Below are 72,089 nucleotides of genomic sequence, written 5' to 3' on the forward strand. Positions count from 1 at the left end.
CAGAAGGCTCAATGTTCCTGCAGACATTGAGTGTTTAAGTCTAGCTTTGAGTCAGTGCATCAATTGATTATTGGTAGACATGGAGCACACCCATGCAATGCAACTGTCACAAACTGTGTAAACTGCAAGGTTAACATATAACACACAGCGAGCCAGTGAAAATATGCTCTATAGCCCCCAAGATGCATATGTGAGCGTGAAGAATCTGCCATATGCCACATACACTGGCAAATGCTGTAACAGCTAGCTGACTTATTTTTTCCATGATAAAGGCTGTTATCTATGCATGCAGCCAACAAATATATGAGCTAATATATACATATCCAATATGCGGAGGCGCACTGTAGACGCAATACACGCAAGAGTAATGTTGTCCACAGAATGAGTTATCATGCAAACCCATTTTGCACTGTCTGCATGTCTCGCAGGTTCTAGAGGCAATCGTCTAAACCAGTCTTATGTAGAGAGTTCAAGAGACTTCATGGCACATTGGGCACAGTCAACTCTTCACCACGTGCCCAGAATCTTTTCTTCCTAAAAGGGGCGATAGTCCAAGCAGTCAACACTAGACTTAAGTCTTCTTCGTTCGCCCGCTTAGTGAGGGCACACACAAATACTTGAGCTATTGTCTGGGGAGTCTGACAGACGCTACAGTGCTGAACATGAAGGCTGTGATGTGCAATTTTGTTGCCTTTGACCCTCCTCTTGCTCGTTGCCCAGAAAGAGTAATAGAGCACCAACAAGATGACATGGGATGGGATACAGTCAAGCACAAGTGCGTGTTACCCATTGTGTCCTTGTTTCGTTCTTGCCCTTTTACTCTACTGTCTGTGCTGTTCTGTTGCAACTGTTACATTCGTTCTACAAAATAAAAACGGACTGTACCAAAGCTGCACCAATCAGAGGTGTGGTCAATGCAAGTGTGGGAAGGATTTATTAATTTTTGTTTATTTATTTGTTTATTTATTGATTTATTACGAAAGGATACTGTTGCATCTCTTCTAACTGGTCACAACTGATTGTGGTATAGAATCGTCACTTACAGCGCATACATAGACGAGGGACCTCGTCTATGTATGCGCTGTACCCCTCATTTCATAAATATAAATTTGAGGACAAGAGTGCATCGCAGTAGACGCAGCAGCGATGTTAACCGAAGAGCAAGTGACACGTGGGAGTCCCGGACGGATGCCATGATCTTCCATGAACATGTGCGCACACACTAAGTACCCATCATTTTATACAATATAGATTTGGCGTCTAGAGTGCATCGCATTGGACGCAGCAACGATGAAACCCGAGGAGCAAGTGACACATGGGCGGCCGTGACATGTAATGAACAAGGACGCGCACACTAATTACCCCTCATTTTATACAATATAGACTTGACATCTAGAGTGCATCGCAGTAGACGCAGCGCCGATAAAACCCGAAGAACAAGTGACACATGGGAGGCCGTGACATTGCATGAACAAGGACGCGCACAATATGTACCCCTCATTTCATACAATATAGAGTTGGCGTTTAGAGTGCATCGCAGTAGACACCACACCAATGAAACCCGAAGAGGAAGTGACACATGGGAGGCGGTGACATGACATGAACAAAGGCGCGCGCATGATTTACACCTTATTTCATACAATATACATTTGACGTCTAGAGTGCATCGCAATAGACGCAGAAATGATGAAACCCCAAGAGCAAGCGACACATGGGGGGCCATGATGCAGGCAGTGAAATGACATGAACAAAAACGGGTACACAAAGTATCCCTCATTATATACAATACCGACTTGGCGTTTACAGTGCATCGCAGTAGACGCAACACCGATGAAACCGCAAGAGCAAGTGACACGTGGGAGGCCGTGATGGAGGCCGTAACATAACATGAACAAGGACGCGCACACGAAGTACCCTTCATTTCATAAATATAGATTTGACGTCTAGAGTGCATCGCAGTAGACGCAGCACCGATGAAACCCGAAGAGGAAGTGACACATTTGGGGCCATGACGCAAGCACTGACATTACATGAACAAAAACGGGTACCCTAAGTTTCCCTCATCTTACGCAAAACAGATTTGGCGTTTAGAGTGCATCGCAGTAGACTCCGCACCGATGAAAGCCGAAGAGGACGTGACACCTGGGAGGCCTTGACATGACATGAACAAAGACGCGCATACTAATGGTATCTTCGACTGGTCGCCTGTATGCCCCGAAGCAGAGTTGGGTAGATCGGTCGTTTCCCGAGCTCAAAGGTAAGGTACAAGCGCGCAAGCCGTACGTGCGACTCGCTCTCGGAGTAGGAAATTGCTGATGCGAAACCACGTGACTGCTGCCAACGTCCGATGTTTCGCCTATCCAAGGCTCCCGGCGCTGCCGGAAAAACCGGCGGACCTGCCGGCGGGACGAACGTTCGTCGACACGCCAGCATGCAGTAGCCTAGGTTGCCAAGGTTACGGTGGGCCGTCGGCAACAGCAGCGACGCGGCACTGCGATGACGCTTCAATCTTGATGACTGCTCCGACGACAGGGCTCGGAGCGCCTCAGAGCGCTCCAAGATACAGGGCAGCAATCGAGAAGAAGAACCAGCCGAACGCATGGCACGCACCCTCTTTCAACCAGCCGAAGACAACGCCGCTCGCAAGAGCGCTACAGAGTGCTCAGAAACGACCAGCCGAAGATAGCATATGTATACCCTGATTTCATAGAATATAGATTTGACGTCTAGAGTGCATCGCAGTAGACGCAGCACCGATGAAACCCGAAGAGCAAGTGGCACGTCGGAGGCCGTGGCGGAGGCCGTGACATTACAAGAACAAGGACGCGCACACTATGTACCCCACACTTCATAAAATATAGATTTGGCGTTTAAAGTGCATCGCAGTTGACGCAACAACGACGAAACCCGAAGAGGAAGTGAAACGTGGGAGGCCGTGATGGAGGCCGTTACATGATATGAACAAGGACATGCACACTAAGTAAGCCTAATTTTATACAATATAGATTTGGCGTCTAGACTGCGTCGCAGTAGACGCAGCACCGATGGAACCTGAAGAGCAAATAACACGTGGGAGGTCATGACGTGACATGAACATGGACGTGCTAACTAAATACCCCTCATTTCATAATTATGGATTTGACGTCTAGAGTGCATCGCAGTAGACATAGCACCGATGTAACTAGAACATCAAGTGACACGTGGGGGCCTATGATGTAGGCCGTGACATAACATGAACATAAACGCGCACCCTAAGTATGCCTCATTTTATATAATATAGATTTGGCGTTTAGATTGCATCGCAGTACACGCAGCATCGATGAAACCCGAAGATCAAGTGACACGTGGTAGGCCGTGACGGAGGCCGTTACATGACATGAACAAGGACGTGCACACAAAGTACTCCACTTTTCATACAATATAGATTTGAAGTCTAGAGTGCAACGCAGTAGACACAGCACCGATGAAACGCGAAGAGAAAGTGACACGTGGGAGCCCGTGACGGAGGCCGTGACATGGCATGAACAAGGACGCGGACACTAAGTACCGCTCATTTCCTAATATAAAGATTTGACATGTAGAGTTCATCGCAGTAGACGCAGCACCGATGAAACTTGAACAGCAAGTCACACGCGGGAGGCCGTGACATCACACGCACAAGGACGCGCACACTAAGTACCCCTCATTTCCTACAATATAGATTTGGCGTCTAGTGTGCCTCGCAGTAGACGCAGCACCGATGAAAGTCCGAAGAGGTGACACGTTGGAGGACATGACGGAGGCCTTGAGATGACATGACAAAAAAAAAAACGTGCACGGTAAATATCCCTTATTTTATCCAATATAGATTTGGCGTCTCGAGTGCATCGCAGTAGACACAGCGCCATTGAATGCCGAAGAGCAAGTGGCACGTGGGAGGCCTTGACATTACATGAATAAGGACGCGCACAATAAGTTCCCCTCATTTCATGCAATATAGATTTGGCGTTTAGTGTGCATCGCAGTAGACGCAACACCTATGAAACCGAAGAGGAAGGGACCCGTGGGAGGCCGTGACATGACATGAATAAATACGCGCACACTAAGTATAGGGACCCCAAGCTAAAGTTTGTCGCAGCGCCACTGCTCGCCTCGCGGACAGATTCGGTACTACTGAGCGGGCGCGTCGCCGGCGCAGCACAGTCACCAAGCAAACGTTTCGGCGGCCGCGCGTACTGCTCGCGCTTTTTTTTTTTTTGCGAGTGCTCGCGGCGGTGCCTCGCAGGCGTACAAGGAGGAGTTGTGGCTCATTTTGAAGTATGGCTGGAATGGTTTCGCGGCGGTCGAAAAGTGGGGAAGTGTGCTGTTGTGTTGTCGGCTGCCACAACAGTTCCATCAACACCCAAGGCAGAGAACCACCCGTGAAGTTCCACCGGTTCCCGGGAAAATGGTACGAGCAAAAGAGGCGGCAAGCCTGGATTACTGCCGTCCGCAGACTCAAGTGCCGTCCGCAGACTTGTGCAGGACTTCTCTTCGTGAGAGTTGATGAAAAAGCACACAGCAGCAGCGTGCTTGCAGTGCGCCTGGATACCAGCCTTGCAAGTACACTTGCCATGGCGAATCTTAAGCTGGCGCTTTAAGGGGCATGACCATGCAAGCTGTAAACAAATTACGGAGTACAGTTAAGACTACTTGCGTGCTGTGAATGCGAAAGCATTTGTGTCTCATTGTGGCCTACAAGTCACATATACTTGTTTACTAAGTGGTGCTTGCCTCAAAGGCCTCTAGAGTGAATGCATTTATGCTAAAGGCCCTGCTGTTGGAGATCTTTACAGTAAAAGCCCTCAGGTTGGGTTGTTGGGTCAATGTCATTTAACCTGACCGTCTTTACACATACATTTACCCTGACCGTCTATCTTGACACATACACTAAGCGCACAGAATGGTTCCGGTCACCCTACAAAGCTGAACGTTTGCTCAATTGACCATGCAAAAAGGTGAAACAGTAACCTCAAATTCCACGTCGTAAACGATGTTGTCGTTCACCTGTGACACGCACTTCGCCTTGACGAAGACGGTGTTCTCTTGAACAATCTGCTCAACACAGTGCACATGAGTCACCAACAGGTGTCCCTTTTTTATGTTCGCACTGCGAAAAAAAGCATCACTGTCGGCTATCTTCTTGAAACCACATCTAAGTGTGTACATCGCTGGACACCCACTTCACGCACTACGGCGTTCAAGCGTGGGCGAAAGAGCACGCGCAAGACAGGCTACTTTTTTAACTCTGATGTCCAAGCGCCGCAGAAGAAAGCAGGAGCGCGCGCACGCGAAAGAGATTTCGAGCCTAGCCTGCAAACGTCAGAGCGCGCGCGCGCGCGAATCAAATTTTTCTCGCGAAGTCACCAACGCGAGCGGAGCGAATGAGAAAGGACGAGCGCGCGCAAAACGGCTTTCTTTTTTCACGTACTGTAATGCAGACACACTCAACTCAGTAGAGGAGCTCGTCGGCCTGCCCGATCAACTAGGAGGAGCCGCTCGGTGAGGGCGCTGTTCACTGCCGTCCGCAGCGCCCCCTGGCCCAGGTTGTGTGCCCTATACCCTGATTCGATACAATATAGATTTGACGTCTTCAGTGCATCGCAGTAGACGCAGCACCGATGAAACCCAAAGAGCAAGTGACACGTGGGACGGCGTGACAGAGGCCATGACATGACATGAATAAAGATCGACGCGCACACTAAAGTATACCCTGATTTGATACAATATAGATTTGGCGTTTAGAGTGCATCGCAGTAGACGCAGCACCGATGAAACCCGAAGAGCAAGTGACACGTGGGGGCTTTGACGCAGGCAGTGACATAAGATGAACAAAAACTCGCACCATAAGTTTCCCTCATTTTATACAACATAGATTTGGCGTTTAGAGTGCATCGCAGTAGACGCAGCATCGATGAAACCCGAAGAGAAAATGACACGTGGGAGGCCGTGACATTAGACGCACAAAGACGCGCACACTAAGTACCCCTCATTTCATAAAATATAGATTTGACGTCTAGTGTGCATCGCAGTAGACGCAGCACCGATGAAACCCGAAGTGCAAGTGGTACGTGGGAGGCCATGAGATGACATGAACAAGGATGCGCCCACTAAGTACTCCTCATTTTGTACAATATTGTCACGTGGTAGTGACGGTGAAGAAAGAAGCAGTACGGTGGAATACAAAACTAGCTTTTATTGGGCGAACCTGTGCCCACAAAACAGGCTACACTTATAGCACAACGAAAGCGGCGAACACGCTCGGCGGTCGTCGAAAATCTGATCAGCGGGTCAAGCGCGTCGGCTTTTATAGATCAGTCGTCGAATGTTCCAGATTAACTGATGGGACCCGCGTGTCTTCCACAAAGTTCTACACCATTCGTGTCACGCGATGAAATCTGATAACACAAGGTTCGGCGACAACAGACACGCGGATAGAAGCGTCGATAACTTTCCAGAAACGTCGGATACATGCAGGCGCGCCCCTCGCTCTGCGTTTACAGTTGTTAAGCGGCGAAACGTGGTTGCGCGATAAAGATAAGTACACGTGACATTACCCCCCTCTTAAAAAGCATCGACCCGATGCTGCAAACAAACGAAAGTAGCAAAGAAAAGCACTCGTAGCAAAGAAAACAACAAACTAAGGAAGTTCATCAGCGTCCGTAAAATGGTTTAAGGCGCACCACGTGGACCACTTCAGATCGTGCGCGGCGCCGCTGTGAGTGCGAAATGCCGTCTGGCACGACCTCATAGTCTAGTGCGCCAATACGTCGGATGACCTTGTAGGGTCCGAAATAGCGTCGCAGCAGCTTCTCACTGAGTCCTCGCCGGCGTATCGGGGTCCATACCCAAACACGGTCGCCGGGCTGGTACTCGACGAAGCGTCTTCGGAGGTTGTAGTGTCGGCTGTCGGTACGCTGCTGGGTCTTGATCCGTAGGCGGGCGAGCTGTCGGGCTTCTTCGGCGCGCTGGAGATAGCTAGCGACGTCAACATTCTCTTCGTCAGTGATGTGGGGCAGCATGGCGTCGAGCGTCGTCGTCGGGTTCCTGCCGTAAACCAGCTTAAACGGCGTGATCTGTGTTGTTTCTTGCACCGCCGTGTTGTAAGCGAATGTTACGTACGGCAGGACGGCATCCCAGGTCTTGTGTTCGACGTCGACGTACATCGCTAACATGTCGGCGAGGGTCTTATTCAGCCGCTCCGTAAGGCCATTCGTCTGCGGGTGGTAGGCCGTGGTCCTCCTGTGCCTTGTATGACTGTATTTCAGAATGGCTTGGGTTAGCTCCGCTGTAAAGGCCGTTCCTCTGTCGGTGATGAGGACTTCTGGGGCGCCATGTCGAAGCAGGATGTTTTCGACAAAGAATTTCGCCACGTCGGCTGCGCTACCTTTCGGCAGTGCTTTAGTTTCAGCGAAGCGGGTGAGGTAGTCTGTCGCCACGACGATCCACTTATTTCCGGTTGTTGACGTCGGAAAGGGTCCCAGCAAGTCCATCCCGATCTGCTGGAATGGTCGGCAAGGAGGCTCGATTGGCTGTAGTAATCCGGCTGGCCTTGTCGGCGGTGTCTTGCGTCGCTGACAGTCTCGGCATGTTCTGACATAACGGGCGACGTCGGCGGTCAGGCGCGGCCAATAATACTTTTCATGAATCCTCGATAGTGTCCGGGAAAAACCGAGGTGTCCAGCGGTCGGATCGTCATGTAGGGCGTGCAATACTTCTGGACGAAGTCCTGACGGGACAACAAGAAGGTAGTTGGCGCGGACTGGTGAGAAGTTCTTCTTCACGAGTAGACTGTCTTGAAGCGTGAAGGAAGATAATCCGCGCTTAAATGCCCTGGGGACAACGTCGGTGTGCCCTTCCAAATAATCGACGAGGCCTTTAAGTTCCGGGTCCGCTCGTTGTTGTTCGGCGAAGTCTTCCGCGCTTATTATACCAAGGAAGGCGTCGTCATCCTCGTCATTTTGCGGCGGCGGGTCAATGGGGGCGCGTGATAGGCAATCGGCGTCTGAGTGTTTTCGTCCGGACTTGTATGTTACAGTGATGTCGTATTCTTGTAGTCTGAGGCTCCACCGTGCTAGCCGTCTGAGGGATCCTTTAAATTCGCTAGCCAGCACAAGGCGTGATGGTCGCTGACGACTTTGAATGGCCTGCCATATAGGTAAGGGCGAAATTTCACTGTAGCCCAAACGATGGCGAGGCATTCCTTTTCGGTTGTAGAATAATTGCCTTCCGCTTTTGACAACGACCGGCTAGCGTAAGCTATCACGTGTTCATGTCCATCTTTTTTCTGGACCAGGGGCGCTATGCAGGATGCGCCGAGTTTGGCGAAACTCGGGATCTTCACGAGCTCTGGCGACACCCCAAAATGAAAGCACGAATGGTACCGAGACACAGTTTATCTTTCGACAAGCCTCCAGTTTCATTGGTTTATCTAGATTCACTCTGGCTGGCTATCATTTCTTGGGCGTTGCCTTCTGGGCGGTCGACAAACTGGGGCTCACGTGATCATACCGTCGGTGCATGGTCGTGCCTTCTTTCACTTGTTTGTCGTTCCACCGAGTGCATTACATGCAGAAGCAAGTTGTAAAACAAATGCATTTAGTACAATATTATTAGTTACTTTAACGTGGTTTAGAAGCATTTTGAAGCTTACGAGATGTGCACTGAATGCGTCTTAGACTAATTTGTAATTTAGTACGCTTCGCATTATACCACGAGGGAGCGCTGTAGTGGCGTCATCACATCCATTCACCGGGCAAGCATGGCGGCTAAGCATCAGGGAGGCCCAGTGTAAACAAACCCGTACAACGAGCTTGCAGTGCGCGACGTAGTGATCAGGCTCGACGAAGGCCACTATTTCTTGGATAGTTCTGTTCCTCCGTGGGCAATCTTCCCGTGCACCCGGTAAGACTGCCAATAGCTTCGGCGATTTTACAGATCGCAACGCGCACCTACTGTTCACGGCGAAGTGCTGAAGAAACAACTTGTCCGGTGCTGCTTCTGCGAGTGCGCCGAGTTCCTCCACTCTGCGTGACTGCGAGCGTCACGAACATTACATAGTGTGGGCAAAAGGTAGACATCCTATATAGCTACGAAGCGACGAGGTGGTACCGACGATGGATCTCGCTACCAACACAGTGAAGGAGACTTCGACAAACTGCAGATAAGTATATTTCTACTGTTTCATATTTAGCATAATAAGAGTGCACGGATTAAGTCACTTTCGTAGTAACGAACTGAATGTCCAGCAGTTTAAAGAAGGCAGTGAGAACCAATGAGTGTTCGTGCTTTTACGTGCAAGTGGGCCCGCGAAAATATGGAATAGATGAAGGTAACCTCCACTAACTTGGTAAGGCAACAGAAATTCATGAGTGACATTAAGCTAGAAAATATATGGAAGAGTATATTTATCCAAGTGAAATATCAATAGCAAGTACTGATATAAAGCAGGAAACTTATACAAAAATTTCATGGGTTGAACAGCACATGGAAGGCATTACCGAATCGTGATCGCCACGTTACCGATATCCTTGAAAAAAGTCTAGAATCATTGCATTCCACCGGTTATGCAATATGGGACATAAACCTGGAGGTTAACAAAGAAACTTGAGATGTCAAGGACTGTGTAGAAAGCGAAGTAACAAAAATTGTTGCAGATAGCATTAAGGCAGGAAGACAGTGGCGTAGTAAACCGTGGCAACTGATATGCTAGTTGAGATTAAAAAAGAAAGGAATCGGCAGGCAGGCCATGCACGTATTCGATCACTTGTTGCCAATTCATATCAGGTGATTACATAAGCATTACAGAATGAATGTCAAGGAGAGAGAACTACAGCCAAGGATGGTAGAAAATTGCGTAATGGGACAAGAATATGATGTTTGTAGGCATAGGATGCAATCAGCTCGTATAAGACGGGATTGTAGGGTGAGGCATTTGTTTTGCAGCGAACAAAAATAGGTTTGTGGTGCTGACAGTAGAGACTCGTGAAGGTGCAGGGCCACCTCAGCTGCTGGCACACTAATCAACATGACAATTGGCTCTGAAAAAGAAAACCCCAGTTTTGAAAAATAAAGCAATGTTGTCCCAACGCATTGTTTTACTATGCATACTACACTAGAGGCTTCCACATTTAAGGGCACTTGGTACTAATAGTGCAACGAGCATTTTTCTTTGTAAATAATGGTTTGTACGTGGCTGATTCATTCCAATACACTTTTTTACAGCAAAACATTCTGCTGCTGGAGCCACTCAACCGCCTGGTGGCAGTAGGCGAGCGCCAGGCACGTGCTCTTGAGAGTATGGCAAAGGTCCAGAGGGCTGCTCCGCAACAGTAGTATCGGTGCCCTCACTGCTCTCCTGTCGAGCCCACAGAAGGCACCTTATAAAGGAGCTTTCAGTTTAATATTTTGTTTATTATTCAGGAACATGAATAAAATTATTGCAGTAAACATTGTGCTGTGCATATTAGGAGACTTATAACATGCACTTTGTGTCCCTTCAAAATAGGCAAAAACGTAAGACAACCTGTGCCACTCTTGGACCATGTAAATAAAAAATACACTAATGCAGCATACACGTCATCATGCTGTTTGTTCTTTCTATGTGCAAGAATACAGTGCGTGTTCATTAGCCACAAGATGAACGGTGTGTGTAATTCACAATGAAGAAAGGAAACAGCAGGAGCTTAATAATGCTATCACCTATAGACTGTGCATATGACTGCAACACTCCCCAATTCAAATGTGCCATGCATTTACAAATTACATGCATGTTCGATACCACATATTCTTTAACATTGTCTTATAATTGCATGTACCATATTTCACACATCTTAAGCCCTTGCATAGCACACTTCTGATGTATCCATTTCATAGGCCAAATAATTGTACACTTTGTCCTTTTGTGTTGTATGAAAAGCAGCATCCTTTACAGTCGGATAAAACTTCAGAAGACAGGAGAGGCCCCACCCAGATGACCAAAGCGCAGCAGCCGATTGCCTACACGTCTAAAGAAATAGTCCCTCTCCAACGAGCAATATTAGTCTGTCTGGCGGCACGATATCAGTCTCGAGTGCGTGCCCATTGGTGCAGGCTTGTGTTCACCTGCCTTAAAGTGCAGATTCCGCAGCCTCCTAAAGTTGTATCCGACTACAGAAACACGTAATGCCTTGCACCAGTTGCATAGGCTTCTGCAATTTGATAGCACACAATGATCAGGAGCAGAAATCTATAAAGGCATCCAAGCAAAGCTGGCTGGCCACACTTCCATTATGAGGGGCTGAAAAAGGTCTCGCCAAATATTCCCATGACGTCCTTGAAAAAGAGGTGGTGTTTGGCACTTCTTTAGAATCAAAAACAGATTACACTGAATGTTGTGTAGCACGTCAAAACAAACTGAGCTTGGTTATTTGCACAGCATGTAATGGGAGGTCGAGCTTCACATAGGAAACAAACTGCTCTGTCCAGTACAATTTTGAGGCCGGTATGGCACCTATTATGGCACCGGTATGGCACCTATTATGTCAACAGTATCTATATACAAATTACACTTTTCACAGGCCATTGATTTCACCATTATTTTTGTGTGATGGTTCTTTCAATCAGCGCTTGTATTACATGAGCAGGTGGATTTGAAAGCAAATCTTTGTTTGCAAACCTTCCGACTTCCATAAGTGTGTGGCAAGGCACTGGCATGTTGTCGAATAGCTCACACTTCCTCGGTCCTGCACCAAAGAAGCCCAATGCTCTATTTTAAGTTGGATCGAACAACAATTCAACGGCACACAAAGGAGTGTAACACACACAGCAAAGCATTCTGCTGTGTGTATTTCTCTTTGTGCCCCGTCGAATTGTTGTGCAATTAAACTTCAAGCTTCTATACCAATACACCGTCTTCAACCTCACCAATGCTCTAGTTATTAGGCCACAATGGTGCACATCTTTGAAATTTCCCAACAGAAATTAGTTCTCCAAAAAATCACAAATGTTAAATTTTGCAGCACAGCTGTATGTATGAACGTGCCATATTCTTTACCACTAAACTCACAGGAATCAAAGAGGCAAGCATTAACGAGCCTTGCTGCCGCCGTTACCATTATCATCATGACACCAATGGAAAGACAGTGCCACGTTTCAGTAAAGGGAGTGCTGGAGGGAAAGGTGTGACAGCGAGGGCTTACAATAAAAATAACAGTTACGAGACATGTTCAATGCCAACATATGCTGCATGTCGCTCAGCCTACTTTGGCAATGCGGCAAGTGTTTACTCGTTTGGGCATATCACGTTTTGTGTAGTTATTGCTCTAAAGCTGTACAAATGGTCTAGTTGCTCTGCAAGTTTTATTTTTATCATGGTAGGTTAAAGACCCACTTTTCATTGGCATCTGCACCACATTTCTCCCGATATGTAATAATGCCTTGGTGGTTCATGACATCTTCACGTACAGAGAGTTCTGCAGAGTATTGGATGTGCATTGTTCTAATGCTTAAGAATTAGAGCCCCATTATGAGACGAAAATATACAATTTATCCATCCAAAATAACGCCGCCCCCCCCCCCCAAAAAAAAAGAAGATGCACTGAACCTCTCGCACATGCATCGACAGTGAACAGAGCAAACAATCTGAAGTATTTTCTTCATGCAAGCCAACACACTAAGATTCTCAATGCATTTTCATTTCGCCACAAATGCATAGGCACAACCGGCTTGGCGCAACATCCACATCTCGCGCTGCAACAAATTGTGCAATGCCTCGCTGTTTCATAGTGCGGCCGATAGATTACGCATAACCAAAATTCAGCATTGTGCATACTTAGTAACTTCACCAATGAAGAACCCCAAGTTCTTTATGAGATTAGGATTCATAGGTTACTTCACACAATTAGTGATATCCATTTATCTATTTATACTTAACCCCTTTCCCAAGAAAGTGAGCCATTTGGAAGGCACCCTGACAGATAAATAGAACAATCGACAAAAAGTGATCAACCAGCGAAAAAGTCTGTTAATCACAGTAACGCTGACATTGAAGGCGCCTTAATTCCTACGTACGTTCCTTCGACACACCCGACTACGTTCGTAATGTTCCCACGAAGTGGGAAGCATTCTTTTATATATGCCCGCTCCGCCGCAGTATTCTGGAAAGCTAGCCACCGCTTACGCACTGCCGCATCGATAAGCGCGTCAGACACATCTCTGACACAGTGGCTAACAGTAGTTTGATGGCGTCCGATGTAACGCTCGGCGCCGACGCTTCCCTGAAAACTCCCAGTCCCGTAGAAACGGAGGGCACAGATGACTTGCTCTAAGACGGTGAGCGAATGAAGCCCGCCACGCTGTCACCGCAGACGAGAGTCTTCGCCTCGCTCGTCACACAGCCAGCACACTGATGTCTTTGACAGGCGAAAATGACGCTGAAACTCCCCGCCGGTCATGCAGGTGAACGGGTCCGGATGGTCATACTGACGCTTGCTGCCACTGGATGCAATGCCGCTGCCGCTGCTGCTGCCGCCGCCATGTTCCCGAGTTGAACTCGGAGGGGGTTTCGCGATGTACGAGTTTAGCACGAGTTCGCCTGTCAATCAAAACCAGAGGTCACGCCCCGCGCGAGGCATGTAACTATTGCGCGCGCACCCACTACAGTTGGGCCACGCCCAACTTATCTGCCGGCAACAGCGACGCGGTGTCGAGCTGAGAGGCATCAACAATCTTGACCGCCGACATAAAACACGCACAACGCACTGTCATCGGTGATGTACTGAGCACCACTATCGAAAACAAAGCGTTGACTGTCACTGGCACACACCTTCTCGGGCTGAGATGGCCGCACAACACGGTTTCATTGCCTGCATTGCGGCGCGTAGCGCACAGTAAATAATTATCGGCACGTCACTGTAGGTGCTTGCAAGGCGTCGAGGGGGACGACGATGCTGAGGAGGGCTTATTGCAGCAGTCGTTTCAGATAGCTGCTCTGTCATCGGTGATGAAACGGAGCCACAACGTCGTAAACACGATCAGCGTCCGAGAATCGCTCGCTCTTCTAGGCCCAGTGCAATGACATTTCTTCATCACAAGCACTGCGCACTCAACAGTTCCAACACATCTCTCCGTTCGAAATCTGATTTCATAACTGCACACAAGAGTCCTCACCTGCCAAAATGCGAGTGCTGCGGTGTCGTTACGATATCCATCTGCGATCGCTGCTGGCTCCAGCAGAGGTAATCCGCAAGCACCTTCGACTGCACAACACACTCATATACTGCGTACGTGCGCTCAGAGGCGCCTTCACTGGGCAAGCGATGACAAGCGATGAATTCTGTCGCTGGGGAAGCACGCACGTTTCGCAATGTATCGCAAAGGCTTCGCGCACAAAGATAAACTGGTACATTTTCACTGAACTGCGACACTACGCACTCTAAAATTACATACCGCCATTTTACAGCGACAGCTGTTGTGTCGTTTTTAGTTGGTAAAGCGGGGGCCTTAATAGCCTAGTGAAGCGCCTGCGATGAACAGCCGTACCACGGCGCTGCGTTTCTATTCCCCTAATAGAGAAAGAATGGCCATGACCCTCCATGGATCATGACCGACTCTATTGAGAATAGCACTGCAGCGCCCCTAGGCGACTTATCACCGTATGAACGCCCTCGTGCGTGCGACCCGTTTCAATGTACCGCTTCTAAGCTTTCGCCTCCCTGTCGCCACTCACGGCAAGATGTGCAAAATTTAATAATTTGCTCGATCTCCGTTTATCATCACAAATTTCTAGCATTGAAAACGAAAAACAGATACCTAAAGAAATAAAAATGTGCGTTATTTTATTTGTCGCATTTTAACGTATTCGTTTGAGTGAAAGTGTAGGTGCAAGAATGCGCCGCATGTACCCCGTTCGCATTCGATGGAGGATAGATAGATAGCGCCCGAAAGATGAGGCACGCCCTTGACGCGCCCGGGAAAGGCGTGGCAAACGGCTCACGGCAAGTGTGCTGACAGACAGCGGGGCAGTCACGGTATCGCTAAGTTGCGATAATCCGTTGATAACAATACGCGGCGCTGGCGCGTTTCGTTGTGCAGCCTTCTGCGCTTGAAACGTGGAAGCAGCGTGCCGCGCAGGGTGCGCTCATGTTGTCATACGCGACTTTCTGTCTACATATTTTTTGCCTGCACCTTCGGCCCGTTGCGCGCTATCTCCGTTCACTGACTGCCGTCGAGCAAACTCGGGCAAAACTCGGGTGAACGAGAAACTCGGGGCATCCTGCATAGCACCCCAGGACGGCGCCGAGGCCTAGGCTACTGGCGTCAGTGTGGATTTCGGTATCTGCGTTCTCGTCGAAGTGCGCAAGTACGGGCGGCGACTGCATGCGTCGTTTGAGTTCTTGAAATGCCTTGGCCTGCGGCGTTTCCCACTTGAACTCGACGTCACATTTAGTTAGCTGCGTCAGCGGCTCAGCGATGCGTGAAAAGTTCTTGACAAATCGCCTGTAGTAGGCGCACATGCCAAGAAATCTACGCACTGCCTTCTTGTCGATGGGCTGTGGGAACTTTGCTATGGCAGCTGTCTTCTGCGGGTCGGGGCGGACTCCAGATTTGCTGATGACGTGGCCTAAAAATAGAAGCTCCTCGTAAGCGAAGCGGCACTTTTCCGCCTTCAGAGTAAGTCCTGATGTCCTGATGGCCTCTAGTACTGTTGCCAGCCGCCTAAGGTGAACGTCGAAATTTTCGGCGAAGACGACGACGTCATCCAAGTATACGAGACAGGTCTGCCACTTCAATCCTGCTAAAACCGTGTCCATCACGCGCTGGAACGTTGCAGGCGCCGAGCACAGTCCGAATGGCGTAACCTTGAACTCGTAGAGGCCGTCTGGGGTGATGAAGGCGGTCTTTTCGCGATCTCTTTCGTCGACTTCTATTTGCCAATAGCCAGACTTGAGATCCATGGACGAGAAGTATTTAGCGTTGCAGAGCCGATCCAATGCGTCGTCTATCCGTGGGAGGGGGTATACGTCCTTCTTCGTGATCTTGTTCAGACGCCGATAATCGACGCAGAAACGTAGGGTTCCGTCCTTTTTCTTTACCAGAACAACAGGGGATGCCCACGGGCTTTTCGATGGCTGGATGATGTCGTCGCGCAGCATTTCGTCGACTTGTTCTCTTATAGCTTCACGTTCTCGCGCCGAAACTCGGTAAGGGCTCTGACGGAGTGGTCGAGCGCATTCCTCGGTGATTATGCGATGCTTGGCGACTGGTGTTTGTCGAATCCTCGATGACGTCGAAAAGCAGCCTTTGTATCGTCAGAGCAGACTTCTCAGCTGCTGTTGCTTAATCATAGGGAGATTTGGATTAATGTCGTAGTCTGGTTCGGGAACCATGGTCGTCGGGGTAGATGCGGCGGAATCCGATAGGACAAACGCATTACTTGTTTCCAGAATTTCCTCGATGTACGCGATCGTCGTGCCCTTGTTGATGTGCTTGAACTCCTGGCTGAAGTTTGTCAGCAACACTTCAGTTTTCCCTCCATGCAATCGAGCGATCCCTCTTGCGACGCAAATTTCACGGTCTAGCAGTAGACGTTGGTCGCCTTCGATGACGCCTTCTACGTCAGCGGGTGTTTCGGTGCTGACCGAAATAACAATGCTGCAGCGAGGCGGGATGCTCACTTGATCTTCAAGCACACTCAAGGCGTGGTGACTACGAGGGCTCTCCGGCGGCATTGCTTTATCTTCCGACAGCGTTACTGACTTCGACTTGAGGTTGATGATTGCGCCGTGTTGGTCCAGGAAGTCCATACCGAGAATGACATCTCGTGAACACTGTTGGAGGATAACGAAGGTGGCAGGGTAAGTCCGGCCATGAATGGTTATTCTTGCCGTGCAGATCCCAGTCGGCGTGATGAGGTGTCCTCCAGCGGTGCGAATCTGAGGGCCTTCCCATGCGGTCTTCACTTTCTTCAACTGGGCGGCGATGTGTCCACTCATTACGGAGTAATCGGCCCCTGTGTCGACTAAGGCAGTGACTGCGTGGCCGTCGAGAAGCACGTCGAGGTCGGTTGTTCTTTGTCTGGCATTGCAGTTAGGTCTTGGCGTCGGATCACGGCTGCGTCGTGTTGAACTGAAACTGGAACGTTGCGTCGTCAAGTCGTCTTTCGTCGGTGTAGTCTTGGCTTGCTGACTTCGTCGGGACGGCGGCGTGTCGTTCTTAGGTCGTCGAGATGGTTTCTTCATCGACTTCGTCGGCGGCGGAGGATCTTCGTCAGTTCGGCGAACAGCAACCGCACCTCCATCGGTTGCTGCTTTTAGTTTTCCGGGTATGGGCTCGCTGACCGGCCCCGGGCTGGGCCAGTGTATGGTCGGCGCTGCGGCGACAGGTAGCGGCCTGGTGATGGCGAGCGGGACGGCCGTCGAGGGCTCCACTGAGTAGCGGCGAGGTAATCGGCGATGTCACGTGGGCGCTCGCCAAGATGTGGACGCGGCGCGTTGACGGCGAAACCTCGCAGTCCCATCTCCCGGTACGGACATCGTCGGTAGACGTGACCCGCTTCTCCGCAGTGGTAGCAGAGCGGGCGGTGGTCAGGAGCACGCCAGATGTCCGTCTTCCTCGCGTAGGTACGCTGGGCGACGGGTGGTCGTGCTGGCGGCGGCGGCGGCGGCGGCGGCGGACGACGAAACTGTGGCGTGACAGGGCCCTGGCGCGGTCGCGGAGGGGGTCCTTGACGGCGTGCGACGGCGGCGTAGGTCATCGCTTGCGGCTCACGCTGCGGCGATTCAGGGGCTACTCCAAGTTGTTGTTGGAGCTCCTCACGCACGGCGTCGGCGATCGAAGCAACTTGAGGCTGTGATGATGGGAACAGCTTTTGTAGCTCCTCCCGCACGACAGCTCGGATAGTCTCGCGTAGGTCGTCGGCGGCGAGTGACTGAACTCCGGCGTAGTGGGTAGAGCTTGTACGGCGGTTGAATTGCCGGTTCCGCATTTCGAGTGTCTTCTCGATGCTGGTGGCCTCGCGAAGGAACTCTTCTACGGTCTTCGGTGGGCTTCGTATCATTGCGCCGAAAAGTTCTTCCTTTACACCACGCATGAGAAGGCGGACTTTCTTCTCCTCAGGCATATCCGGGTCGGCATGGCGGAACAGACGTTTCATTTCTTCCGTGAAGATGGCGACGTTCTCGTTAGGTAGCTGCACTCGGGCGTCCAGCATGGCTTCGGCCCTTTCCTTGCGCACGACGCTCGTAAAGGTGCGCAGGAAGCCGGTACGGAAGAGGTCCCATGTCGTCAAGGTCGACTCCCGGTTCTCAAACCACGTTCTGGCGGCATCTTCTAAGGCAAAGTATACATACCGCAGCTTGTCGTCGGAGTCCCAGTTGTTAAAAGTCGCGATTCGTTCGTAGGTCTCCAACCAGGATTCTGGGTCTTCAGTCGCTGCTCCATGGAAGGTCGGTGGGTCCCGAGGTTGTTGTAGGATAACGGGGGACGCTGGGGCAGCCATTGGGGTTGTTTTGCCCACGATCTTCTTTGTCGACTCAGGTAGAAGTCCGTGCTCTGGGGGCAGTCCTTGCAGTCTGCGGCTAGCACGCTGGTCTTCGGCGATGTTAGTTTTGTCCTCAGGCTTTGGGCTTGGATCGCGGCTTTGCGGGGGCGTTCGGTACATGAACGCACAAGCACCTCCACCAGATGTCACGTGGTAGTGACGGTGAAGAAAGAAGCAGTACGGTGGAATACAAAACTAGCTTTTATTGGGCGAACCTGTGCCCACAAAACAGGCTACACTTATAGCACAACAAAAGCGGCGAACACGCTCGGCGGTCGTCGAAAATCTGATCAGCGGGTCAAGCGCGTCGGCTTTTATAGATCAGTCGTCGAATGTTCCAGATTAACTGATGGGACCCGCGTGTCTTCCACAAAGTTCTACACCATTCGTGTCACGCGATGAAATCTGATAACACAAGGTTCGGCGACAACAGACACGCGGATAGAAGCGTCGATAACTTTCCAGAAACGTCGGATACATGCAGGCGCGCCCTTCGCTCTGCGATTACAGTTGTTAAGCGGCGAAACGTGGTTGCGCGATAAAGATAGGTACACGTGTCAATATACATTTGTCGTCCAGAGTGCATCGCAGTGGACGCAGCACTGTTGAAACCAGAAGAGCAAGTGACATATGGGGGGCCACGACGCAGGCAGCGACATGACATGAACAAAAACGGGTGTCCGGACAGGCCGCCAATGGAATATGAACCGGGCAATGTTTAACGCTAGAACGTTATCTAGTGAGGCGAGTCTAGCAGTGCCATTGGAGGGATTAGAGGGCACTAAATTGGATATAATAGGGCTCAGTGAAGTAAGGAGGCCAAAAGAAGCATATACAGTGCTAAAAAGTGTGCACGTCCTGTGCTACAGGGGCTTAGCGGAGAGAAGAGAACTAGGAGTGGGATTCCTGATTAATAAGAATATAGCTGGTAACACACAGGAATTCTATAGCATTAATGAGAGGGTGGCAGGTCTTGTTGTGAAACTTAATAAGAGGTACAAAATGAAGATTGTACAAGTCTACGCCCCTACATCCAGCCATGATGACCAGCAAGTCGAAAGCTTCTATGAAGACGTGGAATCGGCGAAGGGTAGAGTGAAAACTAAATACACTATACTAAAGGGCGACTTTAATGCCAAGGTAGGCATGAAGCAGGCTGGAGACAAGGCAGTGGGGGAATATGGCATAGGCGCTAGGAATGGCAGGGGAGAGTTATGAGTAGAGTTTGCAGAACAGTATAATATGAGGATAATGAATACCTTCTTTCGCAAGCGGGATAGCCGAAAGTGGACGTGGAGGAGCCCAAGCGGCGACACTACAAATGAAACAGACTTCATACTCTGCGCTAACCCTGGCATCATACAAGATGTGGACGTGCTCGGCAAGGTGCGCTGCAGTGACCGCAGGATGGTAAGAACTCGAATTAGCCTAGACCTGAGAAGGGAACGGAAGAAACTAGTACATAAGAAGCCGATTAATGAGTTGGCGGTAAGAGGGAAAATAGAATTCCAGATCAAGCTACAGAACAGGTATTCAGCTTTAACTCAGGAAGAGGACCTTAGTGTTGAAACAATGAACGCAATCTTGTGGGCATCATTAAGGAGTGTGCAATGGAAGTCGGTGGTAACTCCATTAGGCAGGATACCAGCAAGCTATCGCAGGAGACGAAAGATCTGATCAAGAAACGCCAATGTATGAAAGCCTCTAACCCTACAGCTAGAATAGAACTGGCAGAACTTTCGAAGTTAATCAATAAGCGTAAGACAGCTGAAATAAGGAAGCGTAATATGGATAGAATTGAACATGCTCTCAGGAACGGAGGAAGCCTAAAAACAGTGAAGAAGAAACTAGGAATCGGCAAGAATCAGATGTATGCGTTAGGAGACAATGCCGGCAATATCATTACTAATATGGATGAGATAGTTCAAGTGGCCGATTAGTTTTATAGAGATTTATACAGTACGAGTGGCACCCACGACGATAATGGAAGGGAAAATAGTCTAGAGGTATTCGAAATCCCAAAGGTAATGCCGGAAGAAATAAAGAAAGCCTTGGGAAAGATGCAAAGGGGGAAGGCAGCTGGGTAGGATCAGGTAACAGCAGATTTGTTGAAGGATGGTGGACAGATTGTTCTAGAGAAACTGGCCACCCTGTATACGCAATGCCTCATGACCTCGAGCGTACCGAAATCTTGGAAGAACGCTAACATAATCCTAATTCATAAGAAAGGAGACGCCAAAGACTTGAAAAATTATAGACCGATCAGCTTACTGTCCGTGGCCTACAAACCATTTACTAAGGAAATCGCAAATAGAATCAGGAACACCTTAGACTTCTGTCAAGCAAAGGACCAGGCAGGATTCCGTAAAGGCTACTCAACAATAGATCATATTCATACTATCAATCAGGTGATAGAGAAATCTGCGGAATATAACCAACCCTTATATATAGCTTACATTGATTACGAGAAAGCGTTTGATTCTGTCGAAACCTCAGCAGTCATGGAGGCATTAAGGAATCAGGGTGTAGACGAGCCGTACGTAAAAATACTGAAAGATATCTATAGCGGCTCCACAGCCACCGTAGTCAGTGGCGTAGCCAGAAATTTTGTTCGGGGGGGGCTACGCCACTGGCCGGATATATATACATATATATATATATATATATATATATATATATATATATATATATATATATATATATATATATATATATATATGTAGCTGCACGTTGCAGCTCAGCCGAATTTTTCATATAGGAGGTCAATTATTTAGTAAAAATTTAGTAAATTTAGTTTAAAATTTTCAGGAAACGAAACTATCAAGTTTAAAACTCCGTGACTCAACAATGAAAAATGATATCACAATTCTGTGAAGTGCAACTAATAGTACATCTACAGCAGACAAAATAGATATGTTACGCACGAATCTCAAAAAAATTTAGTATTGTGGAAATACGGCTTTTGCAGAACCCTTGTACACAACGTAACCAATTCACGTAAGATACAAATTGACACAGCAAACTTGTCCGCTTTGACTTGTATAATAAATGCCGTTTACAGAACCACAATATCTGTTCTTCATGCATAGCTATTAGTTTGTAAATGCCGTGCTTCTATTTTTTCAAACTTTCCAATTTTCCAAAATATTTTAAACAAAATTCAGGCCCTAAATCGAAGTTCTGTTTCCAACAGACACTAGGATTTAACTTTCTCTCTCAAATGCAACCAATTTCAATAAAAGCGATTAGCAGGATTATCTCAGAAAAGCGTTTCTGCGTTTTACAAGTATTTGAATAGGCCGCGTCGGATTGGGCCCGAGCTAAAGCTTCCTCTTAAACAATTTATCGAGGGATCAAATACATGAATAATAACTGCATTGTCATTGCCAAAGATGCTGCAAACGAATTCTTGAAAGCTACGCTCTGTAAATACAAGTAAAATATGTATTTTTTCATAAAATATTATACTCGTATGTGCCAAAAATTGTGTCCAACATAACTGATGTCAATACTTCCATGTTTTTCGTCTATTTATTAAGTAAAGAAAATATCACACGAACTTTAGAACTATATCAGTTCGAAACCAGGCAAGCAGTGCATGCCGCTGATATGAAAAATTAAATGGCAATGAACTGAACAAGTTGAGCACAAATATCTTAATGAAACTTTGTCATTCAAGAACCGTGCTTACATTCTTGTATATATGCAATGGCCAGTGAAAAATCTCAATGACGCTGTCCTTTGTTCCAGTGTATTACGCAGGAGTAGCTGTCCCTTGTCGTGTATCGTGAGTAATTGCACCGAAGTTATAGTCGCGACAGAGAGCACGTATAAAAAGCAGGAGTTCTGCAAGATATATGAGGGCAAGTGAAATGAATGAGCCAACAACGGGGTACTTTATTTAAAAGTAGTCTTCATGAGAATTTAGACATTTGTCCTATTGACTAACGAGTTGCGTGATTCCCGTCTTATAAAACTCCTTAGGTTGCTGCTTCAAAAAGTCTGTATCTGGTTCCCTTGAGCTGTTTTTTCGGTTGCCCCAAAATGTAGAAGTCGCAAGGTGACAGGTCTGAGCTGTATGGCGGATGTTGCAGCGTTTCCCACTTGAACTTTGCCAGTTGTGTATTAACCACATAAGCGACGTGGGGACAGGCATTGTCGTGAAGCAAGATGACCCCATTCGTCACTTTTCCACGTTGTTCGTTCTTGATTGGGACACGCTGCCGTTCTGGCGTTTCACAATATCGGAAACAATTGATAGCCTCTCAAGACTTAGCAAATTCTATCAGTAATGGACCTTGTCGATCGAAAAAAAAGTCAACAACACCTTTCCAGCGGAAATGATGGCCTTTACGTTCTTTGGGCGTGGTAAATTCGAATGTTTCCGCTGTAAGCTTTGCCGTCGTGTTGTAGGCTCGTAGTAGTGGCACCAAGGTTCGTCCCCGATCACAGTTGCAAACAAGAAGTCGCCATGCTCATTGTGATACCCGATCAGATGAGTCAAGGGAGCGCGAAACTTCTTCGTCTTCTCGCGATGGATAAAAATCTTGGGGATCCATTGCGCACCAAAGAGCCGATAGCCGAGAAGCTCATGAATTATGGCGTGAACCGAACCGTGACTGATGTTCAGACGGTCTGCCAGTTCATCGATGCTTATCCTCCGTTCTTGTTTCAGCAGCTCATGAACCTTTGAAATTGTGTGGGGGGTGATTGCACGATGGTTTTGGCCCGGTCTGGAATGTCTTTGCAACGTCCTTTGAACCGTTTGCTCCAACGATTCACAGTGGTCAATGAAATGCAGTGTTCAACGTACACGGCAGTCATATGGTGATTAATTTCTGTTTTGGAAACACCTTCAGCTGTCAAAAACTTCGCGACACCGAGTTGTTCAACTTTTGAAGTGTCCATTATGTGACGCAACCATATTCAACTCAGTGTATGAGAGCATTAAAGAACATTTATCTTCATACCTGCGTGTCACTTTTGTAAATGAAACATGCCGTTCTCCTACGCGCATGCCTCGCAGATAATGAACCGAACCATTATTGCGCGGTTAGGGTAGGCTCACTTTCATTTGACTCGCCCTCGTACATTAGAAATGCAAAGATACAATGGGATATGCAAATGCGAAAATACTGCTTGATAAAGGACAAAAAAGTGTCACTGGAAACAAAGTTCACTGCATGTATACACAAAACCTCGCAACAAGATATTTAAGTATACGTATAAGTCTCCAATGAGTCTATGTATGTAACTGTATAAGTTAACTGTATATAATGCGTCTAATAACTGTATAATGAGTATATAATACTGTGATATAGAAGTAACTGTATATAATGCGTCAAACAAGGCAAATAAACATGTTGCACAATCATAGATTCACAGAATCCTAGATTCCGCCCCCATTCCATCCACTCCCCCCGATGTATTGCGCGCGACGGAAGGCGGCGCGCTTGCTCCCCGCTTTTCTCCTTTGCGCACACAAGACTGAGCCACCATCGTCGGCTCACCCATTCCACCTCCCCTCCTACGCTTTCACTCGCACATACAGCATGCAGCGCATGGTCACGATGTTATCACCCTTGGACTTTATACGAAACATGAGGGCGATGGCAGGAATGCGCCTGGAGTGTCCATATAATTGCTTTCGCAAGAATATAATAAACGTATCCGGCAACTGAAGCGTCCCGTCGCCCATTACTTTCCGCAAAAGAAGTATCAAAATCGAACTTTCACCATGCGACAATTCGCTGCGCCGCAACAATGTATTTTTTTTCTGTGAGGCGGAGGCACCGAAAGGAAAAAGAAACGCATAGGAAAGTATCTTGGCCAGAATCTAATGCTTACTTCGGGCACCTAATGGGGCTACGGAAGGAATACCGAAGAAAACATGAGACGCTTGTTCCACTGAGAACCATACGCATACTGCTCAGTATCCTACAGCGGCGAAAGAAGACTTTCCGGAAAGGTTCCGCTCAAGGAATGCGGTGCAATCCTTCGAGTCCCCACAGTGATGGCGGCGAGCGACCACTGTTTTTTTTTTTTTCTCGTCTGCTAGCCAGAAAACGTACAAAACTCTATCCGGTGAAAAGCCACTCGGCCAGAGCAAACCGAACGCGCACCGAAGTGTACCGCACGGTGGTCGGGGCCATACGAGAAAAACGTATGCGCTCTGGTTGGCTCTGGCAGCCCGCGGTTAGGGTAGCGAGAACAAAAAATAAATCGAAGAGGCTCAATGTGTCCTCGCGAACAAAAGTCAAAGTAGAAAAAATAAATAAGAACGCATTTACTTTGGCTGGCTTGAGTGTCTTGACATGGATGTTCTGGCGTAGGTTTAAAAAAAGGTTTACATTTTTTTATGTGACATGACGGCACAAATGAACCACGCCAACGCTTCGTCTCATTGGACCTCGCTGCGTGTTTGTCAACTCGTCTGCTAGTGTGTTGATTTGGCTTGTCTCGTTGTATGTTCCGATGTAAGGCTTTAGAAAAGTCAATAGACATTTGGCGGCAAATGTTTATAACAACATTAAACCCACAAAGTTCCGCAATTGAAAATCTAAAGCACAACTTTGGAAATGTCAATGCACCTTTCACATCAAGAGCTTATGAGATTTATACCCATAAAGTTTCGCAATTGATATCCATGCGCTCCATAGATTCCGTGGCCTCAGTGAGGTGCCGCGGCGAGCCCGCTCACCATCAAAGCGCCCTTGAATTTTGTTGCGCGGATGGGACTGCTTAGCGTTATGTGACTCCCGGTGTATGGGGGTTGCCACGAAATCCAGCCCGAGTTTGCAATCTTCGCGGTTAAATGTCTTTTCGAGCGTCAAAAAGACATTCTAGACAAAATCCAGAGTGATTTCCGGCGCCAGAGGTCACTTTGGTCGGCGGTGCATGGACAGCACGAAAAAATTTCGGGGGGGGGCTGAAGCCCCATAAGCCCCCCCCCCCCCCCCCTGGCTACGCCCCTGACCGTAGTCCTTCATAAAGAAAGCAACAAAATCCCAATAAAGAAAGGCGTTAGGCAGGGAGATAGGATCTCTCCAATGCTGTTCACAGCATGTTTACATGAGGTATTCAGAGACCTGGATTGGGACGAATCGGGGATAAATGGTAATGGAGTGTACCTTAGTAACTTGCGATTCGCTGATGATATTGCCTTGCTTAGTAACTCAGGGGACCAATTGCAATGCATGCTCATTGACCTGGAGAGGCAAAGCAGAAGAGTGGGTCTAAAAATTAATCTGCAGAAAACTAAAGTAATGTTTAACAGTCTCGGGAGAGAACAGCAATTTACAATAGGCAGCGAGGTACTGGAAGTCGTGAGGGAATACACCTACCTGGGGCAGGTAGTGACGGCGGATCCGGATCATGAGACGGAAATAATCAGGAGGATAAAAATGGGCTGGGGTGCGTTTGGCAGGCATTCTCAGATCATGAACAGCAGGTTACCATTACCCCTCAAGAGAAAAGTATATAATAGCTGTGTCTTACCAGTACTCACCTACGGGGCAGAAACCTGGAGGCTAACGAAAAGAGTTCTACTCAAATTGAGGACGACGCAACGAGCTATGGAAAGAAGTGTAAGAAGTGTATGGAAAGAAGAAGTGTGGAAAGTGTAACGTACACAAAGTATCCCTCATTTTATACAATACAGATTTGGCGTTTATAGTGCATCGCAGTAGACGCAGCACCGATGAAACCCGAAGAGGAAGTGACATGTGGGAGGCCGTGACATGACATGAACATGGACGCGCACACTACGTACCCCTCATTTCATACAATATAGATTTGATGTCTTGAGTGCATCGCAGCAGACGCAGCACCGATGAAACCCGAAGAGAAACTGACGCGTGGGAGGCCATGAGATGACATGAATAAAAACTCGCTAATTAATTACCCCTCATTTCATGAACGTAGATTCGACGTCTAGAGTTTATCGCAGTAGACGCAGCACCGATGAAAACCTATGAGCAAGTGACACATGGGGGGCCACGACGTACGCAGTCACATGACATGAACAAAAACAGGAACACAAAGTATCCCTGATTTTATACATTACAGATTTGGCGTTTAGAGTACATCGCATTAGACGCTGCACCAATGAAACCCGAAGAGCAAGTGACACGTGGGAGGCCTTGTGATGACATCAAGAAGGACGCGCACACTGAGTACCCCTCATTTCGTAAATATAAATTTGTCGTCTAGAGTGCATCGCAGTAGAGGCAGCACCGATGAAACCCGAAGAGGAAGTGACACCTGGGAGGCCGTGACATCACATGAAAAAAGACGCGCACACTAAGTACCCCTAATTTTATAAATTATAGATTTGGCGAATAGAGTGCATCGCAGTAGACACAGCACCGATGAAACGCGAAGCAAAAATGAAGCGTAGGAGGCCGTAACATTACATCAACAAGGACGCGCACAATAAGTACCCCTCATTTCATACAATATACATTTGGCGTTTAGAGTGCATCACAGTAGAGGCAACACCTATGAAACCCGAAGAGGAAGTTACACGTGGAAGGCCGTGACATGGCATGAACAAAGACGCGCACAGTAAATATACCCTGGTTTCATTCAATATAGATTTGACGTCTAGAGTGCATCGCAGTAGACGTAGCACCGATGAAACCCAAAAGCAAGTAACACGTGGGAGGCCATAAGATGACATGAACCAGAACGCGCACACTAAGTACCCCTCATTTTAGACAATATATATTTGGCGTCGAGAGTGCATCGCAGTAGACGCAGCACCGATGAAACCCAATGAGCACGTGACACATTTGGGGCCATGACGTACGCAGTCACATGACATGAACGAAAACGGGAAAAAAGTATCCCCGATATCATACAATACAGATTTGGCGTTTAGAGTGTATCGCAGCAGACGCATCACCGATGAAACTCGAAGAGGAAGTTACACGTGGGAGGGCGTGACATGACATGAAGAAGGACACGATAAATGTGTACTCCTGATTTCATACAATATAGATTTGGCATCTAGAGTGTATCGCATTAGACGCAGAACCGATGAAGCCCGAAAAGCAAGTGACACGTGGGAGGCCCTGACAGAGGCCATGAGATGATATGAACAAAAACTCGCTAAGTACCCCTCATTTCTTAAATATAAACTTCACGTCTAGAGTGCATCGTAGTAAACGCATCAGTGTTGAAACCCGAAGAGCAATGACTCGTGGGATGCCGTGATGGAGGCCGTAACATTACGTGAACATGGACGCGCACACTAAGTACCCCTCATTTCATACAATATAGGTTTGGCGTTTAGAGTGCATCGCAGTTGACGAAACACCGATGAAACCCGAAGAGGGAGTGACACATGGGAGGCGGTGATGGAGGCCGTTACATGATATGAAGAATGATGCGCAGACTAAGTACCGCTCATTTCATACAGTATAGATTTGACATCTAGAGTGCATCGCAGGAGATGCAGCACCGACGAAACCCGAAGAGCAAGTGACACGTGGGAGGCCGTGACATGATATGAACAAGGACGCGCACAATAAATACCCCGCATTTCATACAATATATATTTGACGTATAGAGTGCATCGCAGTAGACGCAGCACTGAAAAAAGCCGAAGAGCAAGTGACACGTGGGAGGCCGTGATATTACATGACCATAACGGGCACACTAATTATCCCTCATTTTATACAAAATAGATTTGGCGCCTAGAGTGCATCGCTGTAGGCGCAGCGCCGATAAAACCCGAAGCAAAACTGACGCGTCGAAGGCTGTAACATTACATGAACAAGGACGCGCACACTAAGTACCCCTCATTTTAAACAATATACATTTGGCGTCTAGAGTGCACCGCAGTAGACGCACCGACCATGAAACCCGAAGAGCAAGTGGCACATGGGAGGCTATGACATGACATGAACAAAGAAGCGCAGGCTATGTACCCCTCATTTCATAAATATAAATATGAGGTCTAGAGTGCATCGCAGTAGACGCAGCAACGATGAAACCCGAAGCGAAACTGACGCGTGGAAGGTCGTAACATTACATGAACAAGGACTCGCACAATAAGTACCCCTCATTTCATACAATACTGATTTGGCGCTTAGAGTGCATCGCAGTAGACGCAACACCTATGAAACCCGAAGAGGAAGTGACGTGTGGGAGGCCATAAGAGGACATGAACAAGAACGCGCACACTAACTACCCCTTATTTTATACAATACAGATTTGGTATCTAGAGTGCATCGCAGTAGACGCAGCACGGATGAAACCCGAAGCGAAACTGACGCGTGGAATGCCGTAACATTACATGAGCAAAGACGCGCACACTAAGTATACCCTGGTTTCATACAATATAGATTTGACGTCTGGAGTGCGTCGCAGTAGACGCAGCACCGATGAAACCCAATGAGCAAGTGACACATGGGGGGCTATGACGTACGCAGTCACATGACATGAACAAAAACGGGAAAAAAGTATCCCCGATATCATACAATACAGATTTGGCGTTGAGAGTGTATTTCAGCAGACACCACACCGATGAAACCCGAAAAGTGACACCTGGGAGGTCGTGACATGAGATGAACAAAAACTCGGTTATTAGCCCTTATTTCGTAAATATAGATTTGGCGTCTAGAGTGCATCGCAGTAGACGCAGCGCCGATGAAAGCCGACGAACAAGTGACACGTGGAAACGCTTGACATTACATGAACAAGGAGGCGCACAATGAGTACCCCTCATTTCATACAATATATATTTGACGTATAGAGTGCATCGCAGTAAACGCAGCACCGAAAAAACCCCAAGAGCAAGTGACACGCGGGAGGCCGCGACATTACATGACCATAACGGGCACACTAATTACCCCTCATTTTATACAATATAGATTTGGCGTCTAGAGTGCATCGCAGTAGACGCAGCGCCGATAAAACCCGAAGCGATACTGACGCGTGGAAGGCTGTAATATTACATGAACAAGGACGCGCACACTAAGTACCCCTCATTTTAAACAATATACATTTGGCATCTAGAGTGCATCGCAGTAGACGCAGCACCGATGAAACCCGAATTGCAAGTGACACGTGGGAGGCCGTGACATTACGTGAACATGGACGCGCACACTAGGTACCCCTCATTTTACACAACATAGGTCTGGCGTTTAGAGTGCATCGCAGTAGACTCAGCGCCGATGAAGCCCGGAAATCAAGTGGAGCGTGGGAGGCCCTGACGGAGGCCATGAGATGACATGAACAAAAACTAGCTAAGTGCCCCTCATTTCATAAATTTAAATTTGACGTCTAGAGTGCATCGCAGTAGACGCAGCACCAATGAAGCCCGAAAAGTAAGTGACGCGTGGGTGGCCCTGACAGAGGCCATGAGATGATATGAACAAAAACTCGCTAAGTACCCCTCATTTCATAAATATAAACTTCACGTCTAGAGTGCATCGTAGTAAACGCATCAGTGTTGAAACCCGAAGAGCAATGACTCGTGGGATGCCGTGATGGAGGCCGTAACATTACGTGAACATGGACGCGCACACTAAGTACCCCTCATTTCATACAATATAGGTTTGGCGTTTAGAGTGCATCGCAGTTGACGAAACACCGATGAAACCCGAAGAGGGAGTGACACATGGGAGGCGGTGATGGAGGCCGTTACATGATATGAAGAATGATGCGCAGACTAAGTACCGCTCATTTCATACAGTATTGATTTGACGTCTAGAGTGCATCGCAGGAGATGCAGCACCGACGAAACCCGAAGAGCAAGTGACACGTGGTAGGCCGTGACATGATATGAACAAGGACGCGCACAATAAATACACCGCATTTCATACAATATATATTTGACGTCTAGAGTGCACCGCAGTAGACGCACCAACGATGAAACCCGAAGAGCAAGTGGCACATGGGAGGCTATGACATGACATGAACAAAGAAGCGCACGCTATGTACCCCTCATTTCATAAATATAAATATGAGGTCTAGAGTGCATCGCAGTAGACGCAGCACCGATGAAGCCCGAAGAGGAAGTGACACGTGGGAGGCGGTGACATGACATCAACAAGCACGCGCACAATAAGTACCCCTCATTTTATACAACATAGATTTGTCGCCTAGAGTGCATCGCAGTAGACGCAGCGCCGATGAAACTTGAAGAGCGAGGGACACGAGGGAGGCCGTAACATTACGTGAACAAAACGGGCACACTAATTACCACTCATTTTATACGATATAGATTTGGCGTCTAGAGTGCATCGCAGTAGACGCAGTGCCGATGAAACCCGAAAAACAAGTGACACGTGGGAGGCCGTAACATTACATGGACAAGGACGCGTAAAATAAGTACCCCTCATCTCATACAATATATATTTCGCGTTTAGAGTGACACCTGGGAGGACGTGAAGTAACATGATCAAAAACTCTCTAACTAAGTACTTCTGAGTTCATAAGTATACATTTGACGTCTAGAGTTTATCGCAGTAGACGCAGCACCGATGAAACACGAAGAGCAAGTGACTCGTGGGAGGCCCTGACATTACATGCACAAAAACGGGGACACTAATTACCCCTCATTTTATACAATAAAGATTTGGCGTCTAGAGTGCATCGCAGTAGACGGAGCGCCGATGAAACCCTAAGAGCAAGCGACACGTGGGAGGCCGTAACAACAAATGAACAAGGACGCGTAAAATAAGTAGCCCTCATTTCATACAATATATATTTGGTGTTTAGAGTGCATCGCAGTAGACGCAACACCTTTGACACCCGAAGAGAAAGTTACACGTGGGAGGCCGTGACAGGACATGAACAAGGACGTGCACACTAAGTACCCCCCATTTCATACAATATAGATTTCACGTCCTGAGTGCATCGCAGTTGACGCAGTGCCGATGAAACCCGAAGAGCAAGTGACACGTGAGAGTCCGCAACATTACATGAACAAGGGCGCGCACAATGAGTACCCCTCATTTCCTACAATATAGATTTGGCGTTTAGAGTGCATCGCAGTAGAATCAACACCAATGAAACCCGAAGAGGAAGTGACACGTGGGAGGCTGTGGCATGACGTGAACAAAGAAGCGCATGCTAAGTGAACTAACTCAGAAGAGCGACAACGGTTCCGGAGCAGAAAGGCAACTCACTTTATTGCCAAGAACAGCTTGTTCTTATACAGAAAACGCTATGACGTCACAGGGTCATGTGGCGTCACTATATCGGAGCATAGTTAGATATCACAAGACGTCACACACAAGCTTGCGCTACGACATTCCTTCCCACTTAGATTGAGTCCGCACTTCACTTCCTAAAGTCCTCATGTCTAAACCTATCCGGCGGACGTAGCGCACGGCCGCTTCGTCGAGGCATGACTTCGGACTTGCTTGGAACTTCTGTGCTCTGCTCTGCTGGGGATGTGTCCTTGTGTGAAATCGTTGTTGCCGTAGTCGGAGGGTCGGTCGAAGCCCGAGGGATTGGACTCTGCACAGAGTCTGGTAATGCAGACTCCACGGGTTCTGCGGCGGCCATCGGGGGTCTTGTAGGGGTGACTACGGGGTCTGTATCAGGCGGTTGTTGCGGCTCGGCCAGGTGCCTTGTGTCGGGAAGTTGCTGCCATGGTTCAGCTGAGACAGGTCTCGCAAAGGAGTGACGCAAATGGTCAGCATGCACAAAGCGCACTTCACCCGCCACATTCACAAGATATGTCACTGGGCTTACGATCTGAGTAATTACGCCGTCTTCCCAAGACACATTTTCACCACGTACGCATTTAACAAACACTTTGTCACTCACTAAGAATACACGTTCAGTACCCCGGTGCTTATCTTTCTGCCGCTTGCTGTTGAGCTGTTTGTTGAGCATATCTTGCTTAAAATCGGGTTTAAGGAATGACAACTTGGTCTTAGGTTGCCTCTTTAAGAAGAGCTGCGCAGGAGTGCTGCCTGTCACACTATGTGGCGTGTTTCGATAGCTCATCAAAAAGCTGTCTAACCCGGTTTGCACCGATTCTCGGTTTTGCGAGACATCTGATAGCAGCTGTTTCAGCAATGCGCGCTTCGTTGTTTGGACTAGACTTTCGGCTGCCCCGTTCATAATTGGGTGATAGGGCGGCGTTTTTGTATGTTTTGTGTTATTCTTAGCCAAGAAGTCTTCGAACTCTTGTGATACAAATTGCGGCCCATTATCACTCACAATTTCGTCGGGAAATCCGTACGCCGCGAAGACACTTCGACGTTTGGAATTCATTTGTCTTGTGACGGTTGAGGTCATTAGCCATACTTCAATCGACTCAGAATAGGCGTCCACTAAGACTAGAAAGTTAAGCTGTCCTTTCATAGCCAAGTCAACATGCAGCCTTTGCCAAACCTTGGACGGATAAGGCCAAGGGTGTAGTGGTACAGGCTGCGCGGCTGGTTGCACGACTTGGCAAAACCCGACAGGTCCGTACGTAATCCGCCACTGCTTTATCGAGACCTGGCCACCAAATGAAGCCTCTAGCTAGCATTTTCATCCTTGAGGTGCCTGGGTGGTCCTCATGTAGCAAGGACAACACAGCCGGTTGCAATGCCTCGGGCACGATCACCCTTGTGCCCCACGTGACACAACCTTGCTCGAGTGATAGCTCTAGACGTCTAACGTAGTATGGCTGGAGCTCATTAGGCACTTCTGAAGGCCAACCATACCGCGTGTACTCGACCACTCTGAACAGTTTGCCATCCCGTGCAGTGGCCTTAGCTACGTCAGAAGAGTTCAAAGGAGTGCTTTCGAACACGGAAAAGCATTCCGAACTCTCAGATTTGGGACAAGACGGTAGAGGCAGACGAGACAGAGCATCAGCCACTTCGATTTCAGCCCCTTTGCGGTACTTAAGCGTATACCGGTACGCGGACATTATCAAGGACCATCTTTGCAATCACGCAGCTGCTTGCGACGGTGTCACTTTGTTTTGTCCCAAGATGCTTACGAGTGGCTGATGGTCTGTGTACAACATAAACTGTCTACCGAAAAGGAACTTGTGGAACTTTTGTAGTCCGAAGATAAGCGCTAGGGCCTCTCTTTCACATTGTGCATAATTTTTCTCAGCTGACGTCAGAGTTCGTGAAGCAAAAGCTATCGGACGCTCTTCTCCGTCCGGTAGCACGTGAAAAATAACAGCTCCAACGCCGTACGCAGACGCGTCACATTGCAACCCGAGCGGTTTGCGTGCGTCGTAGTAGGTAAGATCATGTTTACCAGCAGATGCTTAGTCGCTTTAAAAGCATTACTACACTGCTTCGTCCACAGCCATCGTTCTTCCTTCCGTAACAATCTGCACATTGGTTCTGCTATAGATGACACATTCTTCATAAATTTGCTGTAAAAATTGAGCAGCCCAAAGTATGCTCTTAATTCGGTTACATTTGTTGGCTCAGGAGCGTGCAGGATCACCTTCACTTTTTCTTCTGTCGGGTAGATGCCATCGGCGCTGACCATGTGCCCAAGGTAAGAGACAGAATCTTGGAAAAATTTACATTTTTCCAGCTTTAACGTTATGTTATGCTCCGAAAGCTTGCCTAGCGCCCGCTCGAGCGTTTTTTGACAATCGTCCACGTCCTGGCCTGCAATTATAACATCATCAATATAACAACCAACATTAGGAATACCAAGCAAAACCTTATTCATCATGCACTGGAACAAAGCAGGGGCACTGGCTATCCCATAAGGAAGTCTGTTATATTGATAAAGCCCCTTGTGCGTGTTAACCGTCAAGATATGTCTTGATTCTGGGCTCAGTACCACTTGTTGGTATGCCGATGACAAATCTAAGACACAAAATACTTTGCCTCCACACAGAGCTGTGAACAATTCCTCTGGTTGTGGTATTGGGTACTGGTCTATTTTAAGTACCGGATTTACAGTGATTTTGTAATCACCAGAAAGGCGCATTTGATCACCTTGTTTCTTTGGGACCAGAACCAGTGGAGTTGCCCAATCGCTTCTACTCACAGGCGTGATTAAGCCTTGGCTTTCGAGCTCAGCGAGGCGTTTTTCTGCTTGTTCACGCAAAGAAAAAGGAAGCGGGCGTGCTTTACAAAACACCGGCGTACAACCTGGTTGCAAAACAATTTGCGCCTCGAAGTTCCTGATAGCACCCAGCGATTGCGAAAACACGTTTGGAAACTTTGCACGAAGCTTATCTACTCTGTCTTCGCTGCGTACACTGCAAAGCGATTTCCAATTCAGCCGAAGCTTGTTAAGGCAGGTTCTTCCCAGCAATATAGGTAACTCGCGTTCGCGGTTTTTCACAACAACGATTGGCAAAATGGCACTCTGCCCTTCATAGGTCGCGGTTACATTGCATTGCCCTATACCATCAATTTTCTCGCCTGTGTACGTCTTTAGATCAACCCTAGTTGGTTCACAATGCACGTGCGCAAACTTCTCTTTGTACACACTTTCAGGTACAACTGTCACTGCGGCCCCCGTGTCCACTTGCATTGACACTTTCTGGCCCTCCACGTTTACAGTCACCACATAACCGCTCTTCACAGATGTGCCGACTGTGAAGTTGTACAGGGTGTGCTCGTCTTCGTCTGACGATTCCATTACTGCATGTGCCTTCTGCTCAGTTTTGCTCGTTCAACACATGTTTTGAAGGTGTCCAACTTTTGAACATAGCTTGCACGAGTAGTTTTTGTACCAGCAATGTTCTGGTGCGTGTGCCTTGCCACAGTGGTAACATTTTTGTTTCTTGGTCTTGTTTCGCGCCGAGCTTTTACCCTTCGCTTGGTCACGGTCGCTGCGCTGATGCTCGTTAGTTTTCATTTCCACTGCGTTTATGCTCTCCGCACAGCTTCCTGCTTTTATTGCGGCTGTTTGTGTCGCGGCCGATTCGCTGTCAAGAGCTATTTTACATGCCCTTTCAAACATGAGTGCGTCAGCCGTGAATAACGCCTTCTGCGTTTCTTCGCTTCGGATCCCAGCTACCAATCTGTCGCGTAGAGCGTCCAGGAGAAATGGCCCGAAGTTACATTTGCGGGCTAGGTGCTTCAACTCTACTACGAAGTCTTCGACACTTTCGTGGTCAAGTTGCACTCGGCGGTTGAATTTGCACCTTTCTGTAATTACAGACGTCTTCGGGCTGTAGTGGCTTTGCAAGAGCTCCTTTACTTCCGCGAAGGTCTTATCTCCTGGTAGCAATGGAACAACCAAGTTTTTGAGAATTTCATATGCTTCTGCACCAATTATTGTCAAGAAAACAGACAGTTTCTTCGCTTCCGCTATCTCGTTTGCCCTGACGTAATGCTCGAATCGTTCGACATAAGATTCGAAGTTCTGAACCTTAGGGTCGTACTCGTCTAGTCTGCCGAGCCGAGACATAGCTTGGTAGAAGAAGTAAATGTGTTACTTGTTTGGATTCCGGATCTCTTGCTAGCCTATGGTAGCGACGCCTCCGGTAGTAGCGTGGCCTCGTTGAGCCGCCGCATCTTCGTTGATGGTCTAGCAGGCCAGGTCACGGTGGTCCTATCCCATCTTCGTCACCAGATGAACTAACGCAGAAGAGCGACAACGGTTCCGGAGCAGAAAGGCAACTCACTTTATTGCCAAGAACGGCTTGTTCTTGTACAGAAAACGTTATGACGTCACAGGGTCATGTGGCGTCACTATATCGGAGCATAGTTAGATATCACAAGACGTCACACACAAGCTTGCGCTACGACACTAAGTACTCCTCATTTCATAAATATAAACATGAGGTCTAGAGTGCATCGCAGTAGACGCAACGGCGATGAAACCCGAAGAGGAAGTGACACGTGGGAGGCCGTGATGGAGGCCGTTACATGATATAACAAGGACGTACACACTAAGTACTCCTCATTTCATACAATATAGATTTGAAGTCTAGAGTGCATCGCTGTAGACGCAGCACCGATGAAACGCGAAGGGAAAGTGACACGTGGGAGGCCATGACGGATGCCGTGACATGACATGAACAAGCACGCGCACAATAAGTACCGCTGATTTCATGCGATATAGATTTCACGTCTAGAGTGCATCGCTGTAGGCGCAGCGCCGATAAAACCCGAAGCAAAACTGACGCGTCGAAGGCTGTAACATTACATGAACAAGGACGCGCACACTAAGTACCCCTCATTTTAAACAATATACATTTGGCGTCTAGAGTGCACCGCAGTAGACGCACCGACCATGAAACCCGAAGAGCAAGTGGCACATGGGAGGCTATGACATGACATGAACAAAGAAGCGCAGGCTATGTACCCCTCATTTCATAAATATAAATATGAGGTCTAGAGTGCATCGCAGTAGACGCAGCAACGATGAAACCCGAAGCGAAACTGACGCGTGGAAGGTCGTAACATTACATGAACAAGGACTCGCACAATAAGTACCCCTCATTTCATACAATACTGATTTGGCGCTTAGAGTGCATCGCAGTAGACGCAACACCTATGAAACCCGAAGAGGAAGTGACGTGTGGGAGGCCATAAGAGGACATGAACAAGAACGCGCACACTAACTACCCCTTATTTTATACAATACAGATTTGGTATCTAGAGTGCATCGCAGTAGACGCAGCACGGATGAAACCCGAAGCGAAACTGACGCGTGGAATGCCGTAACATTACATGAGCAAAGACGCGCACACTAAGTATACCCTGGTTTCATACAATATAGATTTGACGTCTGGAGTGCGTCGCAGTAGACGCAGCACCGATGAAACCCAATGAGCAAGTGACACATGGGGGGCTATGACGTACGCAGTCACATGACATGAACAAAAACGGGAAAAAAGTATCCCCGATATCATACAATACAGATTTGGCGTTGAGAGTGTATTTCAGCAGACACCACACCGATGAAACCCGAAAAGTGACACCTGGGAGGTCGTGACATGAGATGAACAAAAACTCGCTTATTAGCCCTTATTTCGTAAATATAGATTTGGCGTCTAGAGTGCATCGCAGTAGACGCAGCGCCGATGAAAGCCGACGAACAAGTGACACGTGGGAACGCTTGACATTACATGAACAAGGAGGCGCACAATGAGTACCCCTCATTTCATACAATATATATTTGACGTATAGAGTGCATCGCAGTAAACTCAGCACCGAAAAAACCCCAAGAGCAAGTGACACGCGGGAGGCCGCGACATTACATGACCATAACGGGCACACTAATTACCACTCATTTTATACGATATAGATTTGGCGTCTAGAGTGCATCGCAGTAGACGCAGTGCCGATGAAACCCGAAAAACAAGTGACACGTGGGAGGCCGTAACATTACATGGACAAGGACGCGTAAAATAAGTACCCCTCATCTCATACAATATATATTTCGCGTTTAGAGTGACACCTGGGAGGACGTGAAGTAACATGATCAAAAACTCTCTAACTAAGTACTTCTGAGTTCATAAATATACATTTGACGTCTAGAGTTTATCGCAGTAGACGCAGCACCGATGAAACACGAAGAGCAAGTGACTCGTGGGAGGCCCTGACATTACATGCACAAAAACGGGGACACTAATTACCCCTCATTTTATACAATAAAGATTTGGCGTCTAGAGTGCATCGCAGTAGACGGAGCGCCGATGAAACCCTAAGAGCAAGCGACACGTGGGAGGCCGTAACAACAAATGAACAAGGACGCGTAAAATAAGTAGCCCTCATTTCATACAATATATATTTGGTGTTTAGAGTGCATCGCAGTAGACGCAACACCTTTGACACCCGAAGAGAAAGTGACACGTGGGAGGCCGTGACAGGACATGAACAAGGACGTGCACACTAAGTACCCCCCATTTCATACAATATAGATTTCACGTCCTGAGTGCATCGCAGTTGACGCAGTGCCGATGAAACCCGAAGAGCAAGTGACACGTGAGAGTCCGCAACATTACATGAACAAGGGCGCGCACAATGAGTACCCCTCATTTCCTACAATATAGATTTGGCGTTTAGAGTGCATCGCAGTAGAATCAACACCAATGAAACCCGAAGAGGAAGTGACACGTGGGAGGCTGTGACATGACGTGAACAAAGAAGCGCACGCTAAGTGAACTAACTCAGAAGAGCGACAACGGTTCCGGAGCAGAAAGGCAACTCACTTTATTGCCATGAACAGCTTGTTCTTATACAGAAAACGCTATGACGTCACAGGGTCATGTGGCGTCACTATATCGGAGCATAGTTAGATATCACAAGACGTCACACACAAGCTTGCGCTACGACATTCCTTCCCACTTAGATTGAGTCCGCACTTCACTTCCTAAAGTCCTCATGTCTAAACCTATCCGGCGGACGTAGCGCACGGCCGCTTCGTCGAGGCATGACTTCGGGCTTGCTTGGAACTTCTGTGCTCTGCTCTGCTGGGGATGTGTCCTTGTGTGAAATCGTTGTTGCCGTAGTCGGAGGGTCGGTCGAAGCCCGAGGGATTGGACTCTGCACAGAGTCTGGTAATGCAGACTCCACGGGTTCTGCGGCGGCCATCGGGGGTCTTGTAGGGGTGACTACGGGATCTGTATCAGGCGGTTGTTGCGGCTCGGCCAGGTGCCTTGTGTCGGGAAGTTGCTGCCATGGTTCAGCTGAGACAGGTCTCGCAAAGGAGTGACGCAAATGGTCAGCATGCACAAAGCGCACTTCACCCGCCACATTCACAAGATATGTCACTGGGCTTACGATCTGAGTAATTACGGCGTCTTCCCAAGACACATTTTCACCACGTACGCATTTAACAAACACTTTGTCACTCACTAAGAATACACGTTCAGTACCCCGGTGCTTATCTTTCTGCCGCTTGCTGTTGAGCTGTTTGTTGAGCATATCTTGCTTAAAATCGGGTTTAAGGAATGACAACTTGGTCTTAGGTTGCCTCTTTAAGAAGAGCTGCGCAGGAGTGCTGCCTGTCACACTATGTGGCGTGTTTCGATAGCTCATCAAAAAGCTGTCTAACCCGGTTTGCACCGATTCTCGGTTTTGCGAGACATCTGATAGCAGCTGTTTCAGCAATGCGCGCTTCGTTGTTTGGACTAGACTTTCGGCTGCCCCGTTCATAATTGGGTGATAGGGCGGCGTTTTTGTATGTTTTGTGTTATTCTTAGCCAAGAAGTCTTCGAACTCTTGTGATACAAATTGCGGCCCATTATCACTCACAATTTCGTCGGGAAATCCGTACGCCGCGAAGACACTTCGAAGTTTGGAATTCATTTGTCTTGTGACGGTTGAGGTCATTAGCCATACTTCAATCGACTCAGAATAGGCGTCCACTAAGACTAGAAAGTTAAGCTGTCCTTTCATAGCCAAGTCAACATGCAGCCTTTGCCAAACCTTGGACGGATAAGGCCAAGGGTGTAGTGGTACAGGCTGCGCGGCTGGTTGCACGACTTGGCAAAACCCGACAGGTCCGTACGTAATCCGCCACTGCTTTATCGAGACCTGGCCACCAAATGAAGCCTCTAGCTAGCATTTTCATCCTTGAGGTGCCTGGGTGGTCCTCATGTAGCAAGGACAACACAGCCGGTTGCAATGCCTCGGGCACGATCACCCTTGTGCCCCACGTGACACAACCTTGCTCGAGTGATAGCTCTAGACGTCTAACGTAGTATGGCTGGAGCTCATTAGGCACTTCTGAAGGCCAACCATACCGCGTGTACTCGACCACTCTGAACAGTTTGCCATCCCGTGCAGTGGCCTTAGCTACGTCAGAAAAGTTCAAAGGAGTGCTTTCGAACACGGAAAAGCGTTCCGAACTCTCAGATTTGGGACAAGACGGTAGAGGCAGACGAGACAGAGCATCAGCCACTTCGATTTCAGCCCCTTTGCGGTACTTAAGCGTATACCGGTACGCGGACATTATCAAGGACCATCTTTGCAATCACGCAGCTGCTTGCGACGGTGTCACTTTGTTTTGTCCCAAGATGCTTACGAGTGGCTGATGGTCTGTGTACAACATAAACTGTCTACCGAAAAGGAACTTGTGGAACTTTTGTAGTCCGAAGATAAGCGCTAGGGCCTCTCTTTCACATTGTGCATAATTTTTCTCAGCTGACGTCAGAGTTCGTGAAGCAAAAGCTATCGGACGCTCTTCTCCGTCCGGTAGCACGTGAAAAATAACAGCTCCAACGCCGTACGCAGACGCGTCACATTGCAACCCGAGCGGCTTGCGTGCGTCGTAGTAGGTAAGATCATGTTTACCAGCAGATGCTTAGTCGCTTTAAAAGCATTACTACACTGCTTCGTCCACAGCCATCGTTCTTCCTTCCGTAACAATCTGTACATTGGTTCTGCTATAGATGACACATTCTTCATAAATTTGCTGTAAAAATTGAGCAGCCCTAAGTATGCTCTTAATTCGGTTACATTTGTTGGCTCAGGAGCGTGCAGGATCACCTTCACTTTTTCTTCTGTCGGGTAGATGCCATCGGCGCTGACCATGTGCCCAAGATAAGAGACAGAATCTTGGAAAAATTTACATTTTTCCAGCTTTAACGTTATGTTATGCTCCGAAAGCTTGCCTAGCGCCAGCTCGAGCGTTTTTTGACAATCGTCCACGTCCTGGCCTGCAATTATAACATCATCAATATAACAACCAACATTAGGAATACCAAGCAAAACCTTATTCATCATGCACTGGAACAAAGCAGGGGCACTGGCTATCCCATAAGGAAGTCTGTTATATTGATACAGCCCCTTGTGCGTGTTAACCGTCAAGATATGTCTTGATTCTGGGCTCAGTACCACTTGCTGGTATGCCGATGACAAATCTAAGACACAAAATACTTTGCCTCCACACAGTGCTGTGAACAATTCCTCTGGTTGTGGTAGTGGGTACTGGTCTATTTTAAGTACCGGATTTACAGTGATTTTGTAATCACCAGAAAGGCGCATTTGATCACCTTGTTTCTTTGGGACCAGAACCAGTGGAGTTGCCCAATCGCTTCTACTCACAGGCGTGATTAAGCCTTGGCTTTCGAGCTCAGCGAGGCGTTTTTCTGCTTGTTCACGCAAAGAAAAAGGAAGCGGGCGTGCTTTACAAAACACCGGCGTACAACCTGGTTGCAAAACAATTTGCGCCTCGAAGTTCCTGATAGCACCCAGCGATTGCGAAAACACGTTTGGAAACTTTGCACGAATCTTATCTACTCTGTCTTCGCTGCGTACACTGCAAAGCGATTTCCAATTCAGCCGAAGCTTGTTAAGGCAGGTTCTTCCCAGCAATATAGGTAACTCGCGTTCGCGGTTTTTCACAACAACGATTGGCAAAATGGCACTCTGCCCTTCATAGGTCGCGGTTACATTGCATTGCCCTATACCATCAATTTTCTCGCCTGTGTACGTCTTTAGATCAACCCTAGTTGGTTCACAATGCACGTGCGCAAACTTCTCTTTGTACACACTTTCAGGTACAACTGTCACTGCGGCCCCTGTGTCCACTTGCATTGACACTTTCTGGCCCTCCACGTTTACAGTCACCACATAACCGTTCTTCACAGATGTGCCGACTGTGAAGTTGTACAGGGTGTGCTCGTCTTCGTCTGACGATTCCATTACTGCATGTGCCTTCTGCTCAGTTTTGCTCGTTCAACACATGTTTTGAAGGTGTCCAACTTTTGAACATAGCTTGCACGAGTAGTTTTTGTACCAGCAATGTTCTGGTGCGTGTGCCTTGCCACAGTGGTAACATTTTTGTTTCTTGGTCTTGTTTCGCGCCGAGCTTTTACCCTTCGCTTGGTCACGGTCGCTGCGCTGATGCTCGTTAGTTTTCATTTCCACTGCGTTTATGCTCTCCGCACAGCTTCCTGCTTTTATTGCGGCTGTTTGTGTCGCGGCCGATTCGCTGTCAAGAGCTATTTTACATGCCCTTTCAAACATGAGTGCGTCAGCCGTGAATAACGCCTTCTGCGTTTCTTCGCTTCGGATCCCAGCTACCAATCTGTCGCGTAGAGCGTCCAGGAGAAATGGCCCGAAGTTACATTTGCGGGCTAGGTGCTTCAACTCTACTACGAAGTCTTCGACACTTTCGTGGTCAAGTTGCACTCGGCGGTTGAATTTGCACCTTTCTGTAATTACAGACGTCTTCGGGCTGTAGTGGCTTTGCAAGAGCTCCTTTACTTCCGCGAAGGTCTTATCTCCTGGTAGCAATGGAACAACCAAGTTTTTGAGAATTTCATATGCTTCTGCACCAATTATTGTCAAGAAAACAGACAGTTTCTTCGCTTCCGCTATCTCGTTTGCCCTGACGTAATGCTCGAATCGTTCGACATAAGATTCGAAGTTCTGAACCTTAGGGTCGTACTCGTCTAGTCTGCCGAGCCGAGACATAGCTTGGTAGAAGAAGTAAATGTGTTACTTGTTTGGATTCCGGATCTCTTGCTAGCCTATGGTAGCGACGCCTCCGGTAGTAGCGTGGCCTCGTTGAGCCGCCGCATCTTCGTTGATGGTCTAGCAGGCCAGGTCACGGTGGTCCTATCCCATCTTCGTCACCAGATGAACTAACGCAGAAGAGCGACAACGGTTCCGGAGCAGAAAGGCAACTCACTTTATTGCCAAGAACGGCTTGTTCTTGTACAGAAAACGTTATGACGTCACAGGGTCATGTGGCGTCACTATATCGGAGCATAGTTAGATATCACAAGACGTCACACACAAGCTTGCGCTACGACACTAAGTACTCCTCATTTCATAAATATAAACATGAGCTCTAGAGTGCATCGCAGTAGACGCAACGGCGTTGAAACCCGAAGAGGAAGTGACACGTGGGAGGCCGTGATGGAGGCCGTTACATGATATAACAAGGACGTACACACTAAGTACTCCTCATTTCATACAATATAGATTTGAAGTCTAGAGTGCATCGCTGTAGACGCAGCACCGATGAAACGCGAAGGGAAAGTGACACGTGGGAGGCCGTGACGGATGCCGTGACATGACATGAACAAGCACGCGCACAATAAGTACCGCTGATTTCATGCAATATAGATTTCACGTCTAGAGTGCATCGCAGTAGACGCAGCGCCGATGAAACTCGAAGAGCAAGTGATACGCGGGAGGCCTTGACATTACATGCACAAGGATGCGCACACTAAGTACCCCTCATTTTATACAACATAGATTTGGCGTCTAGTTTGCATCGCAGTAGACGCAGCACCGATGAAAGTCCGAAGTGCAAGTGACAAGTTGGAGGCCATGACGGCGGCCATGAGGTGACATGAACAAAAACGCGCACCCTAATTAACCCTAATTTTATACAATATAGATTTGGCGTCTAGAGTGCATCGCAGTAGACGCAGCGCCGATGAAACGCAAAAAGAAAGTGATACATGGGAGGCCATGAGGTGATGTGAACAAGGACGCGTATACTGAGTACTCCACATTTTATACAATATACATTTGATGTCTAGAGTGCATCGCAGTAGACGCAGCACTGATTAAACCCGAAGAGCAAGTGACACATGGGGGGCCATGACGCAGGCAGTGACATGACATGAATAAAGACGGGTACCCAACGTTTCCCTCATTTTATACAAAAATGATTTGGCGTTTAGAGTGCATCGCAGTAGACGCAGCACCGGTGAAACCCGAAGAGGAAGTAATACGTGGGAGGCCTTGACATGACATGAACAAAAAACGCGCACACTAAGTATAACTTGGTTTCATACAATACAGATTTGACGCCTAGAGTGCATCGCAGAAGACGCAACACCGATGAAACCCGAAGAGGAAGTGACACGTGGCAGGCCGTCACAAGACACAAACAAAGACACGCACACTAAGTACCCTTCATTTCATACAATATAGAATTGACGCCTAGAGTTCATCGCAGTAGACGCAGCACCGATGAATCCCGAAGAGAAACTGCCGCTTGGGAGGCGATGAGATGGCATGAACGAAAACTCGCTAAATAATTACCCCTCATTTCATAAATGTAGATTTGACGACTAGAGTTTATCGCAGTAGACGCAACACCGATGAAACCCGAAGAGCAAGTGACACGTGGGAGGTCGTGACATGACATGGACAAAGACGCGCACACTAAGTATACCCGGATTTCATTCAATATAGATTTGACGTGTAGGGTGCATCGCAGTAGACGCAGCACCAATGAAACATCAAGAGAAACTGACGTGTGCGAGGCCCTGGGATGACATGAACAAAAACTGGCTAAGTACCCCTCATTTTATAAATGTAGATTTGATGTCTAGAGTGCATCGCAGTAGATGCAGTGCCGATGAAAGCCGAAGAGCCTGTGACCCATGGGAGGCCGTAAGATTACATGAAAAAGGACGCACACAATGAGTACCCCTCCTTTCATACAATATAGATTTGGCGTTTAGGGTGGATCGCAGTTGACGCAACACCGATGAAACCCGCAGAGGAAGTGACACGTGGGAAGCCGTCACACGACATGAACAAAGACACGCACACTAATTACCTCTCATTTTATCCGAAATAGATTTGTCGTCTAGAGTGCATCGCAGTAGACGCAGCACCGATGAAACACGAAGAGCTAGTGACACGTGGAAGGCTATGACATGACATGAAGAAGGACACGCACACTAAGTACCCCTAATTTCATTAAATATAGATTTGACGTCTAGAGTGCATTGCAGTATACGCAACACCGATGAAACCCGAAGCGCAAGTGGTACGTAGGAGGCCATGAGATGACATGAACAAGGAGGCGCACACTGAGTACCCCTTATTTTATACAATATAGATTTGACGTCTAGAGTGCATCGCAGTAGATGCAGCACCGATGAATCGCGAAGAGCAAGTGACACGTGGGAGGCCGTGACATGATATGAACAAGGACGCGCACAATAAGTACCCCTCATTTCATACAATATAAATTTGACGTCTAGAGTGCATCGCAGTAGACGCAGCACCGATGAAACCCGAAGAGAAACTGACGCGTGGGAGGGCACGTGATGACATGAACAAAAACTCGCTAACTAAGTACCCCTCGTTTCATACAGTATAGATTTGACGTCTGGAGTGCATCGCAGTAGACGCAGCACCGATGAAAACCGAAGAGCAAGTGACACGTGGGAGGCCGTGATTATACATGAACAAAAACGGGAACACTAATTAACACTCATTATATGCAATATAGATTTGGCGTCAAGAGTGCATCGCATTCTTCGCAACGCCGATGAAACCCGAAGAGCAAGAGACACGTGAGAGGCCGTAACATTACATGAACAAGGGAGCGCACAATAGGCACCCCTCATTTCTTAAAATATATATTTGGCGTTTAGAGTGGATCGCAGTAGACACAGAACTTATGAAACCCGAAGAGGAATCGACATGTGGGAGGCCGAGACATGACATGAACAAAGACGCGCACACTAAGAATACCCTGATTTCATACAAGATAGATTTGACGTCTAGAATGCATCGCAGTAGGCGCAGCATCGATGAAACCCGAAGAGCATGCGACACGTGGGAGGCCGTGAAGGAGGCCGTTACATGACATGAACAAGGCCATGCACACTAAGTACCCTTCATTTCATACAATAAAGATTAGAAGTCTAGAGTTCCTCGCAGTAGACGCATCACCGATGAAACCCGAAGAGCAAGTGATACGTGGGAGGCTGTGACGGAGGCCGTGACAATAAATGAAATAAACGCGCCGACTAATTACCCCTCATTTTACACAATATAGATTTGGCGTCTAGAGTGCATCGCTGTAGACGCAGCACCGATGAAACCCGAAGAGCAAGTGACACGTGGGAGGCCGTGACACGGTAAGAACAAGGACGTGCACAATAAGTACCCCTCATTTTATAAAATATACATTTGACGTCAGGCCGCCATTGGAATATGAACCTGGCAACGTTTAACGCTAGAACGTTATCTAGTGAGGCGAGTCTAGCAGTGCTATTGGAGGAATTAGAGGGCAGTAAATGGGATATAATAGGGCTCAGCGAAGTTAGGAGGCCAAAAGAAGCATATACAGTGCTAAAAAGCGGGCACGTCCTGTGCTACCGGGGCTTAGAAGAGAGAAGGGAACTAGGCGTCGGATTCCTGATTAATAAGAATATTGCTGGTAACATACAGGAATTCTATAGCATTAACGAGAGGGTGGCAGGTCTGGTTGTGAAACTTAATAAGAGGTACAAAATGAAGATTGTACAGGTCTACGCCCCTACATCCAGTCATGATGACAAGGAAGTCGAAAGCTTCTATGAAGACGTGGAATCGGCGATTGGTAGAGTGAAAACTAAATACACTATACTAATGGGTGACTTTAATGCCAAGGTAGGCAAAAAGCAGGCTGGAGACAAGGCAGTGGGGGAATATGGCATAGGCACTAGGAATATCAGGGGGGAGTTATTGGTAGAGTTTGCGGAACAGAATAATATGAGGATAATGAATACCTTCTTCCGCAAACGGGATAGCCGAAAGTGGACGTGGAGGGGCCCGAACGGCGAGACTAGAAATGAAATAGACTTCATACTCTGCGCTAACCCTGGCATCATAAAAGATGTGGACGTGCTCGGCAAGGTGCGCTGCAGTGACCACAGGATGGTAAGAACTCGAATAAGCCTAGACCTGAGAAGGGAACGGAAGAAACTGGTACATAAGAAGCCGATCAATGAGTTAGCGGTAAGAGGGAAAATACAGCAATTCCAGATCAAGCTACAGAACAGGTATTCGGCTTTAACTCAGGAAGAGGACCTTAGTGTTGAAGCAATGAACGACAATCTTGTGGACATCATTAAGGAGTGTGCAATGGAAGTCGGTGGTAGCTCCGTTAGGCAGGATACCAGTAAACTATCGCAGGAGACGAAAGATCTGATCAAGAAACGCCAATGTATGAAAGCCTCTAACCCTACTGCTAGAATAGAACTGGCAGAACTTTCGAAGTTAATCAACAAGCGTAAGACAGCTGACATAAGGAAGTATAATATGGATAGAATTGAACATGCTCTCAGGAACGGAGGAAGCCTAAAAACAGTGAAGAAGAAACTAGGAATTGGCAAGAATCAGATGTATGCGTTAAGAGACAAAGCCGGCAATATCATTACTAATATGGATGAGATAGTACAAGTGGCTGAGGAGTTCTATAGAGATTTGTACAGTACCAGTGCCACCCACGATGATAATGGAAGAGAAAATATTCTAGAGGAATTCGAAATCCCACAGGTAACGCCGGAAGAAGTAAAGAAAGCCTTGGGAGATATGCAAAGGGGGAAGGCAGCTGGGGAGGATCAGGTAACAGCAGATTTGTTGAAGGATGGTGGGCAGATTGTTCTAGAGAATCTGGCCACCCTGTATACGCAATGCCTCATAACGTCGAGCGTACCGGAATCTTGGAAAAATGCTAACATAATCCTAATCCATAAGAAAGGGGACGCCAAAGACTTGAAAAATTATAGACCAATCAGCTTACTGTCCGTTGCCTACAAACTATTTACTAAGGTAATCGCAAATAGAATCAGGAACACCTTAGACTTCTGTCAAGCAAAGGACCAGGCAGGATTCCGTAAAGGCTACTCAACAATAGATCATATTCACACTATCAATCAGGTGATAGAGAATTGTGCGGAATATAACCAACCCTTATATATAGCTTTCATTGATTACGAGAAAGCATTTGATTCTGTCGAAACCTCAACAGTCATGGAGGCATTACGGAATCAGCGTGTAGACGAGCCATGTGTAAAAATACTTAAAAATATCTATAGCGGCTCCACAGCCACCATAGTCCTCCATAAAGAAAGCAACAAAATCCCAATAAAGAAAGGCGTCAGGCAGGGAGATACGATCTCTCCAATGCTATTCACAGCGTGTTTACAGGAGGTAATCAGAGACCTGGATGGGGAAGAAATGGGGATAAAAGTTAATGGAGAATACCTTAGTAACTTGCGATTCGCTGATGATATTGCCTTGCTTAGTAACTCAGGGGACCAACTGCAATGCATGCTCACTGACCTGGAGAGGCAAAGCAGAAGAGTGGGTCTAAAAATTAATCTGCAGAAAACTAAAGTAATGTTTAACAGCCTCGGAAGAGAACAGCAGTTTACAATAGGCAGCGAGGCACTGGAAGTCGTAAGGGAATACATCTACTTAGGGCAGGTAGTGACGGCGGATCCGGATCATGAGACAGAAATAATCAGAAGAATGAGAATGGGCTGGGGTGCGTTTGGCAGGCATTCTCAGATCATGAACAGCAGGTTGCCATTATCCCTCAAGAGAAAAGTGTATAATAGCTGTGTCTTACCAGTACTCACCTACGGGGCAGTAACCTGGAGGCTTACGAAAAGGGTTCTACTCAAATTGAGGACGACGCAAAGAGCTATGGAAAGGAGAATGATAGGTGTAACGTTAAGGGATAAGAAAAGAGCAGATTGGGTGAGGGAACAAACGCGAGTTAATGACATCTTAGTTGAAATCAAGAAAAAGAAATGGGCATGGGCAGGACATGTAATGAGGAGAGAAGATAACCGATGGTCATTAAGGGTTACGGACTGGATTCCAAGGGAAGGGAAGCGTAGCAGGGGACGGCAGAAAATTAGGTGGGCGGATGAGATTAAGAAGTTTGCAGGGACGGCATGGCCACAATTAGTACATGACCGGGGTTGTTGGGGAAATATGGGAGAGGCCTTTGCCCTGCAGTGGGCGTAACCAGGCTGATGATGATGATGATGATGATGATGATGATGACGTCTAGAGTGCATCGCAGTAGAAGCAGCACCGATGAAGCCCGAAGTGCAAGTGTCGTGTGGGAGGCCCTGACGGAGGCCATGAGATGACATGAACCAAAACTCGCAAAATACCCCTCATTTCTTAAATATAAATTTCAGGTCTAGGGTGCATCGCAGTAGACGCAGCACCGTTGAAACCCGAAGAGCAAGGGACACATGGGAGGCTGTCATGGAGGCCGTGACATTACGTGAACATGGACGCGATCACTAAGTACCCCTCATTTTATACAATATAGGTTTGGCGTTAAGAGTGCATCGCTGTAGACGCAGCACCGACGAAACGCGAAGGGAAAGTGACACGTGGGAGGCCGTGACGGAGGCCGTGACATGACATGAACAAGTACGCGCACACTAAGTACCGCTGATTTCATACAAGATAGATTTCACGTCTAGAGTGCATCGCAGTAGATGCAGCACAGATGAAACTCGAAGAGCAAGTGACGCGGCGGAGGCCGTGACATTACATGCACAAGGAGGCGCATACTAAGTACCCCTCATTTTATATAATATAGATTTGGCGTCTAGTGTGCATCGCAGTAGACGCAGCACCGATGAAAGTCCGAAGAGCAAATGACACGTTGGAGGCCATGACGGAGGCCATGAGATGACATCAACAAAAACGCGCACCCTAATTACCCTTAATTTTATCCAATATAGATTAGGCGTCTAGAGTGCATCGCAGTAGACCCAGCGCCGATGAAAGGCAAAGAGAAATTGATACATGGGAGGCCATGAGGTGACATGAACAAGGACGCGTACACAGAGTACTCCACATTTTATACAACATACATTTGATGTCTAGAGGGCATCGCAGTAGACACAACACCGATGAAACCCGAAGAGCAAGTGGTACGTGGGAGGCCATGAGATGACATGAACAAGGACGCGCACACAGAGTACTCCACATTTTATACAATATAGATTTGATGTCTAGAGTGCATGGCAGTAGAAGCAGCACTGATTAAACCCGAAGGGCAAGTGACACATGGGGGGCCATGACGCAGGCAGTGACATGACATGAATAAAGACGGGTACGCAATGTTTCCCTCATTTTATACTAAAATGATTTGGCGTTTAGAGTGCATCGCAGTAGACGCAGCACCGATGACACCCGAAGAGGAAGTAACACGTGGGAGGCCTTGACATGACATGAACAAAAAACGCGCACACTAAGTATACCCTGATTTCATACAATATAGATTTGACGTCTAGAGTGCATCGCAGTAGACGCAGCACCGATGAAACCCGAAGAGATGCTGACGCGTGGGAGGCCATGAGATGACGTGAATAAAAACTCGCTAAGTACCCCTCATTTCATAAATGTAGATTTGGCGTCTAGAGTTCATCACAGTAGGCGTAGCGCCGATGAAACCCGAAGAGCAAGTGACACGTGGGAGGCCGTAACATTACATGAATAAGGACGCGCACTATAAGTACCTTTCATTTATAAAATATAGATTTGGCGTTTAGACTGCATCGCAGTAGACACAACACCGATGAAACCCGAAGAGCAAGTGAAACGTGGGAGGCCGTCACATGACATGAACAAAGACACGCACACTAAGTACCGCTCATTTCATACAATCCCCGCAGGGGCGTCTGCGTAAGCAGGCGTTTGGTGTGTTGCGACACCACGTACCCGAGCACATGAGGGTTGTACCCTCCCGCGTGTAGCCGTGCGCGGCTTAGCCGTGTCTGGGGAAAAGGGCATGCTGGAGGTTGAGCCGATGCTGGGTGTTATGACCCTTAAGGCCCCCCGGCGGAGTCAACACACCTCTTCGGCCTCGGCTTCACATAGACGGCACCTCCAGGCTGACCCACCTGGAGGAAATGGGCAGTCACCTTTTCCTGTCCTTCTCTTCAATCTTCGTCTTTCTCTCTCACTTTCAATCTTTCCTTCTTCTCTTCGCTTCTTATCACTTCCAGACTTCCCGGTGGCAAGGGTTAACCTGGTGTAGTTATCCAACCTTGGGTATCGTATATTAGGTTATAGCGGCGATGCATGGCTGGCGTCTGCAGGTATTTTCCCGACCTTGTAGCGTCCCCTTGTTGGGCTCGGTGGTGGGTGGCCACCATCGCCGCCGCATTTTCCAATTTTTTATGGCTGAAGCTTTTCCCCTATTACCTGATCTCTCCCTGAAGAGGGGGAGCACCGATCAACCTTTCAGCTTTTTTATGCAACCAAAAGAGTCCTTCCCGAAATATCACGTCGTTCACAGTTAACACGAAACTAAGACTGTCCGTATGATATCACCTTTTCTTGTAGCGAAATCGCTCACTGAAGCAATAGGCCCAGGATATAAAGTAACAAAGATGGGAAGCGGTGATCTTCTTCTCGAAGTTCGCGACAAGCCACAGTACGACAGACTCTCAAAACTTGTAGCGTTTGGGGACATTCCCGTCTCAGTAGGCCCACACAGGACAATGAATACAGTGCGCGGGGTCATCTCGGAAGATGACCTTCTGGAACTTAGTGAAAGTGAATTACTGGAGGGATGGCAAGTACAGACCGTTGTCAAGGTGCAAAGGATTAAAATAAGAAGAGATGACAAAGAAATACCAACTAGGCACATTATCATAACTTTTGGAACTAGCATTCTTCCTGAATCAATCGAGACCGGTTACTGCAAGCTACGTGTCAGACCATACATTCCAAACCCACGTCGATGTTTTAAGTGTCAACGTTTCGGGCACGGGTCCCAAACCTGCAGAGGGCGTGCTACTTGTGCCAAGTGTAGCTCCGTCGAACACTCTTCTGACGTTTGCAGTTCAGCAACCCACTGTGCCAACAGTGAAGGAGACCACCCTGCCCTTCGTGCAAAAAAGAAAAACAAATAATGGAACTCAAGGTAAAACTAAATCTGACTTTTCCAGAGGCACGCAAGCGTTTCCATTCCAACAATCAGACCAGTCCTTCGTACACCGAGGTGGCACGCCGGGGGGCAGCGCCACATATTTCGGCGGCCGCCCAAGTCACTCGGAGAGTGACGGCGGTCACGCCATCCGCCCCCCTGACTGGAACAGCCAACTCTGTTCCGTCGCCGGCAAATGAGGGCCAGCAGACCTCCGGGCCTGTTGCACCCAGGGCCACTGCTCGTGCAGATCGGCCCACCACTCCCGCGAAAGTGCCTGCTCCGCGGGCACTATCCACCACCTCAGACGAGGTGATGGATACAAGCACAAATCCGGCGTCTCAGACGCCCAAGGACCGGCGCAGCTCCCTCGAGCGTGCCGGGAAGAAAGAGAGAGCTCGCATCAAGGGGCCTGAAAAGGTCTCGTGAGCTTATATAATCTATATTTCTTAGACACACATCACAAAACACATACATTATGGATACGCAGATAATACAATGGAAGGTCAGGGGTTTACTCCACAACCTAGACGACATCAAGGAACTCTTAAATAAGTACAATCCAAGGGTGCTGTGTGTCCAAGAAACGAATCTTAATGCTTCACACACGAACTTTCACCGACAGTATGCCGTTTACCGCAAAGACCGCAACGACGCCCTTACCTCGTCTGGCGGTGTGGCAATAATTGTAGATAAGGGTGTCGCTTGCGGGCAATTACCACTTAAAACACACCTAGAGGCAGTTGCGGTCAGTGCGATACTGTTTGATAAACTGGTAACAATTTCCTCACTATACATCCCCCCGAACTACCGTCTTTTAAAAACACAATTCCAAAGCCTTATGAATGAACTACCCGAACCTTATATTGTCGTCGGAGATTTTAATGCACACAATACTCTTTGGGGAGATTGTCGTTGTGATGCTAGGGGACGCTTAGTAGAAAGCTTCCTCTTCACTACAGGTGCATGCTTATTAAATAATAAAGAGCCTACATTCTATAGCGTGGCAAACAAAACATTTTCATCGATCGATTTAAGTATTGTATCTGGTACACTCGTACCGTATCTAGAGTGGAACGTGCTTAAAAATTCATATGGCAGCGACCATTTTCCAATTGTCATACAATCAACAAAACGTGATGAACGCACTCCATACGTCCCCCACTGGAAAACCGAGTCAGCCGACTGGAAACGTTATAAAGAACTCACCCGCATGACTTGGGAAGACATCTCTGCACTTTCAATTGATGACGCCGTGGCATATCTGACAGCATTTATTGTTGATGCGGCGTCACTATGTATCCCTGAATCAAATAGATCGCCCTTCAAACGACGTGTTCCCTGGTGGAACGCGGAGTGCAAGGAAGCTCGTAAGAATCAAAATAAGGCGTGGAGTCACCTTCGCGAATCTCCAACTGCCGAGAATCTAATAAATTTCAAGAAAATAAAGTCACTAGGCAGGAGAACACGCCGCCGGGCCAAACGGGAAAGTTGGCAAAAATACATTAGTAGCATCAACTCATATACAGACGAGCGGAAAGCCTGGAATAGGGTCAACAGAATAAAAGGCCGCGAAACTCATCCTCTACCTTTGGTAAACACTCAAGGAGGCACTATTGAGGACCAGGCTGATTCGCTAGGAGCACATTTCCAGTACATCTCGAGCTCATCCCATTACCCAGATACATTTCTAAGATATCAACGACAAGCGGAACGACAGCCTATGAACCGGAAAGGAAATAAAAATGAACCTTACAACCGGCCATTTAACATGGTAGAATTTCAGGCTGCACTGAACTGTTGCAATAAATCAGCTCCTGGAGGCGATCGAATAGTTTATGAGATGATTGAACACCTACATGCCGAAACACACAAAACCCTACTATCACTTTTTAATTCCATTTTCTCTGCCAGTTATATTCCATCTGCCTGGAAGCAAGCAGTCGTAATTCCTAGTCTCAAAGAGGGCAAGGATCCAACTTCGGTCAGCAGCTACAGGTCTATAGCCCTGACAAGCTGCCTATGCAAACTCTTTGAGAAAATGGTAAATAGACGCCTAATTCATTATCTTGAAAGCAACACAATACTAGACCCTTTGCAGTGTGGTTTTAGGGAGGGTAGATCTACGACAGATCACCTTGTCCGCATGGAGGCGAATATCCGAGATGCGTTCGTGCACAAGCAGTTCTTATTAGCGGTATTTTTAGACATGGAAAAGGCATACGACACAGCCTGGCGTTTTGGAATTCTTCGTGATCTGGCTAGTATGGGTGTCAGAGGCAATCTGTTGAACCTGATCCAAAGCTACCTCTCTAATCGCACGTTCCGTGTGAGGATTTGTCAAGTGCTGTCTCGTCAATTTACGCAGGAAACAGGTGTGCCACAAGGTGGTGTACTGAGCTGCACGACTAACAGCCCTGCATTCAAGGGCTTTCCTGAAACTCTGGTGTCAGTCTAATGGTTTTATTGCATCATCTTTAACGAAAGCCAATTGCCATAGCCCGCATCACATCCTAGTCACCGTGATTATTTTACCACCTATATATTCCACTCCACTTACAGCGTAAGTTTTTTAGGCCCTTATACAGCCATATCACATCTACCATGATGAGTTCATTATGCATGTCATCCACAATACATCGTCAACATTACCACATGTCATGGCGCTCTTTGGTCAAACCTGGCCTTTGCGCCATAAAATACCCCACATCATCATCATTTCATACAATATAGATTTGACGTGTAGAGTGCATCGCTGTAGACGCAGCACCGATGAATCCCGAAGAGAAACTGCCGCTTGGGAGGCGATGAGATGACATGAACAAAAACTCGCTAAATAATTACCCCTCATTTTAAAAATGTAGATATGACGACTAGAGTTTATCGCAGTAGACGCAACACCGATGAAACCCGAAGAGCAAGTGACACTTGAGAGGCCGTGACATTACATGAACAAAAACGGGCACTATAATTACCTCTCATTTTATACAATATAGATTTGACGTCTAGAGTGCATCGCAGGAGACGCAACGCCGATGAAACCCGAAGAGCAAGCTACACCTGGGAGGCCGTAACATTATATGAACAAGGACGCGCACAATAAGTACCCCTCATTTCATACAATGTAGATTTGGCGTTCAGAGTGCATCGCTACCCGCCGGGGTTGCTCAGTAGCTATGGTGTTCGGCTGCTGAGCACGAGGTCGCGGGATCGAATCCCGGCCACGGCGGCCGCATGTCGATGGGGGCCAAATGCGAAAACACCCGTGTGCTTAGATTTAGGCGCACGTTAATGAACACCAGGTGGTCAAAATTTCCGGAATCCTCGATTATGGTGTGCCTCATAATCAGAAAGTGGTTTTGGCACGTAAAACCCCAAATATTAATAGAGTGCATGGCAGTAGACGCAACACCTATGAACCCCGAAGCGGAAGTGACACGTGGGAGGTCGTGACATGACATGAACAAAGACACGCACACTAAGTATACCCTGATTTCTTACAATATAGATTTGACGTCTAGGGTGCATCGCGGTAGACGCAGCACCAATGAAACATGAGGAGAAACTGACGTGTGGGAGGCCCTGAGATGACATGAACAAAAACTTGCTAAGTACCCCTCATTTTATAAATGTAGATTTGACGTCTAGAGTGCATCGCAGTAGACGCAGCGCCGATGAAAGCCGAAGAGCCAGTGACACATGGGAGGCCGTAGCATTACATGAACAAGGACGCGCACAATAAGTACCCCTCCTTTCGTACAATATAGATTTGGCGTTTAGGGTGCATCGCAGTTGACACAACACCGATGAAACCCGAAGAGGAAGTGACACGTGGGAAGCCGTCACACGACATGAACAAAGACACGCACACTAATTACCTCTCATTTTATCCGAAATAGATTTGTCGTCTAGAGTGCATCGCAGTAGACGCAGAACCGATGAAACACGAAGAGCAAGTGACACGTGGAAGGCTGTGACATGACATGAAGAAGGACGCGCACACTAAGTACCCCTAATTTCATAAAATATAGATGTGACGTCTAGAGTGCATTGCAGAATACGCAGTACCGATGAAACCCGTAGCGCAAGTGGTACGTGGGAGGCCATGAGATGACATGAACAAGGACGCGCACAATAAGTACCCCTCATTTCATACAATACAGACTTGACGTCTAGAGTGCATTGCAGTAGACGCAGCGCCGACGAAACCCGAAGAGAAAGTGACACGTGGGAGGCCGTAACTATACGTGAACGAGGACCCGCACAATACGTACCCCTCATTTCCTACAATATAGATTTGGCGTTTAGGGTGTATCGCACTTGACGCTGCACCGACGAAAACCGAAGAGCAAGTGACACGTGGGAGGCCGTGCCATTACATGAACAAAAACGGGAAACTAATTACCACTCATTATATGGAATATTGTTTTGGCGTCTAGAGGGCATCGCAGTAGATGCAGCTCCGATGAAATCCGAAGCGCAAGTGACGCGTGAGGGGCCCTAACATTACATGAACAAGGGCGCGCATAATAGGTACCCCTCAATTCATACAATATAGATTTGGCGTTTAGAGTGCATCGCAGTAGACGCAACACCTATGAAACCCGAAGAGGAAGTGACACGTGGGAGGCCGTGAAGGAGGCCGTTACATGACATCAACAAGGGCGTGCACACTAAGTACCCTTCATTTCATACAATAAAGATTAGAAGTCTAGAGTGCCTCGCAGTAGACGCAGCACCGATGAAACCCGCAGAGCAGGTGATACGTGGGAGGCTGTGACGGAGGCCGTGACATTAAATGAACAAAACGCGCCGACTAATTACCCCTCATTTTACACAATATACATTTGGCGTCTAGAGTGCAGCGCAGTAGACGCAGCACCGATGAAACCCGAAGAGCAAGTGACACGTGTGATGCCGTGACATGATATGAACAAGGACGCGCACAATAAGTACCCCTCATTTTATACAATATAAATTTAGCGTCTAGAGTGCATGGCATTAGACACAGCACCGATGAAACCCGAAGAGCAAGTGACACGTGCGAGGCCATGGTTTTACATGAACAAAAACTGGTACACTAATTACCACTCATTATACGCAATATAGATTTGGCATCTAGAGTGCATCGCAGTAGACGCAGCACCGATGAAACGCGAAGAGAAAGTGACACGTAGGAGGCCGTGACGGAGGCTGTGACATGACATGAACAAGGACGCGCACACTAGGCACCGCTCATTTCATACAATATAGATTAGACGTCTAGGTTGCATCGCAGTAGACGCAGCACCGATGAAACGCGAAGAGCAGGTGACACGTGCGACGCCGTGTTATGACATGAACAAGGACGCGCACACTACGTACACCTCATTTCATAAATATAAATTTGAGGTCTAGAGTGCTTTGCCGTAGACGCAACACCGATGAAACCCTAAGAGCAAGTGACACGTGGGAGGCCGTGACATGACATGACCAAGGGCGTGCTAACTAAATATCCCTCATTTCATAAATATAGATTTGACGTCTAGAGCGCATCGCAGTAGACATAGCACCGAGGAAACTAGAACAGCAAGTGGCACGTGGGGGGCATGACGCAGGCAGTGACATAACATGCAGAAAAACGCGCACCCTAAGTATCCCTCATTTTCTACAATATTGATTTGGCGTTTAGAGTGCCTCGCTGTAGACGCAGCATCGATGAAACCCGAAGAGCATGTAGCACGTGGGAGGGCGTGACGGGGGCCGTTACATGACATGAACAAGGACGCACACACTAAGTACTCCTCATTTCATACAATATAGAATTGAAGTCAAGGGTACATCGCAGTAGACGCAGCACCGATGAAACGCGAAGAGAAAGTGACACGTAGGAGGCCGTGACGGAGGCCGTGACATGACATTAACAAGGACGCGCACTATAAGTACCGCTTATTTCATACACTATAGATTTCACGTCTAGGTTGCATCGCATTAGACGCAGCACCGATGAAACCCGAAGAGGAAGTGACACGTGGGAGGCCGTACCATTACATGAACAAGGACGCACACGATAAGTACCCCTCATTTCATACAATATAGATTTTGCGTTTAGAGTGCATCGCAGTAGACGCAGCATCGATGAAACCCGAAGAGCATGTAGCACGTGGGAGGGCGTGACGGGGGCCGTTACATGACATGAACAAGGACGCACACACTAAGTACTCCTCATTTCATACAATATAGAATTGAAGTCAAGGGTACATCGCAGTAGACGCAGCACCGATGAAACGCGAAGAGAAAGTGACACGTAGGAGGCCGTGACGGAGGCCGTGACATGACATTAACAAGGACGCGCACTATAAGTACCGCTTATTTCATACACTATAGATTTCACGTCTAGGTTGCATCGCATTAGACGCAGCACCGATGAAACCCGAAGAGGAAGTGACACGTGGGAGGCCGTACCATTACATGAACAAGGACGCACACGATAAGTACCCCTCATTTCATACAATATAGATTTTGCGTTTAGAGTGCATCGCAGTAGACGCAGCATCGATGAAACCCGAAGAGCAAGTGACACGTTGGAGGCCGCGACGTAGGCCGTTAGATGACATGAACAAGGACATGCACACTAAGTACCCCTCATTTCATACAATATAGATTAGAAGTCTGGTGTGCATTGCAGTAGATGCAGTACCGATGAAAACCGAAGAGCAAGTGACACGTGGGAGGCCGTGACGGAGACCATACATGACATGAACAAGGTCATGTACACTAAGTGCCCCTCATTTCATACAATATAGATTTTAAGTCTAAAGTGCATCGCAGTAGGCGCAGCACCGATGAAACGCGAAAAGAAAGTGACACGTGGGAGTCCGTGACGGAGGCCATGATATGACATAAACAAGAACGTGCACAGTAAATATCCCTTATTTCATAAATCAATTTGAGGTCTAGAGTACATCGCAGTAGACACAGCACCGATGAAACTCGGAGGCCAAGTGACACGTGGAAGGCCGTGACGGAGGCCGTGACATTACATGAACATAGACGCGCACACTAAGTGCCCCTCATTTTATACAATATAGATTTGGCGTTTAGAGTGCATCGGAGTAGACGCAGCATCGATGAAACACGAAGAGCACGTGACACATAGGAGGCCGTGACGGAGGCCGTACATGACATGGACAATGACGTGCACACTAAGTACCCCTTTTTCATACAATATAGATTTGAAGTTGTGATGACTGCGTAGCCCATTTCGTTGCAGCGCCATAGCGCAGCACGTTTTGGGCATAGGAGCCGAGCGCGGCGAGGGCGCTTTCGAACTTCGCGCACGCGGTCCACCGCTTTCCCCCTCTCTCATTCCCCCAAGGGCGCCGAACGGCAGCGGGACCATAAAACACTTGCTATCGTCCGTCCCGAACGGTCCAGGGGCTCACCCGATTGGTCTGTTTGGGTGGGAACCTGCGTTCCCTCTCCCCTGGCGACTCAAGTCGACGGAGGAGCGGCAATGCGGTGAGAAGCTCTCGGACAGCGAAACGGTGCGTACTGACTTCCCATTCTCCCGGACATCCCTTTGGTTGGCCGGCCTCGCCGAAGGTCCTCGACCCGAGGCGGTTGCATACCTATTCGCTGCTCCTGTTGGGAAGGCTGCGCCAAAGAGACGCGGCTCACTTGACGTGCGCGGTCGTACAGCACCCCGAGCTGAAAGAACGTTGCCCTCGTAGCACGATCGTTTTGAGCCATCCTCCCGTATAGCGGCGTGCGACCGCGTTTTGAGATACTGAGTGTCACCCCTTGACTTGCGGGAGCTTCGGCTCGTGGGCCTCGCGCCGAAACGGGTGTACACGGTATGTCCTGAACGCCAAGGTGGTCGTACAATAAACGCCTTACTTGTACTCTGGGCCTTCTCCTTGCGGCGCTCTGTTTCGCTCCCAGAGGAGACCGAACGAGCGTCTGCTTCGGGCACACGCTACACACGCCGCTGAGCTTATCGTCCCCCGAGGGGCTCGGATCCTCGGACCCGCGCGGTGGTCTAGGTGACTCCTGGCGCAGCACCGCTATTAAGGCGGAGACCACAATGTCTAAAGTGCATCGTAGTAGGCGCAGCACCGATGAAACGCTAACAGAAAGTGACACATCGGAGGCTGTGACATGACATGAACAAGGACGCGCACACTATTTACCGTTCATTTCATTCAGTATAGATTTGACATTTAGAGTACATCGGTGTAGACGCAGCACAGATGAAACTCGAAGAGCAATTGACACGTGCCAGGCCGTGACACGACATGAACAAGGACGCGCACAAGAAAAACACCTTATTTCGGAAATATGAATTTGACATATAGAGTGCATCGCAATAGACAGAGCACCGATGAAACCCGCAGAGCCAGTGACACGTGGGAGGCCGTGACATGACATGAACAAGGACGTGCTAACTAAATACCCCTCTTTTCATAAACATAGATTTGACGTCTAGAGTGCATCGCAGTAGACGCAGCAACAATGAAACCCGAAAATCAAGTGACGTGCCCACTAAGTACTCCAAATTTCAAAAAATATAGAAATGAAGCCTTGAGTGCATCGCAGTACACGCAGCAGCGACGAACCCCGAAGAGCAAGTGACACGTGGGAGGCCGTGATGGAGGCCGTGACATTACATGAACATGGACGCGCACACTAAGTACCCCTCATTTGATACAAAATATATTGGGCGTTTAGAGTGCATCGGAGTAGACGCAGCATCGATGAAACCCGAAGAGCAAGTGACACGTGGGAGGCCGTGACGGAGGCCTTTAGATGAAATGAACAAGGACGTTCACACTAAGTACTCCTCATTTCATACAATATAGAATAAAAGTCTAGTGTGCATTGCAGTAGATGCAGTACCGATGAAAACCGAAGAGCAAGTGACACCTGGGAGGCCGTGAAGCGGCATGAAAGGGGACGCGCACACTAAGTACCCCTTATTTCATAAATATAAATTTGAAGTCTAGAGTGCATCGCAGCAGACACAGCGCCGACGAAACCCAAAGAGCAAGTGACACGTGGGAGGCCGTGACATGACATGAACAAGGACGCCCACTTAGTACCCCTTCTTTCATACAATATAGATTTGACGTCTACAGTGCATCGGTGTAGACTCAGCACCGATGAAACTCGAAGAGCAAGTGACACGTGAGAGGCCATGGCACAATATGAACAAGGACGCGCACACTAATTACACCTCATTTCATAAATATAAATTTAGGTCTATAGTGCATCGCAGTAGACGCAGCACCGATGAAATCCGAAGGGCAATTGACACGTGGAAGGCCCAGATGTAGGCCGGGACATTACATGAACAAGGAGGACGTGCACACTAAGTACCCCTAATTGCATAGAATATAGATATGAAGTCTAGAGTACATCGCAGTAGACGCAGCATCGATGAAACCTGAAGAGCAAGTGACACGTGGGAAGCCGGGACGGAGGCCGTGACAAGGCATGAACAAGGACGCGCACACTATGTACACCTCATTTTATACAATATAGATTTGGCGTTTAGAGTGCATTGCAGTAGCCGCAGCACTAATGAAACCCGAAGAGCAAGGGACACGTGGGCGGCTATGACGCAGGCAGTGACACGTCCAGTGTGCATCGCAGTAGACGCAGCACCAATGAAACTCGAAGATCAAGTGAGACGTTGGAGGCCGCGACAAGACATGCACAGGGACGCGCACACTAAGTACACCTCATTTCGCAAATATAAATTTGAGGTCTAGAGTGCATTGCAGTAGACGCAGCACCACTGAAACCCAAAGAGCAAGTGACACGTAGGAGGCCGTGACGGAGGCCGTGACATTACATGAACAATGACGCGCAAACTAATTACCCCTCATTTTATACAATATAGATTTGGCGTGTGGAGTGAATCGCAGTAGACGCAGCACCGATGAAACCCGAGGAGCAAGTGACACGTTGGAGCCGTGGCGGAGGCCGTGGCATTACATGAACAAGGACGCACCTGCTAGTTACCCCTCATTTTATAAAATATAGATATGGCGTTTAGAATGCATCGCATTAGCTGCAGCACTGATGGAACCCGCAGTGAAAGTGACACGTGGGCGGCTATGACGCAGGCAATGACATAAAATGAACGAAAGCGCGCCCACTAAGTACCCCTTATTTCATAAATATATATTCGAGGTCTAGAGTGCATCGCAATAGGCGCAGCACCGATGAATCCCGAAGAGCAAGTGACACGTGGGAGGCCGTGACGGAGACCTTGACATTATATGAACACGGATGCACACACTAATTACCCCTCATTTTATACAATATATATTTGGAGTCTAGAGTGCATCGCAGTGGGGAACCAGCGCTGGCCAGGAGGCGCGACGACATTTTTCATGCGTTACTAAAATATGCTGAAACCGTCCGATAGGGAGGCTACGAAGATGGCACGACATATTTAGCGATAAGAAACGTGCGCCTGTATCAATGTTTGTCTAGCCCGATGCGGCCAGCCAAGTTCTGTCCATGGCCATGCGCGCTGCGTAGAGCGCATGCGCTGCTACGTCCTAGCACGTCGGTTCCCTGCCGTTTGAGGAGCCGTGAAAAGTGTGACTCAAGACAATCGGTGAATTTGCTGACACGAAATCACTGCGTGTGCTACTGGAAACTGTGTCTACCGCTCGCTAGGCTGTGTGTTACGGCGCTGCTGTCGGCACGCGAAGCTTCAGCGCTGGTTGCCCGTAGCCGCAGCATCAATGAAACCCGAAGAGCAAGATACGCGTGGAAGACCGTGACGGAGGCCGTTACATGACATGAACGAGAACGGGCACACTAAGTACTCCTCATTTTATACAATATAGATTAGAAGTCTAGCGTGCATTGCTGTAGATGCAGTACCGATGAAACCCGAAGAGCAAGTGACATGTGGGAGGCCGTGACAGGACATGAACAAGGACCCGCACACTAAGTACCCCTTATTTCACAAATTTAAATTTGAGGCCTTGAGTGCATCGCAGTAGACGCAGCACCGATGAAACCCGAAGTGCAAGTGATACGTGGAAGGCCATGACGGAGGCCATGCGAATACATGAACAACAACGCGCAGACTAATTACCCCTCATTTTATACAACATAGATTTGGCGTCTAGAGTGCATCGCAGTAGACGCAGCATCGATGAAACCCGAAGAACAAGTGACACGTGGGATGCCGTGACGGAGGCCGTTACATGACATGAACAAGGACGTCCAAACTATGTACCCCTTATTTCATAGAATATAGATATGAAGTCCAGAGTGCATCGCAGTAGGCGCAGTACCAATGAAACTTGAAGATCAAGTGACACGTGGGAGGCCGTGACAAGACATGAAGAAGGACGCGCACCCTAAGTACACCTTGTTTCGCCAATATAAATTTGAGGTGTAGAGTGCATCGCAGTACACGCAGCATCGATGAAACCCGAAGAGCAAAAGACACGTGGGATGCCGTGACGGAGGCCGTTACATGACATGAACAAGGACGTCCAAACTAAGTACCCCTTATTTCATAGAATATAGATATGAAGTCCAGAGTGCATCGCAGTAGGCGCAGTACCAATGAAACTTGAAGATCAAGTGACACGTGGGAGGCCGTGACAAGACATGAAGAAGGACGCGCACACTAAGTACACCTTGTTTCGCCAATATAAATTTGAGGTGTAGATTGCATCGCAGTAGACGCAGCACCGATGAAACCCAAAGAGCAAGTGACACGTAGGAGGGCGTGACGGATGCCGCGACAATACATGAACAAGGACGCGCACACTATTTTCTCCTCATTCCATACAATATCGATTTGGTGTGTAGAGTGCATCGCAGTAGACGCAGCATCGCTGAAACCCGAAGAGCAAGTGACACGTGGAAGGCCATGACGGAGGCCGTTACATGACATGAACAAGGACGTGCACACTAAGTACCCCTCATTTCATACAATATGGGGAACCAGCGCTGGCCAGGAGGCGCTACGACATTTTTCATGCGTTACTTAAATATGCTGAAACCGTCCGATAGGGAGGCTACGAAGATGGCACGACATATTTAGCGATAAGAAACGTGCGCCTGTATCAATGTTTGTCTAGCCCGATGCGGCCAGCCAAGTTCTGTCCATGGTCATGCGCGCTGCGTAGAGCGCATGCGCTGCTACGTCCTACAACGTCGGTTCCCTGCCGTTTGAGGAGCCGTGAAAAGTGTGACTCAAGACAATCGGTGAATTTGCTGACACGAAATCACTGCGTGTGCTACTGGAAACTGTGTCTACCGCTCGCTAGGCTGTGTGTTACGGCGCTGCTGTCGGCACGCGAAGCTTCAGCGCTGGTTGCCCATAGATTAGAAGTCTAGTGTGCTTCCCAGTAGACGCAGCACCAATGAAACTCGAAGATCAAGTGACACGTGGGAGCCCTTGACAAGACATGAACAAGGACGCGCACAATATGTACACCTCATTTCGCAAATATAAATTTGAGGTCTAGAGCGCATCGCAGTAGACGCAGCACCGATGAAACACAAAGAGCAAGTGACACGTAGGACGCCGTGACGGAGCCTGTGACAATACATGAACAATGACGCGCACACTAATTACTCCTCATTTTATGCAATATAGGTTTCGCGTGTAGAGTGATCGCAGTAGACGCAGCATATATGAAATCCGAAGAGCAAGTGACACGTGCGAGGCCGTGGCGGAGGCCGTGACATTACATGAACAAGGACGCGCACAATAATTACCCCTCGTTCCAAACAATATTGATTTGGCGTTTAGAGTGCATCGCAGTAGCCGCAGCACTGATGAAACCCGTAGAGCAAGTGACGCGTGGGCGGCTATGACGCAGGCAGTCACACGTCCAGAGTGCATCGCAGTAGACGCAGCACCAATGAAACTCGAAGGTCAAGTGAGACGTGGGAGGCCGTGACAAGACATGAACAAGGACGCGCACAGTAAGTACACCACATTTCGCAAATATAAATTTGAGGTCTACAGTGCATCGCAGTAGACGCAGCATCGATGAAACCGGAAGAGCAAAAGACACGTGGGATGCCGTGACGGAGGCCGTTACATGACATGAACAAGGACGTCCAAACTAAGTACCCCTTATTTTATAGAATATAGATATGAAGTCCAGAGTGCATCGCAGTAGGCGCAGTACCAATGAAACTTGAAGATCAAGTGACACGTGGTAGGCCGTGACAAGACATGAACAACGACGCGCACACTAAGTACACCGTGTTTCGCCAATATAAATTTGAGGTGTAGAGTGCATCGCTGTAGACGCAGCACCGATGAAACCCAAAGAGCAAGTGACACGTGGAAGGCCATGACGGAGGCCGTTACATGACATGAACAAGGACGTCCACAAGAAGTACCCCTCATTTCATACAATATAGATTAGAAGTCTAGTGTGCATCCCAGTAGACGCAGCACCAATGAAACTCGAAGATCAAGTGACACGTGGGAGCCCTTGACAAGACATGAACAAGGACGCGCACAATATGTACACCTCATTTCGCAAATATAAATTTGAGGTCTAGAGCGCATCGCAGTAGACGCAGCACCGATGAAACACAAAGAGCAAGTGACACGTAGGACGCCGTGACGGAGCCTGTGACAATACATGAACAATGACGCGCACACTAATTACTCCTCATTTTATGCAATATAGGTTTCGCGTGTAGAGTGCATCGCAGTAGACGCAGCATATATGAAATCCGAAGAGCAAGTGACACGTGCGAGGCCGTGGCGGAGGCCGTGACATTACATGAACAAGGACGCGCACACTAATTACCCCTCGTTTTAAACAATATTGATTTGGCGTTTAGAGTGCATCGCAGTAGCCGCAGCACTGATGAAACCCGAAGACCAAGTGACACGTGGGCGGCCGTGACGAGGGCCGTTACATGACATGAAGAAGGACGTGCACACTAAGTACCCCTCATTTCATACAATATAGATTAGAAGTCTAGTGTGCATCGCAGTAGACGCAGCACCAATGAAATTCGAAGATCAAGTGACACGTGGGAGGCCGTGACAAGACAAGAACAAGGACGCGCACACTAAGTACACCTGGTTCCGCAAATATAAATTTGAGGTCTAGAGTGCATCGCAGTAGATGCAGCACCGATGAAACCCAAAAAGCAATTGACACGTAGAAGGCCGTGACGGAGGCCTTGATAATACATGAACAAAGACGGGTACCCTGAGTATCACTTATTTTATAAAATATAGGTTTGGCGTTTAGAGTGCATCGCAGTAGACGCAGCATCGATGAAATCCGAAGAGCAAGTGACACGTGGGAGGCCGTGACGGAGGCCGTTACGTGACAAGAACAAGGACGTGCACACTAAGTACCCCTCATTTCATAGAATATAAATTTGAAGTCTAGAGTGCATCGCAGTAGACGCAGCACTGATGAAACCCGAAGAGCAAGTGACACGTGGGCGGCTATGATGCAGACAGTGACATAACATTTACAAAAACGCGAACACTAAGTATCCGTCATTTTATACGCTAGAAATTTGGCGCTTAGAGTGCATCGCAGTAGACGCAGCATCGATGAAACCCGAAGAGCAAGTGACACGTGGGAGGCCGTGACGGAGGCCGCGACATTACATGAACAACGACGCGCACACTAAATACCCCTTATTTCATACAATATAGATTAGAAGTCTAGTGTGCATTGCAGTATATGCAGTACCGATGACAACCGAAGGGCAATTGACACGTGGGAGGCCGTGAAACGACATGAACAAGGACGCGCACACTAAGTACTCCTTATTTCATAAATATGTATTTGATGTCTAGAGTGTATCGCAGTAGACACAGCACCGATGAAACTCGAAGAGCAAAGCACACTTGGGAGGCCGTGACGGAGGCCGTGACATTACATAAGCAGGGACGCACACACTAAGTACCCCTCATTCTCTACAAAATAGAACTGGCGTTCAGAGTGCATCGCAGTAGATGCACGATCGATGAATTCCGAAGAGGAAGTGACACGTGGGAGGCCGTGATGAAGGCTGTTACATGATATGAACAGGGACGTGTACACTAAGTGCCGCTCATTTCATACAACATAGATTTGACGTCTAGAGTGCATCAGTGTAGACGCAGCACCGATGAAACTCGAAGAGCAAGTGACACGTGAGAGGCCGTGACGTTACATGAACAAGGACGTGTTAACTAAAACCCCTCATTTGATAAACAGCGATTTGACGTCTAGAGTGAATCGCTGTAGACGCAGCAACGATGAAACCCGAAGAGCAAGTGACACGTGGGAGGTTGTGACGGAGGCCGTGACATTACGTGAACATGGACGCGCACCCTAAGTATCCCTCATTTTATATAATATAGGTTTGGCGTTTAGAGTGCATCGCAGTAGCCGCAGCACTGATGGAACCCGAAGTGCAAGTGCCACGTGGGCGGCTATGACGCAGGCAATTACATAATATTGAACAAAAACGCGCCCACTAAGTATCCATCATTTTCTACAATATAGATTTGGCGTTTAGAGTGCATCGCAGTAGACGCAGCACCGATGAAACGTGAAGAGGAAGTGACACGTGGGAGGCCGTGACATTACATGAACAAGGATGAGCACGCTAATTACCCCTCATTTCATACAATATAGATTTGAAGTCTAGAGTGCATCGCAGTAGACGAAGCACCGACGAAACCCAAAGAGCAAGTGACACGTAGGAGGCCGTGTCAGAGGCCGTGACATTACATGAACAAGGACGCGCACACTAATTACGCCTCATTTTATATAATATAGATTTGGCGTTTAGAGTGCATCGCAGATAGCCGCAGCACTGATGGAACCCGAAGAGCAAGTGACACGTTGGCGGCAATGACAAAGGCAATGACAAAGGCAATGCTTGCTTGCTCACATCTTGCTTTTGTTGTATTTCTTTTCCTCGCCTGATTTGCGATATGTGTGCTTGATATGTTGTAATGCTTGAATATCTGTATACTTGGGAAAACTGTATTTCCGCGCTGCTGCTCCCTTATTTTCTTTGTGTATTTTTAAGGGTATTTGGGGCTAGTCAAGCTGCTACGAGCAGCTTTTTTCCCTACTTTACCCCCGCAAAGCTGTATTTAGTTTTTGTGGAAAATAAAGCATACATACAAATCATACATACATAACATGACCAAAAACGCGCCCACTAAGTACCCCTCATTTCATACAATAAAGATTAGAAGTCTAGCGTGCATTGCTGTAGATGCAGTACCGATGAAAGCGGAAGAACAAGTGAAACGTGGGAGCCCTTGACACGACATGAACGAGAACGCGCAAACTAAGTACCCCTCATTTCATAAATATAAATTTGACGTCTAGAGTCTATCGCAGTAGACGCAGCACCGATGAAACCCGAAGAGCAAGTGACACGTGGGAGGCCATGAGGGAGGATATGACATGACATGAACAGAAGCGCGTACATTTGTTGCTCCTAATTTCACACAATATCGATTTGGCGTCTAAAGTGCATCGCAGTAGACGCAGCACCGATGAAACTCGAAGAGGAAGTGACACGTGGAAAGCCGTGACGGATGCCGTGACATGACGTGAACAAGGAAGCGCACACTACGTACCCCTAATTTCATACAATATTGACACGTATACTTATCTTTATCGGGCAACCACTTTTCGCAGCCTAACAATGGTAATCGCACAGCGTGGGACGCGCCTGTATGTATCCGATGTTTCTGGAACGTTATCGATGCGTCTATCCGCTGTCTGTTGTCGCCGAACGTTATGTTATCTGATTTCATCACCTGACGCCAATGGTGTAGAACTTTGTGGAAGGCACGCGGGTCCGAACGATTAGTCTGGAACATTCGATGACTGCTCTATAAAAGCCGACGCGCGTGACCCGGTGATAAGATTTTCGACGATCGCCGACTGTGTTCGCCGCTCTCGTTTTGCTTTAAGTGTAGCCTGTTTTGTGGGCACAGGTTCGCCCAATTAAGCTAGTTTTGCTTTTCACAGTACTGCTACTGTGTCCTTTGACGTCACGACCACGTGAAGACCACGTGAACGATGAAACTCGAAGGGCAAGTGACACGTGGGCAGCCGTGACGGATGCCGTGACATGATGTGAACTAGGAAGAGCACACTACGTACCCCTCATTTCATACAATATAGATTTGACGTCTAGAGTGCATCGCAGTAGACGCAGCACCGATGAAACCCGAAGAGCAAGTGACACGTGGGAGGCCATGACGGAGGATGTAACATGACATGAACAAGAGCGCGCACATTAATTGCTCCTAATTTTATACAATATAGATTTGGCGTCTAAAGTGCATCGCAGTAGACGCAGCACCAATGAAACCCCTAGGGCAAGTGACACTTGGGAGGCCATGACGCAGGCAGTGACATGACATGAACAAAAACGTGCACAATGAGTACCCCTCATTTTATGCAATATAGATTTGGCTGCGAGAGTGCATCGCAGTAGACGCAGCACCGAAGAAATCCGAAGGACAAGTGACACGTGGGAAGCCGTGACAGATGCCGTGACATGACATGAACGAGGACGCGCACATTAAGTACCCCTAATTTCATAAGTATAAATTTGACGATTAGAGTGCATCGCAGTAGACTCAGCAGCGATGAAACGCGAAGAGCAACTGACACGTGCGAGGCCATGACGGAGACTGGATATGGCATGAACAAGGAAGCGCACACTAAGTACCCCAATTTTTGTACAATATAGATTTGGCGTTTAGAGTACATCGCAGTAGACGCAGCACTGATGAAACCCGAAGAGATAGGGGCACTGAAACTCGAAGAGCAACTGACACGTGCGAGGCCGTGTCATAACATGAACAAGTACGTGCACAGAAATTACCCCTCATTCCTTACCATATAGATTTGGCGTTTAGAGTGCATCGCAGTAGACGCAGCACCGATGAAACCCGAAGAGCAAGTGACACGTGGGAGGTGTGATGGAGGCCGTAACATAACATGAACAAGGACGCGCACACTAAGTACCCCTAATTTCGTACAATAGACATTTGATGACTAGAGTGCATCGCAATAGAAGCAGCACCGATCATACCCGAAGAGCAAGTGACACGTGGGAGGCCATGACGGAGAATGTCCCTATTGGAAAATCCTATTTAAATTCAAACTGGGTTATACAGGTTTAAACTGGTTCTAACAGGGACCTGTTTAGCAACAAACAGGTATAAACAGGACCAGTTTACACATGAACAGGTTTGAACGGGGTCCCGTTTGGCATGCAAACAGGTATAAACTGGACCAGTTTACACACGAACAGGTCTGAACGGGGTCCCGTTTGGCATTCAAACAGGTATAAACTGGACCAGTTTACACACGAACAGGTCTGAACGGGGTCCCGTTTGGCATTCAAAGAGGTATAAACAGGACCAGTTCACACACGAACAGGTCTGAACGGGGTCCCGTTTGGCATGCAAGCAGGTATAGGCATGACCAGTTCACGCAGAAATGGGTCTTAACAGGAGCCCTGTTTGCAACTAAACTGGCTTATACTGGACGCAGTGGCACCATATAGGGTCGCCTGTTTGTCACAAAAGCTGGTTTAATCCGGAGCTTTGTGGCAACTATACTGGATGGCATCATGCATACCAGTTTAATGCTTGAATATAACTGGGGAGGAGCTTTTTTATTGTTCGACATCCTGACAATTTAACCCCTAGTGCTAAATTGGGCCATTATCAAGCTCTACAGAAATTGCGTGAACACCTCGGAACATTCACAGACCAAACTGCGATATGCTAGCTGCGAATTTCAAACCGATTCCCGGTCCTGCCCAGTTGAAAAAGACAACAGGAATTCCTGCTGCAAATACAGAAATTTCTGTTGTACGACAGAAGTTCCTAACGTTTCTGTAGCTGCGACAGACATTTCTGACGTTACGACAGCAATTCTGACGTCGCAACAGAAACATTCGGTCGCGACGGCCAAGAGTTCTGAAGTCGCAACAGAAGCACTTTCCGTCGCGGCCCTTTAAAATGTCAGCTTCGCATCGGTGGTGTACACTGCACTTTTCTCTTGCGCGGTATTCAATCGTGCTTCTCTGAAGCCGGCAATACTGATAGCACCGACACCGGTATTAAAGTCGACGTGGCCAATTGTTATAATTGTGCCGTGACGACGCGGCACCAGCAACGCGCTTCCGGCCTCCTCAAAATCGGCCGCTGATCAAAATCATACCATCTGCGGGAATGGCTGCGTATCCGCTTTGTTTTATTTGGTAAGATGGGGCACACAGTCCTGTGGACTTACATGTGCGGTTACACTGACACATTAGTTAATTTCCCAGAAATATTGCACAAGCTTATGCGAAGCGGAAAAGAAGTTTTGGATTGTTCCACAAAGTTGCGTGAAAAGCTTTCTCGCTCGGGTCTCATTAATCTGGTACAGCGCTGCCGTGAGAAGCCAGTATACTGTCCGGATCAAGACTCACCCACGAGTGTTTATGTAGCTATTTTGCATTGAACGCACGAATTATATGCGAGCTCAAAAGTGTAAAGAGCAAGAGACAACTGTCGAAATTAGCAGTAAAAACCTTCAGTGTCCCCGGTCACCGTTGTCTATTTCTGAATTTCTTATTAAATATGGATATCGTTACAGCAAAATTGATGTTCCAGCATTCCACGATGTACCTGTCGATGGTAACAACACTTTTGCGCATATAGAGATACGGCAGTTGACGCGACCGGTGAAGTGAAAGCGCATCTTGGCTTTTAAAATGTAAATGTAAACAGCAACCCAGAGAGAGATTTATATTGCTGGCCTAGTCGAGGTGTGGGGGTGATCGGCGTGGTGCGGTGGTAAGATGCTTGCCTCGGAATCGTGAGGTCCGCAGTTCAAATCCTGTGCGAAAGCTTTTTTTTTCTACTTTCTTTTTTTGTATTAATAATTTTTCTTATCCTTAAAGAGGTCTCTGTCAATTTTTAATCAAATATATTGATCAGAAGCTACAGAATTTTCGA

At 47.9% G+C, this 72,089-nt stretch overlaps 2 protein-coding genes across 2 annotated transcripts; both read right to left on the reverse strand.

Annotated features, from left to right (window-relative positions):
* Positions 1-35,046: 35,046 nt before the first annotated feature.
* LOC135908727 (uncharacterized) lies at positions 35,047-35,926 on the reverse strand. Its single transcript, XM_065440579.2, has one exon. The coding sequence runs from the start codon at positions 35,888-35,890 to the stop codon at positions 35,150-35,152; it is 741 nt and encodes a 246-aa protein (XP_065296651.1). The 5' UTR covers positions 35,891-35,926; the 3' UTR covers positions 35,047-35,149.
* Positions 35,927-42,114: 6,188 nt separating this feature from the next.
* LOC135908729 (uncharacterized) lies at positions 42,115-42,889 on the reverse strand. Its single transcript, XM_065440580.2, has one exon. It carries the CDS (start codon positions 42,853-42,855, stop codon positions 42,115-42,117), a length of 741 nt encoding a protein of 246 aa, XP_065296652.1. The 5' UTR covers positions 42,856-42,889.
* Positions 42,890-72,089: the final 29,200 nt, after the last annotated feature.

The sequence above is a fragment of the Dermacentor albipictus genome, unplaced genomic scaffold (genome assembly GCF_038994185.2).
Source record: "Dermacentor albipictus isolate Rhodes 1998 colony unplaced genomic scaffold, USDA_Dalb.pri_finalv2 scaffold_18, whole genome shotgun sequence".
NCBI classification, from domain to species: Eukaryota; Metazoa; Arthropoda; class Arachnida; order Ixodida; family Ixodidae; genus Dermacentor; species Dermacentor albipictus.

Bases quoted from the DNA above. Each gene is read 5' to 3' on its own strand.
- LOC135908729 (XM_065440580.2), bottom strand. From the start codon at position 42,855: ATGTCTCGGCTCGGCAGACTAGACGAGTACGACCCTAAGGTTCAGAAC.
- LOC135908727 (XM_065440579.2), bottom strand. From the start codon at position 35,890: ATGTCTCGGCTCGGCAGACTAGACGAGTACGACCCTAAGGTTCAGAAC.